This window comes from Myxocyprinus asiaticus, chromosome 1, assembly GCF_019703515.2.
Source record: "Myxocyprinus asiaticus isolate MX2 ecotype Aquarium Trade chromosome 1, UBuf_Myxa_2, whole genome shotgun sequence".
Taxonomy (NCBI): domain Eukaryota; kingdom Metazoa; phylum Chordata; class Actinopteri; order Cypriniformes; family Catostomidae; genus Myxocyprinus; species Myxocyprinus asiaticus.
The window spans coordinates 58587337-58659425 of NC_059344.1; positions in this window are offsets into that span (position 1 = coordinate 58587337).

Below are 72089 nucleotides of genomic sequence, written 5' to 3' on the forward strand. Positions count from 1 at the left end.
TTAACAAAAATAAAAATATTGTAAAGTTTTAAAGAAGTCGTAATTACAATTATTCTGACATTAAGTAAATGCATCATAAAGCATGAATGAGGCAAAAAAAATAAAAAAATTATAACACAGTACAAAAATTAGGCACAAAGTAGAAATTAACAAATAAAAAGCATCACAAACTCAAACTATTTTCACACATAATACAGCACTGACACTGGACCAGTCAAAGATTTGTATGTCAAACTATGTATCTTTTAAATACATTATCAATAATTTCTGGAATGTAAAACTTTTATATTAGCAGAATATTATCGATTCTTTGAAAACAACAGAGACACATTGGTACTCAAATTTCTGAACCCCAGTTCAGCATGAATATACAGTATAATCTTACAAACAATATCTAATGAACATTTAATTAATAATATTAACAGAAACTACATACATGCTCAAAAAGTAATGAGCCATTGAACAATTTTTTAAGATGATACAAATTCTTAACATAGTTCATTAATCAGGCACATGCTTAGGGCCGTCAAGGGCCATCAAAAACAGCTTCTAGTCTTACATATGCAATAGGTTGTCCTTGCGGTGGTAAAATAGATAAGTGGAAAGATAGGCTGGAAAACTGTCATACAATACTTCAATCTAGACACTCTAATGTTAAAAGCTTTTGACAAAGCACATCGCTTGAGTTCCATTCATTAGAATTTCAATCGCAACCAGTTAGCTTTTATGCAATGATCAATGCATATAGTAATTTAGTGTGCTTTTACCATAGCATTCACTTAAACATAAGCGTTTATTTGGTTTAAAGGAATGTCCCGAATTCAAAATAGGTTAAGCTCTTTTGAGAGCATGGACTGTATTAACATTCTGTTGATTGCCACAGAAAATAAGTTTGATGTGTTCCTCAGTTTGCAAATTGTGCATACAGCAATGCATTTACAGTGAAAGTCTATGAGTCAAGTCATTAACATAAGCATTAACTTATACAATGTTTCAAACGTATTGTCACTAGACTTTATAAATTGTAAACATTATACATGTTAAAATGAAACTTATTTTAATGCTGATTCTAATGCAGTGCTTTGCCCCATAGACTTTCACTATAAGTGCAATAATGTAAACACAAATTTTGCTTGCTTTTTTACAAACTGAGGGAAGAGTCAAATATGTTTCCTGTGTCAATCAAAAACATGTTGATACAGTATATGCTGTCAATAGAGCTGAACTTCTATGAATCTGGAACATTCCCTCAAACCAAATATACACACGTCCACTAAACTACTTCCTAAAACTATAGGTGCAAAAAAGCTAACTGGTTGCAACTGAAATTCGAATTAATGGAAGCAATGTGCTTTGTCAAAAGCTTTTGATGTTTAGTGTATCTAGGTAGGTAGGTGGTATTACCAGCCCTTTTTGTCACACATTCAGAGTGACGAAAGGGCTGGTAAAATCACGCTTGACCCCATTCACCCAGCACACTTCCTCTTCGAACTGTTGCCCTCTGGCCGGCGCTACAGAGCACTGAGCACCAGAACAACCAGGCACAGGAACAGTTTTTTCCCTCAGGCCATCCACCTCATGAAAAGTTAAAACTGCCCCCAAATACTTTCCTTTGGTCAATACAACCATGTGCAATCTTCAGTTCAACCATTCCTACTTATATCCATATTTCATTTATATCTGTATACAAAATATTCTAACAACATTATTGCGCTATTGTATATTTCTCTTTTTTTCTGTTGTATCGTATTTTTTTTTTTTTTTTTTTTTTTTATGTCACTATATGTATTAATACTATATGTTTAAATGTATATGTGTGTATGTATATATGTTGCATTCTCTTGCACTGGAAGCTTCTGTCACCATGACAAATTCCTTGTGTGTGTAAGCATACTTGGCAATAAAGCTCATTCTGATTCTGATTATACCACCGCAAGGATAAACTATTGCATACAAAATAAGTTGTGTATGACGGCCTTAAGCATGTGCTTAGATTTTTAACTATATAAAAAGAAAAAAAAAAAAGTGTATTGTCTTTTATCATTTTTGTTCAATGACCAGTGTCTTGTTGAACACACTTTCAGTTTGTGTCCATATTATGGGTTAAATGTTCATGGGATATTGTTTGTGAGATCACACATGCTTATCTGGGGGATTAGAAATTAGAGTACCAATGTGTGTCTATCATTTATTTTATTATTATTTTTTTTATAAATAATATACTGCTAATGTACTTACATTGTCTTACATTCCAGTATTTAGAAGATTCATAGTTTGACTATATTTTTGATTGTTCCAGTGTCAGTTCACTATATGTGAAACTGGTTTGATTTTGTGGTGCTTTTATAACTTACTTTTTATTGTTCTGTTGTACTTTGTGCTTCATTTTATGCTGTATTAAATGATCCAGTTTTCCACCTAATTTATGCTGCATGCTGTTCACTTCATATCAGAATTGTCGTAATTGTGACTCGTGAAAGTCACCATTCACTTCAGTGTAGAACTTGAAATTATAGGATGGAAACTCGTATTGAACTCGTATTTAACTTGTATTGAACTTGAGATATTTGGCACCCATAACACAAATTAAAAGCCATGCAAGAAGCAGAGTATTGTTCTTTATATTTCAAAAGACTTACCATGCAGATTTACAGTAGAAAATTAAGCCAAAGAATACAAAACACAAATAGTCTATCGGTGGACACCACAAGCTAGTTATTTATTTATAGTTTTGTTTCTTTTGTGTTCAAGCACTGAGAACCAGGCATGCATGTCTCTCAAAATTGAGTTAAGGTTAGGAATTTCTCTTTCATTGCATTTGTGACACTGTTATAATGTGAATGTGATGCTGCAGCCATGCAATTCAGGACACCTGCACCTATTGCATGCAGAAAAAGAAACATGTAGAAGATGAGGAGAATGAACAAAACAGACAGGTTTGATCCCTCTTCAATGCCTTTTCTGCTCCCTCGTTCAGTGGCACGTTTGCTTATCTGGCCGTTTTGTTTGCCGTTGTTGATATGAATGAAATCTACATGACTTGTTTTTCTCCTTTTGCCTCTCAATAACGCTTTCATTCTGTAACGCTCTTTTTTCGGTCTCTCTCGCACACCCTCTCTTTCTGGTGGCAGGGGGAACTTGCAATGCATTTCACTTCAAGGTGGAAGTGTGTTGCTATGGTGGTTGCTAGGGGTTTAGTCTGGAGTGACGTGAAAAGTCCGCATATTTAAGGTGTCCTTCTAACGCAGGGATGTTTGAAGCTGCTCTGAATGAGCAATCGCCTCTGAGGGTTGCATTTTTTTCTCCTCTGCCTTTCATTATCATGTCTGCCTCTCTGAAAATATAACCATTAGTTTTCAAAAACACTCTGATGGATAGACTCAGAGAGGAATCAGGCTATGTAAAAGAGCAGGAGCTTCAAGTATATACAGTGGGGTTTCATTTGTGAAAATGCTTTTATTTTGCATTTTTCTTATTTATTGTAAGGTCAACATGAAATCAAAATTGAACCTATTTACTTTTTAAAGGGGTAGTTCACCAAAGACCTTTGATTTATAAAGTAATGAATTGCTCTGAAATGACTTTATTATTCTGCTGATATTGCTTTGGCCACATGGGCTATTGGATAATGTTAACCAAATCATTGTTTTAGCAAACTCTCAAAAAAATGGTCTGCCTCCATTCTGGTATGTAACACCCACTTTTCACAATCCAATCAATTCACAAAAGATAAAAATGCATTGAACAATTAACATGTATTTCAGAATTTCCTCCTTTTGCTTTAATGACAGCATTTACTTGAGCTGGCATGGACTCCACAAGTTAGTGCAAAACCTGATGATCCATGTCATTCCAGCATGACTCAAAAATATTCCAAAGAGCATCTTGTGTGGTTCAATGGATGCAAAGAAATCCAACCTTTTGTACAACAGAGTTAACATGGTCAATGTGTACGATTTGCTTATTTGTTTAGTGACCTAGAACAAGTAATCATAAATATTCCTTATTCATTTTACACCAAAATCAAATCAAAATCCTTAAGCTTTCTGTGGTCTTGTCTTTTAAAACCCAGTGCACCTGAAAAGCCTATTGTATAATACGCAACACAAAGTCACCATATGAATATTTTTGAAATAATTGATTGTGTTGAAGTGTAGCTGGCCGAGGCCATGCTTGTCATTGTGAGCAGGTTTGTAGGCAATCTGTGTTAACTAACTGTTCTGCAGAGACATTATTGAGGAAAGGGTCAATGCGAGCGTGGATGGAGGATCAGGTGTCACCATCATCTCTCCTCACCAGCACTAGTGAACACTTTAACTTTTCAGCCTTCACAACAAAGCAGATCTTGTGAAAGACAGACAGGTTCTTCAATTACTGTATACATGCTCTTCAAGGAGAGATATTTTCCTAGTTTTATTGAGTTCTCTCTATCTCTGGATCGCTTGACGTGGACAATTTGTTTCTTTTTAATCTGCTTCTTGTAAATTGTGTCTCAGACGTTTCTCCTAAAAGTTTTCTTTGGAATAATAAAAATAGAAACAAATAAGACAAGTTCGATTTCGGTTGAACCAAAACAATATGTTAAAAATGTCATCAAAACATTTAGTCCGATTTTTGCGAAGTCAGACTAACAGAGCTAGATAATTCAATTGTAGCTCAGCTTTGTCAAGCATGTAAAGATGTTAATCTGACCACAATTGGACCTCTGCATTTTGCACATGCTCCAAAAGATAGTGGTGACACGCGACGTATAGTTAACTTTGTGTATTTGACATCCTTTCTTTAAATATTTGATTACGCATTGTATCATGTATACTTGGACAGACAAATGGAGACTGTAGCTCAACAATTACCTGCAATAACTGTGCATTTAAGAGTGCTGCCTATGACTATAGAACTATAACAATTTTTGTGGATAGCATCAGCTCATATAATTTGGTTTTCAAAAAATTTGATGAGATGTGTTTGAGTTTGATATTGAAATTTCTGACTTTTGGTTGCAAACTTTGGTGTCTTGACAAATTTTACTACAGTTTGAGACATTGCTGAGATCTCTTCTGAAACTCTGGAGGACATGTGAGATTACTGGGGTCTTTCTTGGTGAACATGTCTCAGAAGCAGGAGACTTACGCAAAGTCTCTATTTGCTCTACATTGTTTCTCATTGCTGTCTAGGAGAAACGTTTTATCTATTAAAAACATCATATTTTTTTATTGCAATTTTCCTATGGGCTTTTAGCTTTTCTGTCTCTTTGGTTTCCAGGTTCCTCTTTCCTGTAGTGCAATGCAAGGTATATTAAAGAGATAGTTCACCCAAAATTGAAAATTCTCTCATCATTTACTCACCCTCATGCCATCCCATGTGTATGACTTTCTTTCTTCTGCAGAACACAAATTATGATTTTTAGAAGAATATTTCAGCTCTGTAGGTCCATACAATGCGAGTGAATGGGTGCCAACATTTTGAAGCTCCAAAATGCACAAGTGCATCTTAAAAGTAATCCATACGACTCCAGTGTTTTAATCTTTATCTTCAGAAGTGATATGATAGGTGTGGCTGAGAAACAGTTCAATATTTAAGTCCATTTTTGCTTGAAATTCTTCTCCCTGCCCAGTAGGGGGCGATATGCATGAAGAATGTGAATCACCAAAAACACAAGTAGAAGAATGTAAAAGTGATATGTTTCTCACCCACACCTGTCATATCGCTTCTGAAGATATTGATACTAGAGTCTTACGGATTACTTTTATGCTAACTTATGTGAATTTTGGAGCTTCAAAATTTTGGCACCCATTAATTTGCATTGAATGGACCAAAAGAGCTGAGAAATTCTTCTAAAAATCTTAATTTTTTTAGTTCAGCAGATGAAAGAAAGTCATACATACTGTATCTGAGATGGCATGAGGGTGAGTAAATGAGAGAATTTTCATTTTTGGGTGAACTATAATTTTAAGTAAACACTGTAAATTAAGCACACATCCTCATGGGATGCATTGTTTTGCTCTTCAGGCATCCACTGATTTAAAAGGCCCTAAGGAACAGAGCTGTTAAAAACTGAGGTACAGCCACAATGCATTCGCACTGTTAAACACATAGTTTTTAACTCTGATTGCTCCCAATAGTCTCTGCATTGTATTTATATTAGCACAACAGTAACTGTTGTATCCTTGCATCCATAAGTGTAAATGTGTGGCGAGTTATGTCATAGAACCCATTTACACCTGTTTTAACATCAGTCTCAGGTAATACGATCACAATTGGGAAACGCTAAATACAGGTCTAAACAGGGTTGAATGCATCTTGGAGATGCATTGTGAACCGATCATTCAAACCACTTTTTAAGGTATTATGGACGCTGGCTCACATAGCCCCCATTTACACTTGGTTTTAAGATGTGTCTCGGGTGGTCCGATCACATGTGGTCATGTGAGACACAACAATGTTTACACCTGGTCACTTAAATGCATCTCCTGTGGCCACTTGTGATCGAATTTGAAAGGGAGGGTCTCTGATTTCATGACGACATACATCAGTCAGGACGTCAGTGTGTTACTGCATGACATTAAAGCACAACAATGTCAGAAAAGATAAAGCACCATAGAGCATGCTATTTCTCCCAGGTGCAGCTGAAATTTAATCTAAGCTCAAAAGCAAAATTTGGAGCAGAATTGCCCGTTATTTTAGTGGATTACCTGTATTAACCTGAGCTTCAGATGTTTGTGCTTCTTATAAGTGTCCCTGCATGTTGATTTCAGACACACTGAAGAAGATCCGTCAAGTTCTCATGCTTGTGCATGTATCTGCTTTTTAAAAATTTTCAGTCAGACAGTTATTTCCTTTTAAAGCCACACAAATTTTAAACTGTTGTTTAGCATAGCAATTGATTGACAGGTGAGGGGTGGCACTTCGCTGCTGCCGGGATGCATGCAGGACGGATTAGCATTTACATATTAAATGTGATGCGGTCAAATGCGTTTTTGCCACATTCATATGTGATTTTTGTGGTCCAATCACAAAACATTTTAGACCCTGTTTAGACCTGTATTTAGCGCTGACCACATCGGATCACCAAAAATGTATCTTAATACCAGTTGTAATAGGGGTCTTAGAATCACAAAGCACATAATCCATGCGCTAAAGGGGTTTTAAATGTGAAGCATAAATTTTCGATTTTAAAATACTTTCTCCAATCCCAATTTAAAATGCTGAGAAAAGTAGGGTTGGCCGCTACTGCAGAAGTAATACAAATAAGTCAATTTTAATGAGATTAACACAGAATACGACGGTTTGACAGTGCTGCAGCACCCCCAGCACCCCTACTCTATGCTTAGAGATGACTGCATACTTTTAGTGTTACAGTAGCTCTCTGGGCCATACCTTTCCATACAGCCTGATGTCTTCTGCAAAACATAGTTACTCTTTTCATACTGCAAGAGATAGTAGTCTTGCAGACACATCAGGCACTGTAATGTTTTGACTTTTGGGTCTACATTAATTCTGCTGGTATATACTTTCACGTCTGGCTAGGGTTGGGGGTTATTTAACAGTGAGATCAATAGGAGGCTAAATTACTGGTCCCGTCCTCAGTACTCAAGGCCCAACGAGAGAACAAGGAAATCACCCTTCTGAACTCTCCCCCTCCTTCTTCCTACTGCTTCTGCAGCCATGCTTACTCAGCCAGCCTAGTTAGCCTGGGAAAAAAGAGCCCCAAACATGATCAATAACTTTGGTCTTGTCTACCTAATTGCTCATTGGTTGACATTGGCACCCTATGTGTAAGTGCATGCTCCTGGAGTGATCCACTCTTGCCTCTTCTCTCTCTCACCCCCTCTCACTCTTCCTCTCTCTCTCAAAAACACTTCACGCCCTCCTTTCCTCCTTGCGCCCACATTCGGGATGGGAAACCCGAACTGCAGTTGTCACGTCAGGACGCGAGCATCCAAAGGCTCCGGCAAGACCTGCTCATCTTTCATCAGGCCTGTGACGCCCAGAGCTCTCAGGTAAATAAGCTCCACTAATGACCATTAGGCAGATAAGCCTAGCTCTCGCCGTTTCGCGTGACTGTTATGCAGATTCGCAACTGGAAATTAACTTTTTTTCTCCTGCCATTACCCCTTGCACTGATGATTACATCCCTTCAAGTCTTAAGTATGGAGTGTTTGCATAGCATTTGCATACGGCTCTTATTCTCATGTCATCTGGATTGCATAAATGAATGCATGAGGGCGGATACAGCGCAATTGCGCACCAAGCTGTATTTGTTATTTGGGTTTGTTTCAGCGGCATGTCCGATAACATCTCAAATATGCGTTGATTACAACAGCGGTATTTGCATTTCATTTAATGTCAATATATGCTGGGACACTGCCCCCCTCTTCCTCTCTAGATTCAAATGCAGTATTGTTCATTGAGGGTTGGGAGCTCAAATCAAATCAATGATGCCGTTCCTGAGTGTCTCATGCGTTTCATTCTTTTGTTTCTTTACATTTAAAAGAGTATGGTCACTAATCAAACATAATATCCGTTTTCATACCGTTTGTTTAGCCCAAGAAGCACTTTTATAGTCCTTTCTGGGGGTTTTTCAGTTGTAGTGTGCTAATGTCATGATTTAAATGAAGTATTGATCAGTTTAGGAGGGGAGAATGGAGAGAGAGCGCAATTGTAAGGCAAAGAAAGAAAGAGCAGGGTTATCGGCTTGCATCACACACTGAAAAGCAGATCCAAAGGATGAGCTGGGTTTTTAGGATTAAAGGCAAACGATTCTCATTTTCTCTCACCTTTTTAGTGCACAATCTGGCAGGAATTCGAGCATTTGCTTTGCCAACACACGGATGGGAAAGACAAGGCGGTTTGTGGTGCTTGTCACCAGACCACAATCAATTGGTTAGGCATGGGGCGACTGTTTGATTTAGGTGACTTAGGCAAATTTGTGGATTACTCTTGGGCCTCTAATGAGTGCAGCTGATTAATTGATCATCGTGAAGAGTCCCCGGGCCTTCATTTTGGATATGTGGCTGTCATCGTGCAATGATTTGAAATGCAGAAGAAGACGCTTGATAATGTCAAACTGAACCAGAACCAGGGGTCTGCCAAACCTTCTCCTTTATCTTTGTCTCTTCTCACCCTCCCATCTTCCCCTCCTCTCCATTCGCTTCATTAGCAGGTGACCGTATTGTACTAAGTACAGTAATAATGATTTATGTTTGTTGCGACTGGTTGGGCCTTGCTTTAATGATTTGAAAAATAACCATTATAAATTACATGTTGTAGAATAGTTTACAGATAACCAGGATGCAATTAGTATTGCAAACTACTTGTTTGAATAACAAACAATTGCATTATCACAAAGATCCATCTGCAGAAGTACTGTTTGCGCTTTAAATTGTGCTATACATTTCCTGTAGAACAATGAAGCGATTTCGCTTTTGGTTAAGAAGCATTGATTTTTGTTTATGCATTCAGTGCAGGGCTGTCCTAGCCTGTCTAGAGTGTCAGGGTGGATGTGAAGGATGCTAGAGCTGCTCAGGGTGGATGTTGGGGGCTGCGATGAGGGCCAGATGATCTCCGGATCCACCATGCCAGAGCTCTAGTCATGGCGGGTTCCATGAATCAGGCAGGCGAGCGGAGAAAGAGGCTCTTTGTAGTGGATTGATTTTCTTTTCCTCTGCGCCCTGCCCTCTATTGTGGTTGGATAGCTGGACGTCCAGGAGCAGAGGCTGTGGGATCTGTAGAGAGAGCTGTAGGAGAACCAGAAGGAACTCCGAAGAGGGCACAACCAATGCTTGAAGCTGCACAGGGAGCTACAAAATGTCAGGAAGGAAGATCAGGAGCTTCAGGCTCAGGTAAGAGCTTCACTTCCAGGCACAGGCTGCTCGGGCCCTGTCTGTGTATTTTGTTCCAGGCTTTGATCTCGGATCAGTTGTGCATTTCCAGTATTTTACGTATGTTCTACATAGCACCATTACATTAAAGAGAAATAATGGCTGTAATTATGCAGAACTGCCTTGCATTGTTGTACACACAAGTTTCTCAAAATTAATGTTGTGTATCGCAAGCCAAGCTACCGTATTCCGCTAGACTGTACAGTCTGTGGTAAGTGTCTGCTGTTTTCCTCTTTTATGGTGCTGAGCATGCCAGAATGACATCAACTTTAGCTGCAGTTGCTACTACGAGAAGTGGACTGCTGTTTTGGCTCACGAAGGATCATGAAATACTTAACATCCTACTGTACGTCTTGAGTGTGCAATCTGTTGTAAATGTTTTTTTATGTACCAAAGAAACTCCAGACCAGGTGGTGCTGCTAACACTTGTTATATATCATGTACAGAGCTGCACATGTGTTAAACAGCTGGCAGTGCCTGTCTGAACTCTCCTAGCTTGGCCCAAGTGAGAGTTTACGTTAAGACAGGTGTATCCTCCTCATTATGGAGGTGTGACGGATGATTGAGGTTCCAAGAGTTTTACTGGCATATGTCTGGGAACAAGATACCAGTGAAGACATATCTGTTTGCATGGTCACTGAGGGGACAAAGCAGATTGACATTTGAAAAAAGACAAATTTGTCCATCATTTGTTGTATAACAAGTAGGAGGAGTACTAGCACAGAAACTACACTACACTACTAAACCCTTCCATTTGACAATAGCTGTTCTTAGCTGTTTCAAGGAGTTCTTAACTTTTGCATTTTCGGTTCTTACTTGTCTCACTTTAGGTTCTTGTCTCAGATGTTTCTCCTAATTACCCTGAAAAATAGAAATGAGAAAAATAGAGAAGAGAAAGAAAATGAGACAATTGTTGACATACAATAAGAGAATAGCTATGAAATGACCGTGTGTGTATAGCAATGCTAATTTGATCTTGTGTAAGACAATTTTGAGAAATGCTTAACTTAATTTTGAAGTCTTTTGTTATATATTATCTAATATTTAAGACATTTGATCGCAGACTTTGGTATCTTGGCAAATCTGCACACAGTTTGTAACATTATTGTGATCTTTTCTAAAACTCTAGAGGAGACATGTGAGATTGCTTGGGTCTTTTTCTCAGGAGAACAATCTGAGAAGCTCTGAAGATTTGAACCTCATTTAATCTCATTGCAGTTTGGTAGAAAAAAAAGTATTAAAAAGATTTGTAATTTTTCTTTCTCATGAGCTTTAAAGTATTACACATGCATAATTGAAATGTGTCTTATCAAAAGTATTGTTAAATGACAACAAACAGTTTTGTTATACTAGCAGGCAGGAACGCAGCTGCAAGCTAGTTTTTGCTGCATTGAGACTCTAACCCTCCCCTCCTGGATAGGACTGCTGACCAATCAGAGCTCAGGCCAGTGCTGTCCGTCACCAGAGGCTGTGTCACCTGTCGCTAGGCGACATGGCAGACTTGTTGGGGGAGCTTTACACTGATTGCTCTGAGAACAGTGACACACTCACAGCCTTTTAACACTCCAGCAGCAGTTAATTTGTGTTATGGTGCAAAACATTGTTTGCCACTTTATTTTCTAAAGTGTTTCTCTTATATCAGTTTAATTAATTTGTGAATTGAATTTTCTCAGAGTATCACTTTTAGGTTTAAAGACTTGAGCAGGAATAGAGGTACCATAAAACTAGATATTTAAAGGGAAAGTGTGTATTTTTTGCACCACTAATGGCACCGAATGGAATTGAAAAATAATTATTGTTTTCAGACAGTTTTCCTTAAAACACCCCCTGTCTCCTATTGGTCGAACATATAAGCCCGCCCCCAAACTCTCGCCGTTGGTTGAGCCAGTGTTGCTGTGTATAGCTGGTCAGGATGCTCAAACATACATGTTTTGTCAGCACCACAGTTTTCACAGTTTTCGGGGAATCAGCATGCAAATGGATATTTTTAGTTGTCTATAAATATTAAGAAGGTATAGGAGAAATCATTTTAACATAAAAAAAGACATGCTTCACTTTTAATTGTTAAAGGTGCACTTAGTTTGTTTTTTGCTTTGCTGACCGATACAGTAGTCTTGGACTTTATACTGACACTTATTGACTTGGATCCAAAATCATGCAAAGGTTTTCAGTTACTAATGTCCTTGCTGAAATATCCTAATTCCAGCAAAGGACTTTTATTTTAAATGATTTCTTATTTATTACGGAGACTTGGTTTAACGTTGGTGATTTAAGCCCCTTTTCTGAACTTTCACCAACGTACATTTTTTAGCACCCCTAGGACTGTTGGTAGAGGTGGGGGCCTAGCTGTGGTTTTTAAAAATCAACATAAATGTTGATTATTACCAACTGAAGAGTACCACGAGTTACCCAGTAACACGAGTTGTTACATCATCTACTGCCAGGGATTTCTCAGCTGCTTTTAGTGCTCATGTTTTAACTGGCAATATTGAGTGCCCGCCTTCTATTATTGGACCAGAAGAATTGGTTACTTTTTTTTATACTGTCTGCTCCGATATTTTGGATTGCATTGCGCCTTATAAAATAAGAAATCATAAAACTACACCTCAACCTTGGCTGAAAGATAATACACGGTCTCTTAGACAAGAGTGCAGAAGGGCAGAGCACAAATGGTTAAAAGATAAGCTGCAGGTATCTTATGAGATCCTGAGAGATTGCCTGTCTAAGTATCAAAAAGCAGTAAAAACTGCCAGAGCTAATTATTTCTCTGATGTGATTGCACAAAATTTCAACAGTCTTCGTGTATTATTCAATACTACAAACTCAATTTTAAAACCTATGGGCACAGGTTGTCTTGAAACATCTATTGATACCTGTGAAAAGTAAAAAAAGAAAAATTTAATGGTAAGATTGATTGTATTAGATCTTCTATTACACCTTTGAAATCTGATCCATCTGTATTGGGTGCTTTATCTGATTCATTTAGTGAATTTGAACCGGTATCACTTTCCCATCTTAAAGATGATGTGGTGATGTGGTTCCTCCCAAGTTGTTTATTTAGCTGATTGATGTCATTGGTCCGAGTGTTTTGTCGATTTTAAATTGTAGTCTGACAAATGGCTGTGTTCCGTCAAGTTTTAAGCATGCAGTGGTTCAGCCCCTGATTAAAAAGCCAAATCTAGACTCTGTGGACCTAAACCATTTTCGGCCTATTTCAAAATGGCCATTTCTATCCAAGATACTGGAAAAGATAGTTTTTTAGTCAGCTTACTTTGTTTTTAAAGAAGAATACGGTCTTGGATAGATTTCAGTCAGGTTTCAGAGCTTGTCATAGTACAGAATCGGCTCTTCTTAAAGTAGTAAATGATCTGTTATTAGAAGTGGATTCTTATTGAGCATATAAGACACTGTGCTGGCATCCAAGGTATGGTTCTGAAGTGGTTTATATCCTATCTGCAGGACAGAAAGCTTTCAGTTAAAATTGGGAACTTTTCATCGTCATCAGCACCTGTCACATGGGGGGTCCCTCAGGGATCTATTTTGGGGCTGGTGTTATTTTCTTTATATATGCTTCACCTTGGCTCGATTTTCAGAAAGCATGACATTTCGTATAATTTCTATGGGGATGATGCACAGATGTACCTCCCTTTGAAGCCTGGAAATTACCTGTCTGTTAAATCTCTTTTTGAATACCTGGAGGATGTAAAATGCTGGATGAAAAAAAATGTTCTCCAGTTAAATGATAAAGAACGAAGATTATAATTTTTGGCCCAAGTGACTGTGTGAAGTCATTGAAGGACAGTTTAGGGCCCCTGTCTTATAATGTGAAATTTTTTGTTAAAAACCTGGATGTAATTTTTGCAGCAGATCTTAAATTTGACAGACAGGACAACTCAGTTGTTAAGAATAGTTTCTTTCAACTGAGAACTATTGTCACACTTAAATCTGTACTTTCATTTAATGATCTAGAGAAAGTGATGCATGCTTTTGTATCATCATGCCTTGATTATTGTAATGCCTTGTATTTAGGGGTAAGTCAGGCTACTCTGTCACATCTGCAGCTGGTTCCGAATGCTGCGGCTAGATTGTTGACTAATAACATGAAGAGGGACCATGTAACCCCCATTTTAGCTTCCCTTCATTGGTTAAGCAATGAATAGAATATAAGGTACTGATGTATGTTTTTAAAGCTCTACACGGTTTGGCACCAGTTTATATTATGGAACTTATAAACTCTCATTGTACTCAGAGGCCTCTCAGATCAAATAATCAGCTGCTGCTTGATATCCCTCTGTCACGCCTAAATTGTAAAGGGGATCGTGCCTTTGCTGTTGCTGCTCCGAGGCTGTGGAAGGTCCTCGACCTCTGTCTATATGTTTAAAACCTGTCTGAAGACACACTTGTTCTCTGTAGCTTATGATATGTTTTAATGGATTTATTTTTGCTGAAGCAAACGTGTGACAATAGATTTGTATTTTATGGATTTGTATCTGTTTGTGCCTGTTTTGTATATGGTGTACATTACATAATTGTATCCTTTTAACTGTACGGCACTTTGGTACACTCAACAGTTTTTAAAGTGCTTATTATATACATTTGAATTGAATTGGTTTGAATGTGTATCACCAATGATTAATTTATTCCACAAACAAAAGTGTCTAGTGGGCTTAAGGAAATAAACTTGAGTAGCATGCGGTTGGTCATGTGATCTCAACTAAGGCTGCACACTCAAGATTACAGATACAGCTGCCACAATTAACTAATCTTGAAAAGTTTCAATTATAGCAGTTTATGTAAGTCTACTCGTGTTTCATCAACAATTTTCAATATAATTTTCTATTTACCGTGTCTTTTCAGCGATTGAGCATTGCAACCAATAAAAGACAAATCTGTTGCTCGCTTCTGTGTATAATTTATTTAAAATTTGAAAAACAGCTTTTCTTTTCATGCTTGGCCAATATGAAGTTGACCGTTTAGGCTCTTTCTTCATTTACTGATCAAACGTAATAATAAAATAATTCAAAAACAGTTTGTTGCCATGTTTTGGATGTGTAAACTACATAATAAATATGTCATGCAGTAGATCCACACTAAGTATTTTAATAAATTGTATTAATCGAAATTAATCGCTAGTACAATATAAAAGGAAATTAGGGTTAGGTATTATTATTATTATTATTATTATTATTATTATTATTAAGTATTATTTTTGTCCTAATCGTGCAGGCCTAATCTCAACATAGCAACCCCAATAAAGGGAGACCACCCTTATGTAGATTAAAACAGCTTTTTCTAGGCCTCTCATGACTGGAGACTTCATCTAATGTGAGCAAACATTATTTTAAATATATATGTCAAAAGTACTAAAAATGTCTTTTAGGTATAACACTTTTAATTGGACAAAATGACTTGCTGCACCTTCAATTTTGTCCTTGAGAATTATTACACTTTTTGAAACGTGAATGAGAGCTTTTTGTCTGATGTGTATCTTTCCTCTTTTGTAGCTCTGTGAGGTGAATTGGCATCTGGTGCAGGTGCGAGCGGAGAATGAAGCTCTACAGGAAATCAAATGGCAGCAGGCCACTGAGGTATCATTATTGAGGAGTTATATTTACTGGAAATGCAAAGATTGAGCACAACTGTGACCACCTATATTTTTAGCGGCCTTGGTTCCAGAAGTTTTCATCCTTTCCATTTTCCCCATAGGGATTTCAGAAAAATGTCAGTAACTACTTCAAAGCCTTGAACCAAACCAACCAGCTCCAAGATGGCATGTGATTTGAAGCAAAAACATATTTGAAAATCTTTAAAAAACACAATGGTGCAAGACTGTAATGAACATTTTTGATGATGGAATTAGGTCCTCATTCCATGAAGTGGGCCACCACTTTTTTCTTGTTAACAGCTCCTTCTCTGATTGGTTGAACTTGCCTAACAATTGTGGGTAGGGTAGTCCTTCAATGGGAATTTGGCAATTTAAAAAAAAATATATATATATATATATTTTTTTTTATTTTATTTTATTTATCACTTATTGCTTCTACGGAAGCATACTGTATACCACTGTTAAACCATATCTGAGCTCACTGCAGGTCTCTATTGAAAGGTTTATATGTTTCTGTAGTAAAGGTTATTGGTATGTTTACTTCTGGAACCCTAGTGTTACATTCTTTTGGACTATACATAATTAAGAAACATTATAAAGACACTAGAGAGTCTTTATAATGAAAAATATAATGCATGGACACTGTTCTGGCATGTTCAATGTGCATATTAACAGGGTTGGGAGGGTTACTTTTGAAATGTATTCCACTACAGATTACAGAATACATGCTGTAAAATGTAATTTGTAACGTATTCCGTTAGATTACTCAAGGTCAGTAACATATTTTAAATACTTTGGATTACTTCTTCAGCACTGGTAGATTTTTTCACTTGTTTTGACTATAAAAACTCTGCCAATACAGTAAGACAAAATACACATGTTAAAAATACATTCTCTGAAAAACCTAAATATCTTATGCAGTGTTGTTTCTAAAACAAGATAAATCAAATTGATCTAGTTTTAAGGATTTGAAGATATTTTTACAGGAAAACAATACAAAAAATTATTATTAAGAATACGATTTTTGCCCTAATATCAAAGGTCTTTCTAGAAAAAAAGAAATTATGATCCAACATGAATTTTCTTGATAAAAAAATATGATCGTGCCTGGTAACGTGCATGTAAAATGGCTAGAAATAGCATTTTAGCATAGCGTAAAGCTGACAATTAACACAAGGTTTATTTCTATTTCTTGTGCTCCAAACTTACTTCTCTGTCTGCTCGTATGAATGTAACACATCATAAGAAAGTGTTTCACCACTGTTCAAATGCACTTTGGATCGCATCATTTATATGTATAAATGTTTTCCATCTGAAAGGACTAAATATTAAATGAAACAAATGACAATAAAATGCAAAGTAATCTCTTCAGTAATCAAAATACTTTTTGAATGTAACTGTATTCTAATTACCAATGATTTAAATTGTGACTGTAGTGGAATACAATTACTTATATTTTGTATTTTATATACGTAATACGTAAATCCCGTTACATGTATTCTGTTACTCCACAAACCTGCATATTAATATACCATATCTACTATATATCTACTTAACATCAATGCGGGCTCACAAAGCAAACTTAAAACATATCCATTAGAGGTAGACCGATTTAACGGTTTTACTGACTAATCAGTGCTGAAAGTTGCTTTTTGGAACTATCGTTATCTGCAAAAAATAAAAGTAAAAATATTCATCTGTGGCCGACTCTGGAGGATTTAACATTCACAATGGCTTAGTTCTTCAGAATAACAATGGCCTTAAGAGTGAAATAAAACAATCACTGACTGACAGTATTCATCCACATTTTTATCCTCACTTAAATTCAGATTTGTTTATTTTGATTATATGTATCAAGTGTTCTAAATTAAAGTGAGGGCATGTTTGACTACATGGAAATGTGTCCCGTCTGCACATACTGTACGTTGTGTCTCCAACTTTATATCTTTTGAAGAATAATAAACCTTAGACCTCATTAATGAATAAAAATGAATAAGAATAAAATAATTATTTCTCATCCACATATATATATATATATATATAATTTCACACACACACACACACACACACACACACACACACACACACACACACACAAAACCCTTCATATGGTAAATATGTACAGTATATAAAGCTTAATTTGGTAAATACCTAAATATAGAGCATTACAATGGAGCCAAATCTCTGTCATTTTAAAATAAGTCCCTTGAGTATTTTGGGCTTGTTCATTATGCACCAATTTTTTTATGTTTTGTTTTTCTGGTTATAAATGGGATTTTGTTTGAGAAATAAAGTACATCTGTGATTGTATAGGCAAAATCCACTATTAGTTGACCTCTTTTTAACTTTTTTTAAACAAATGCCCACACACACAATAACCAGAGCTATTGATGGAGAAAGCGCATCCATGAGAAGACTGCACATCCACTACGCTCTAAAATTCTCTGAAAACCGTTGTATCCACTCCGCATCTGTTGTTGCATCTCTGACAGTGGTGGGTTTTTTTTTTTTTTTTTTTTTCCAAGCTGACTAACTCTGGATATTGGATAACTTTCCAGAGGTAAATGTGGAGCACTGATTGGAGGAGAGACACTAGAGTATATGCAGCACTCACATTTGAATTCGCTGCAGCTGAAGTGATTGGACACACCGCATTTTAAATATATATACATATATATAATTTGAACTTGATGATAACATTGACATAATTTGAAGTCTGAGGTTTAGTTTAATCAATAACAATAGAAAACCCAAAGCAGTCTAAAAAATCTGAAACGTTTTTCACCAAATTTCAATTTGACAAACTCATTTTGACAAAGTGGGCCACATCTGTTAATGTGTTCTGTAAAAATATACTGCCCTTCTGTTATATGTGTATCACAACTTGTTTACACTCTATGTACATTGAACCATGAATGTTTCTCTAATTCAGTCCAAATAAGTTACATTCCCGGTGCTTAAAGCTGAACAAAATTTCTGTACCACTAGTGTCAACAAATGTAATTTCAAAAATATCGATTATTTTCAAATGGGTTTCCCGAACACTCCCCCTATTTGCCATTAGTTAGGCAAACAGATAGTCCCGCCCCAAACTCATACCATAGGTTTAACCAATGTTGCTGTGTTGGGTGGTTTGGGATGCTCAAACAAACAGAATTGTTTTGATAGCGCAACAGAGCCACAGTATTTACAATTTGCAGAGCAATCAGCCGACAAATAGCTTACTTATAGTTGTTTCTGCATATCAAGCTGATATGAAGAAAGTATTTTAACTTCGCAAACATGACGCACTTCAACTTTAACACCTGTTTGTTCCCCATGTAGGTTCTTTAATCAGAGCATTTACCATGTACGTAACATGCCTGTTCCACAAAAATGTACTTCATTTTTGGGTGCGGCTTACAGTATATAGAGCATACATTTCATAAAGTTACAGATCTTTTTAGATTGTTTGTGCTCCATTCTATGTGTGCACTGGTGCTCTTTCTCCCTCATTAACCTGTATGGCCACAGATCTGAGCTCTAGCAGATGTCTCTCTCCAGGGGGCTGGGTTTTATATTGAAGTTATACATAGCTATGGCTGAGGGGCTGCTGCGAAAAGGTCAGGCATTAGTGAGGGAGTCTGATTATAGCTGGGAAATAAGTGCTCCGCAGGACTGATTGCAAGGAGGTCACCTCCACCAAGAGTCAGATTGAATGAGTGTGTCTGTGTGTGTCCTTGGAAGGAAGGCTCTATTGCATTGAGTTTCTCTCATCTATCGCTGCCCTGTAGGTGGAGAGAGTCACTGCAGAACTTTGTTCGGTTCGGACCACGGCCTTACAGAAGTGCAAAGAAGCACATGAGGCAAGAAAGAAATGCAAAGAAGTTGGGGAAGAGCTGTCTGCTGTCTGAGCCAAGCTAACCCAGTGCCAGGAAGGAGCACAGGATGGTAAAAACTGGAAACTGGAAATTTCCAAATACAGCTCACGTAGGGTGAGTAAACATCTAGATGCTCTTCAGGCTGTATTATTTCTGTGCCACTAGCGTCACCAAACAGAATTACAAAAATAATCACTCAAATAATCACTCTTTCAAAAAAGATTCCAGAAAACCCTTTTTTTCATTGGTTGAACAAACAGGTTGTCCCGCCCCAAACTCACACCATTGGTTGAGCCAATATTACTGTATCTGGCTGGATGGGCCGCTCAAACAAACAGAGGAATGTTTTGATAGTGTTTTGAAGAAATGTACCCTTCTAAAAAAGTTCTGTGGCAGTTCCATATACAATGATGCTGTCAGATGGTAATACCATGGTACTTTGATATGGTACTGAATGCTTACTACTCTATATACCATGGCATTACCACAGTACATCGTACTCCAAATACTTGAAAAAGAATACCATGGTATTACCATCATAACTTTCTATAAGTGTTAAGAACCGTTATGTAATGTTTTAAGCCTATCCTCTGTTCCATTCATACACCAGCTGCTGTTTGTTCATACTCTGTAGTGTCTTTATAATGTTCACATGGGATGGGAGTCATTACCATGGCAAGTTGACCTTCAATTATTTTACTGAGCTGTCTTGAGCAACTCAGTGTTGGAATAGTTAGTTCTTTCTGTAAACACACAAAATACTGAGAGACATAAGAATGAGGGACTTCAAGAAACATAATTCATTTTTTAAATTATATTTTAGAAATATATATTTTATTGTATTTTTTGTTTTTTTGGTTGAGCAGTATGGTTCCAAAACGTTTATCCATGTCAACATTATAGTGCACATATCTCCTTGAAAAATATTTGTCTTGTATATTTATATTTATTACAGACCTATAGTTATATATGTACATGTGTCGTTATTCCTTTTTTTTTTTTTTTTTTGGTCAGAAATACCTCCAGTTTTATTTTCTCAAGTCTTAATTTGTACTTACTGCGATAACAGACTTCTTAAAGTTTGGCAAAAAAAATTAACATTTACGAAAAGCAATGACGATTTCGTTTCGCTATGGTTTACATTTGGTGATATTTCTCCTGCTCACGCACATCCCTGAAGTCCTTGACTTTGGAGAACTCTGCTACTAAAAGTGTGTTGATGATTGGTTGAAACTAAGCTAGCAAGGTTATTATCTTAATGTTAAAAATTAATAACTTTAAAGCCTTTGAATGAAATCCACAGAGAGGAAAAACCTGAATTATTGGGATTACTTTCATTGCTGGAAAAATGCAATAAACACCAGGAGAGTTGACAAGCTTTTATGACATGACCCTTAATGAACTAATTTTAAAACAGTGCAGAGCTTAGTAATAATGTGGGCTTTGTTCTCCTAGGGTGAAGTTCTTTCAGGAGAGGAATGTTCGGCTTCTTCCATTGTATAAATTTGATTTCAGTCGTCTCACAGTATGCACTTGTGTTCAGTACATCATATCTTATTTTTGGCTCTTTTCAGCTGGGCTGAGTTTTGTGTTGAATGGAATGGAGTATGGCAGAATTTTTTGATCTCTGTCAGAATATCAATGAGAGCTCAAGGCTGCCTGCTACATTCTTCCAGTCATTCTCAGAGTCTGTTTTCTTTTGATCAGAGATCTTCACTGTTGAGAAGCTACAAAGCCTCACCTAAAGCCAGACCTTTCATTTATACAGTGACATCTTATTGTTTCCTTAAGGGTTTAGTTTACCCAAAAATGAAGGTCATCATTTATTCACAGATTTGTCGTTCCAGCCCCATTTGACTTTATTTCTTTTTCAGTGGACACAAATGAAGAACACTGCTCTTTTCCGTGCAGTGAAGTGAAAGGTGATTCTGACATTCAAAGAAAGGACAAAATAGGAAGAAAAAAAAAAAACATATGATTCTCATATTCCAAGGATTCTGAAGCCATACGCTAGCTTTGTGTAAGGAACAAATTTAAATTTAAATCAGTATTTGCTGAAAATCTTCCCCTCCACTATAGCTCTCAAATATCATTTACATTCATGGATATTATGCAACAGGTTTGATGTCAATGGACCTTAATCACAGTAGCGCCATCTTCATTTTTTGAGGGGGATGACAACGAGGCTGTGAGAAATAGATTTACCGTCTCTTCAATAGGTTGTACTGTTATTTAGAGTGTTTTGGATCATTCTGCTGACAACATTGAAAACATTTCTTTAAAAAAAAAAAAAAAGACAAGAAACCCCAGAAAACATTAGTTGTGTAAAATGAGATGTGATCTAGGAGCTTTATACAGCTTTGTACTCACCCTCATGTTGTTCCAAACTGGTATGACATGCTTTCTTATGTGGAACATAAAATGAGATGTTAGTCAGAACCTTAGGGGACTGGTAGCCTCAGTCACCATTCACTTTCATTGTATGGAGAGAAAAAAAAACAAAAAAACAAGATACAATGAAAGTGAATGGTGACTGAGGCTGTCAGTCCCTAAGGTTCTGAATCATATGAGGGTGAGTAAATGAGGACAGAATTTTCATTTTTGAGTGAACTGTCCCTTTAAAATAAGTCCACAGCACACACTTCCACACTCTGAATGGCCATGATTTTCACATAAAAATGAAGCTGCCATTGTAGCTGAATTATTACTCACCAGTGGCTGTGTGTGTATGTGTCTGTTTTGTGTGTTTTAATGACACATACATCCTCTATCTGCAGCCTACACTTAATCCCAGCACTGCCGGCTCAAGGAACACATTACTGACAGCAGATGTGCTGAGAGCAGAGCAGGGAAACACAACACACACACAGGCTTGGGGAGTAACGGAATACTTGTAATGGCATTACGTAATCAGGATAAAAAAATAAAAAAATTTTTTTAAATATGGTAACCATAATCCATTACAGTTACTTTAAAAATATATATTAAAAAAGTAATCAGATTACAGGTACATTTTGTAAAAAATGGGAATACTAGCAGGATTACAATTTTAATTTACAACCAAAGAAATTGCGGAATCTCCTGACATAAAATGATATAGACACGAGCTTGATTAGAGTTCTGGTTCTCTCTCGTGAGTTGTGACTTACTTGAGTCAGGAGCGCCACCTCCTGTCACATGCGCAAATAACACCTGTCGCTCATCACCTCTAGAGGCAAATGAGGCCAAGCTGCTTATCACGATGATGCCTGCTGGAAAAAATTTAATACTTTCATGGAAAGTTCGATATTATTTGGTCTCATAAAGCCAAAAAACAAAACAAAAAAACATTTATCTACTGAATCCCATCTGGCTAAGCGGGAACGTGATCGTGGTCGAGCGAAAACTAGAGTGAACATCGGCGGGGCATTTCTTTCAAATAATTTCAACGATCTTCTCTTTATACTAAAAGTCAGGTATGCTGATTCACAGTAACTGTCATAAACAATGGTAATCTGTAATTATTCAGAAAGGTAAACTACAATAACACATGAAATGTATGCTAGACAATGTTCAAGATAATGCAAAAAGCTCCATTCATTAGTGTAACGTAACTTGGTTATACAGAAAATATATACATTCTTTTATAAAACAATAGTGCATTGATATATCAAAATGACAGTTGTGATGGAATCACATCAATACTGAATTGTGTCAACATATTTATAATGTATAGTCTATTTTATAAACAGCTACTGTCATCATCCACCAAATTTAGCTAACGTATTTTACATTTATTGTATAAATGCAGTCAATGTATCATGCAAAGAAAGTGATAACTTCAAACTACAGTCTCGCATATTCAGACCTATATCAACACTTTATTTTAGCCCTGTTCCAGCACTGGAGAGTCAAATATAATATACATTCTCAAAGTTTGTAGTAAAACAATCATAACTGTGTAATTTTAATTATGCATCTGTCAGCATGATGTCAGTGAATCACGTTCAGTCTCTTTGTACGTTACGTCATTGTTTTGGTCGATGCTCGCTCACTCACGTCCCTATGGAGTGTGTGCACGAGCGCGAGCACGAGCAACAAGTAGATGGCTGCAGTTCACTTAATGGCCACAGGTGTCATTAATAACAAGAGTTTCTGAATCTTACATACTGCACCTTTAAACTTAAACATAAACTACAACCACCCATAAATTGTTAGCTAGTTATGTTTCACTGTAGCAGCCTTCATTCAAAAAGCTTGTGGAGAGAATCAGTGGAGGCAAAACTGTCATGTGCAGAAAGACACTAGTTCAGCGCATTGAGAAGGAGTTTGCAGCTATGAAAAACTGCTTGACTGAAACACTTGAAAAAGTTACAAATATCTCCACAACAGCAGACCTGTGGACTGCACATAACAGAAATTTCTTTGGTATGACATGACACTGGAGATGAAGTCTGCAGCATTGGCCTGTGCACAAGTTAAAGGACGGCATACTTTTGATGTCCTTGCTGCAAAAATCAGTGAAATACATGCAGAGTACAAACTTCAACACAAAGTAAGGGCTACTGTGACAGACATTGGGAGTGAATTTGTTAAAGCTTTCTGTGAATTTCAAACATCTGAGGAGGCTGCAGATGAGCTGGATGATGGAATACTATTTTTAGAGATGGATGCAGTTCTGGAATTGGAGGGAGTTGAGTAGCTTCATTTTTTTCTTCCCCCTCATCACACACCCTAAACCTGATTGCTACCAATGAGTTGGATGAAGCAGCATCAAAAGTCCCTTCCTGGAAAGTTTACCGAAGTGCAGTGGGAAAGTGTGCTTCTATATGGAACAAGGCACACCGGTCAACAGTAGGTGCAGATGCTGTGCAAGATGTTGCGAACATGAGGGTGAGGCACAGCGGAGGAAGAGGTTCGGAAGTTCCTTGTAGAAAGATTCTTGAAACTGAGAAAAGCATGGTTTCTCTAAACGCATTTCCCTTGGTCAAGCAGCTCTTAATGAAGTACAATACCACTTTACCTTCTAGTGCTCCTGTTGAGCACTTGTTCAGTTATGGGGGAAATGTGCTCACATCATCTCGTAGCAGAATGTCTGATGACCACATGGAGCAAGTCCTCCTCCTTCGTTACAACAGAAGGTTTTGCCCAAGGCTAGGTTTTGACTAAACTAAAAAAAAGTTTGAATGCACATTCAGTCTTTCATTATGTTTGCTAAATGGTGCCTACAGACAAACTGAAATACTTATCAGGATAACACTTATCAGTATGTTTTGAATCTGAAGTATATCCTGCCAGTTTTTGTTTAATCTTTGTTTAATGTTAACATAATTCAGTGCATCTGTTCTGATTGTATTTGCTTGATAAAAAAAAAACAAGCCACGTCCTTTTTCTGTATTTTCCTTAGCAGATAGAGAGGACTCACCTGATTTGCTTAAAATGCTTGTTCAGTTGTTCTACATTACAAGAGCATTTACTGTTTTCCTATTCAGGGGCAGTTTGCCTGTTTTTTTCTTAGATAGAGTTACAGCTGCATTGCTCATAACATTACTCAGACACTGTTTGAATCCAGAATGCATAAAGTATTTGAGATCATATTGCTTTTACCTCGACTTTATTTACATATGTGACTTTGAAGTAATCAAAAAGTAATCGGATTACATTACTTTAACACTGTGATATTATGATTACATTACTGATTCAATTTTTTATAAAGTAACTAGTAACTGTAACAGAATACATTTTTAAAGTAACCCTCCCAACCCTGCACACACACACACACACACACACACACACACACACACACCTCTGCTTCTCATTATGACAGAACAGTGCAGCCATTTTCTCACTGCTATGTTTGTTCTCAGCAACCATCTTTTCTCTGCTTATTCTGTCCCTCTCAAAACATTTCTTTGTTTGATGATCAACATTTATGATGTGAATTTCATGATCTGTGTATGTGTGTAGTAGCTGGAGGAGGGAGCATCTAGACTGAAATACCAGCAAATTGTGTCTTTACTAACCCACACTTTTTTCTGTCCCTGTCTCCCAATGTCATTCTTGTCTCAGCCTCAGACTGAAAGTCCAGGGACCACCAACAGTCCATTCACTGACCATCTGATACAATTTGCACACAAAACTGGAAAGTACTGTCTTGATCTTGCAAGCTCTAATCTGATTGGCTGGCTTTACGCAACTTCAGGGAGTCAGGACACAGGGTTTTTTTCTATCAGTCCACAGAGAGGCAAAGTTTTTCCACTAGATTTTGGATCATGCTCTCATTCAGACACAAGAGCATCAGTGAGGTCAGGCACTGATGTTCGGTAAGATTAAAGGGTCTGGCTTGCAGTTCCATTCATCCCATATGTGTTCAGTGAGGTTCAGGTCTGAGCTTTGTGGAGGCCAGGCAAGTTCTTCTACACCAGTAATGTAAAGTGTAAGCGAAGTTCTAGCAGGAGACTTGCAGCTGCACATCATCATGCCATTATCTAGTTAGCTCCTAGCCAATCATACATCAGCCATTGCTTTAAAAGCATGCTTTCAATCTACCTCTTTGCTGTTTCAGTGTGCCAACATGGCAACCTCCACCTCCCCATCACCACCTGTCAAGTCCTGTCCTGAACAGGGGTAGGCTCCTCGCCTCCTGCCTCCTATCTCTGGCAGGATCTGACGGTTCGAGTAGCAATCTCATCGGACTGCCAGATGGGGCTTACGCCAAAAGAGAAAATATATTCTGCAATCATTTCATCAAATAAATGTCACATCAGCTTTACCAAGTCTGCGAGTCTTTCTGATAGATACCCTTTTACTGGCGGCATTTTATGACAGTACCACTTTAAAAGTTTATTGATATGCCCCATTGTAACAAAAATGTTTGTCTTATAAACTGTATAACATTATATTTGAATTTGAATTGAAGTAAGACTGCTAGGAAGGTGTAGCTTAAATGGCAAAACCTGTTATTTTAAGCGGTGTCCACATACGTTTGACCATATAGTGTATGTAAGCAATAATATGTACAGTAAAGGCCCCTGCACACTTCCTACCAAATCGAAGAACAAACGGGTCTGACATCATTAAAAAACAAAATCTGTCCAAAAAGACGGTGTTTTTGAGTTTGTTTTGGTGGATCATAACGCTTCGCCAGGGCGAACTTTCAGGAAAACTTCTTACCAGCTGCCAAACACCTTATTGCCATTGGTCCATGTCATTGGTAGGTGTGACCTGGAGCTCCACCTACTTTGAGGCGACAACTAATTCCTATTCAGTCAGTTAAGATAAGTCAACATGAACACACCGGCGTACAGAATTATTAGTGTACTGGTACAAATTTACATTCAGCTGTATGATCGTTCGCGTGGAGTCATTTTCCAAGAACATGTCAGTGCAACATTTTTTGTTTAATTAGTCTACAAAAAGAATCAAATCTACTCAAATACTTTCAAGTGCCATCTGCAGCCAAAAGCCATTCACACATCTGCTCAAAGTAAGAGATGCCGATCATCATTCTTTTGTCTGTATTAACTATTAACACCCTTTTATATACCCATCTTTGCAGTAGTATCAGTGTCATCATAAATTACAAAAACAGAGTGTAATCGGCGCATATTATTGTGTGCCATAAATGCAATAGGTAAACATTACAAATTACACATTATCTACTGCATATATACAGTATATTACTTTAAATCATCATTAAGTTATTAAAACTTATTTTACTCTCTAATCTTGTGTGAATTATACTCTTAGAATGAGGCATGAAGTCACTGGTAACACATTTTAATGTCAAATTAGCTGATGTTTTACATATACCTTATATTTAAATGTACCTCAAAATGCCTCCCACAGCAGCGTGGCGGGTGTTTGCAAATGGTATGTTGTTGCTCAGCTGTTTCAAACTTATTTTTGGCTCTGAGCAAATAATGAAGAACTTCGCCGTGAGTGCAGGGCCTTATAGACCCTGTGAAATCATAATTAAAGTTTTGCTGCTTTTAGTCCATATCTATTAGCTTTAAGGTCATCTATATGCTGGTGTGCTTCTAAACACTGGCAAAATTAATTTTCAGAAAATATAAGCATTTAAAATTAAAAGACTCATAGATCATCAGAAACCCTGTCCAATCAGATGCTTTCTAGAACTAAAATGCACCCTCCCCCCACATCTTAACACACATGGCTGTGTTTTAACCCTCGCTGATGATACCTTCGCAGGGCACTTTGCATGGAGAACAAACTATCCTATAGGGTTGTTTCGAACAGCATTTCCAATAATAATCACTTAAAAAGTGAATTGTGAATGACCGTTATAACCTTTCAGCCATCTGAAGCAGGAAAATCTCTTTGAAGGGAATAGGGTATAGAGATGATCACTTCTGATTGAAACGCGCTCACGTGAGTTAGAAGCGATGAAAGTGTCTGGAGTTTATTTTTAATGCAGCCATTTCTCTGAGGTTTCTTGTGATGTACAGCATAAGTAAGTGTTCTTTGTTCTTTATGAACAAAGTGTATTGCGATTTAGTGTATTGTGATTCAGAACATTTTCTTATTATTCCGCATTGAGTTGCACAACTGCTCAAGACTCGTCTTAATCAAAGACTGCGACGGCCTGTTTGTTTGTCAGCTGGTTGTGTAGTAACGTGGACAATGTGATCATCATTCGGTTCTCAAGTCAGTGGAAAAGTGGGCGGACTCGGTATTGAGATCGCTCCTCAGTTTCTGTACCAGTTTCATTCTCTAGCAGCAGCACAGTGGACAGAGGGAATGTGTTTGTGTGTGTTGCGATGTAAACTAAAGCCTATTGGCTATTTTTTTTTAAATGCATGAGCCGTTCAACAAGTCCCATCCCAACTTCATGTTTCAGTAGGAAATGTCAACAGGCCAAAGAAAGCTGTGCTTTTCATGGCACTTCAAGAGGACTTTAAGTTGCATTTTCAAATTCACACATGTTCTCTATCCAATTAGGCAGAATATTAGCCTCAGTAGCAATATATTTCATTGCATTTTTTTTTTGTTTCCCATAGAATTAAAGTAAATGGTAACTGAGACTAACATTCTGCCTAACATCTCTTTTGTGTTCCATGGAAGTCAAATAGGTTTGGAACAACATGAGGGTGAATGTTACGTTTATATATTGCTTTTCTGACACTACACTCATTGCGCTTTACATAGTGAACAGGTGACTCTCCTCAACCTCTACCAGTGTGCAGCATCCACCTGGATGATGTGACGGCAGCCATAGTGTGCCAGTACGCTCACCACACACCAGCTATTGGTGGAGAGGAGGGAGTAGAGTGATACAGCCATTTAATGGATGGGGATTATCAGGAAGCCATGATTGATAAGGGCCAATGGGGGGAATTTGGCCAGGAGACACCCCTACTCTTTATGAGAAGTGCCCTGGGATTGTAAATGTTGACAGAATTTTCATTTTTGGGTGAATTTTCCTTCTTCTCCTCTGTTTGGATCTCTGTAACCCTCTGTCCTATTGGGGAAGCAGTAGGGATGGCCGGGCACTTGAGCCCTCTTGGATTAATGGTGACTCAGGCTCCAGGTAGCAGTAATCAGCTATATGCAGCCCAGTGTCTGTGGGCGGCTGGAGAACTGGGGGTCAGCGGGTACCTGCATGCACCCTCCCTCCCTTGCCCCCTCCTTCCCCTAGAAGAGGAGTGTTAGGGCCCGGAGAGTGCCAAATGATTGCTAATAAAACATTTGATTGAGAGGAGAGCGGAGTGCCAACCATAAACAGGCTGGATTCTGCCCTTTAATTTTACCATCTCCAGAGAATTGCTTTTGCTGTGCCGCAGAGCGAGGCTTACACACAAGCAGTTAGTTGTCTACCCTGAGAACTGAAGATCTAATTTAGTGTGCGTAAGTGTGTGTGCGTGCACACGTTTGGGTGTTTGTCTATTTTGTGTTCCTGGGGACAAAAACTAAGGGCTTTTCATTTTAAATTCTCACTGCTATAGATGCTGCCTCGATGCTGATAAGAAAAAAACCCAATCATTTCATACTGCTGAGAAAATTGGCCGTAGTGCCAAGATGGCAACAGCCTTGCACTGAACATGCCAGATTCTAATTTTCTTTTTCTGTCAGGTTGAGTCGGAGTGTGTGTACGTGATTGCATCCTTACAGCTACAGTATATTAATGTAGCATATGATTTTCTAAATGTTTTTGCCTACAGTCCCATATCACGCTTGGCGTGTAATCAACACGGTTCCATTGCAATGTTGTGCGCTCACATCTATACATGACATAGAATCCTCTACTTTGGTGCATTTTCTGCATTAAACATACACCGCTGTTTCTGTGCATGTGTTTGTGTGTGAGATGAAAGGTTAACGCGGGAGCATATATCAGACACTAGCATGCAGTAATAAAGGGCCAGCTATAGTACTGCTCCTCTCCTTCTGGGAACTGTGCATTTTTATAACCTTACTGACAGCAAGATAAAGTGCTGGTCCAATTAGAAAAATATTTGGGCCCATACCTTCCAACAAGAGTTCCTGCCTTTTTGTTTTTCAAACCCGTTTTATCTGGAATCTTGGATCATTTTATTTTGTATTTGTCTGAGAATGCGATATATGTTTTTTTTTTTTTTTTTTTATCCTCACAGCATGTTATGATTCTTGTTGTGTATACACTTGGAAAGAAAAATGATCATGTGCAAGAATGATCACTTGCTTGCAGTTTTTAAGGGCTACCATTGCATACATACACCCTCAATCCACATTAATTCTTAACCCCATCTGAATTCTCTTTTCCCCCTCTTTTAAGAATAGATATATTTCGGGGGGTCTTTTTAAGAGCGTGCATTAAAATTAAATTCTCTCTTGCTGTTGTGAAAGAGGCGCACATTAAAAATAATTGGATGAGGGAGAGAACAAAGGCGCTGCCTCTTCCTTGCACGGTTCCACGGCCCAGCGAGGCGTTAATGCCGCGCCCGCCGTATTGTTTAGCTGTCTGCAGCCATCTCCCAAGCCAGACACCCAGCGCTGCTCAAGTCACTTTTAATGTCTGATAATCAAGGTGAATTTTCAAAAAAGCTGCCATTTTCAAATGATGGTGTATATATTATGTGGAGATGGGGATTTTTCAGGAAGGGGAGGGGAGGAGGCCGGCGGTGGGCGGGGGAAAGAGGAGCGAGACTATGCACAGTGAAAGAGAGACACCTACTGGGTCAGGGTGAAACTGCAGGGATATTTGTTCTTAGGTTTTGTAGTACAAGACAGGCGTGTTATGGTGTTTGACTGGCTTGGTTTGTGATGTGGCGTGTGAACTTTGCGTTTCAGTTCAGCAGTGTGGCTTACATGGACGCACGAGAGAAAACCACAACTCTGCAAATGTCAAACAATTCAGTGGCTATTTCTACCACAGCGTTATTTGGAGTTGAAGCCCAGTGAAAAGCAGCTAGTCTGTGTCGGACTATGTTTTGGTAGCATAAGAATGTACGGTAAATAAGATAGATGATGTTGTTTTTTCAAAAACATATCATCTATAGTCACTCTATCAGGGCCTTAACCACCATAGACATTGAAAATGACATGTCCCTCCACCCAATATTTAGTTTAGTGGTCAATCTAATTTGGGCTTTTCTAATTTGGTACTGTTAAAGGGAGAGGAGTGGCATAATGTAAGCCTCAGTCACCATTAACTTTCAATGGAAGAAAAAAAAAGATGCAATGAAAGTGCATGGTGACTGTGACTGAGACATTCTGAAACATTCTGCCTATCCTCTCCTTTTGTGTTCCACAGAAGAAAGAAAGTAGTTTGGGTTTGGAACAACATGAGGGTGAGTAAATTACCTTTTTTTTTTTTTTTTTCGGTGAAGTATTCCTTCAAATGATTACATTTTTGTGTGATTCTCACAAAACCTGTCAAGAAAATGTCCTGGTCATTTTTTACTCTTAAATCAAGAGAAACAAACAATAAATTATATTTTGCATGGAGAAAATGAAACATATTGTTAGGGCTATTAAGATTTTAATAAAAAAAATCATTGTACAAAAGCATATTTTTACTATAATACAGTAATAATAATAATAATAATAATGTGTTACATTAATGAGAATAATTGAAAACAATGGGAATAGTGAAAGTAAAACATCCAGACACATAGTGGTAATGAGAATTGGAATGTAAAATTTGCTTAAAGGAATATTTCACCCAAGAATTTAAATTCTCTCATCATGTACTCACCCTCATGCCGTCCCAGATGTGTATGACTTTCTTTCTTCTGCAGATGAAAATTTTTAGAAGAATATTTCAGCTTTGTAGGTCCATACAATGTAAGTGAATGGATGCCAAAATTTTGAAACTCCAAAATCCACATAGGGGCAACATAAAAGTACTCCACGACTCCAGTGGTTAAATCAGTATCTTCTGAAGCGATATGATAGGTGTGGGTGAGAAACAGATAGATTTTTAAGTCTACTTTTTTACTAAAAATTCTCCTCCCTGCTCAGTCAATCTCCACTTCAATTTCACTTTCCTATTCTTCTTTTTCTTCTGTTTTTGGTGATTCACATTCTTAATGCTATCTCCCCCTACTGGGAAGAAAGGAGAATTTATGATAAAAATTATTAAATATTTATTATTTTCTCACCCACACCTATCATATCGTGTCTGAACATATGTATTTAACCACTGGAGTCGTATGGATTACTTTTAAGCTCCCTATATGTGGATTTTGGAGCTTCAAAATTTTGGCATCCATTCACTTCCATTGTGAGGACCTACAGAGATGAAATATTCTTTTAAAAAAATGTATTTGTGTTCTGCAGAAGAAAGGAAGTCACATATCTAGGATGTTAGGAGGGTGAATAAATCATGAGACAATTTACATTTTTGGGTGAACTATCTCTTTAACTGTTCTGAAAATAATAAAACAATGCTACAAATCAGAATCAGAATCAGAATGAGCTTTATTGCCAAGTATGCTTAGATATACAAGGACTTTGTCTTGGTGACAGAAGCTTCCAGTGCACAAACAATAAATCAGCAAGACAGAGATCATGAAAAAATAGAATAAAAATAAAAAGTGAATAGAAAATATAAGTATATATAGAAATACACAATAAGACAAATATATATACACTACCGGTCAAAAGTTTTGAAACACTTACTCATTCTTTATTATAATTTATTTATTTATTTATTTATTTATTTCACATTTTAGAATAATAGTAAAGTCATTAAAACTATGGAATAACATAAATGGAACTATGGGAATTATGTTGTGACTAAACAAAATCCAAAATAAATCAAAACTGTGTTATATTTTACATGCACTGTGCAGGCTAGATACTGAGCCATGGGGAGCAGAAAAGAACTGTCAAAAGACCTGTGTAACAAGGTAATGGAACTTTATAAAGATGGAAAAGGATATAAAAAGAAATCCAAAGCCTTGAAAATGCCAGTCAGTACTGTTCAATCACTTATTAAGAAGTGGAAAATTCAGGGGTCTCTTGATACCAAGCCAAGGTCAGGTAGACCAAGAAAGATTTCAGCCACAACTGCCAGAAGATTGTTCAGGATACAAAGAAAAACCCACAGGTAACCTCAGGAGAAATACAGGCTGCTCTGGAAAAAGACGGTGTGGTTGTTTCAAGGAGCACAATACGATGATACTTGAACAAAAATGAGCTGCATGGTCGAGTTGCCAGAAAGAAGCCTTTACTGCGTCACTGCCACAAAAAAGCCCGGTTACAATATGCCAGAAAACACCTTGACATGCCTCACAGCTTCTGGCACACTGTAATTTGGAGTGATGAGACCAAAATAGAGCTTTATGGTCACAACCATAAGCGCTATGTTTGGAGAGGGCTCAACAAGTATTGTTGAGGTCACAGCCCCGAATCATATTTGTTATTTCTAAGGAATGGAAATAGATAAAGTGTTCATTTTAACGGCACAAATTGAGCGCAAACGAAAGACACAGGTTTGGAGCGATTTAGACAACATGGGGTGGAGAATGACGTCACCCCTCCTAAAAAAGAATGCTAGGAAGGGAAATAGTTACAGTGTTTGTTTTAATGGCACAAACCGAGCACAAACGACCAGCACCGGTTTGGAGCGATTTGAGCGAAATGGGGTGGAGAGTGACATCACAAAGCCCAAAAAAGAGTGCTTAATATCTCAAACACCAAACCAGCACAAATGTAAATTTTTGCGCCACAAATCAGCACAAACACAGCACAAATTAATGGAATAGTTTTGGTGATTATTTAATTAAATGGGGTGCCAACTTCACGGAGATAGCCTGAGGGAAGAAAACTGGTCTTGTGCCTGACGGTTCTGGTGCTCAGTGCTCTTTATTGCCGGCCAGAAGGCAACAGTTCAAAAAGGTAGTGGACTGGGTCAGTGGGGTCCAGGTTGATTTTTCCAGCCCTTTTCTTCACTTTGGAAGTGTACAGTTCTTGAAGGGAGTGCAGGGGGCAACCAATAATCCACTCAGCAGTCCGAAATGTCCCATGTAGTCTTCTGATGTCTGATTTCATAGCTGAACCAAACCACACTGTTATTGAAGTGCAGAGGACAGACTCAATGACTGTTGAGTAGAACTGTATCATCAGCGCCTGTGGCAGGTTGAACTTCCTCAACTGGCAAAGGAAGTACAACCCCATTTGTGGGCCAACACCAGTCTCTCAGACGTCAGAACGACAGTTCTGTAGTCATTAAGTCTTGTGATTTTGGGTTTCTTTGGGACAGGGATGATGGTGGAGCATTTGAAGCACCAGGGAACTTCACACTGCTCCAGTGTTCTGTAGAAGATCTGTGTGAAGGATTTTAGACAAGTGGGTGAAACACCGTCTGTGCCCTGTGCTTTCCTTGTCTTTTGTTTCTGGAACACCCAGCACATATCCTCTTCACAGATCTTAAGTGCAGGTTGAATAGCAGGAGGGGGGTTGCATGAGGTGTTGATGTTTGTGTGAAGTGAAGGTCAGATTTGGTGTGGGGTGTCTTAATGTTCCTTAATGTAGGCTTTATTTTCTTTATGCAAAATATAATTTAAAATATATATATTTTTTTGTATTTATTTAGGGTTAAATGTGAACAGGACATTTTTTATTTTTATTATTTATTTATTTTTTACAGTTTTCATGAGAATCACCTTTTTGCCTTCCCCAATTTTGGGAATGTGGTTACAACTTTGCACTCTACTGTATTACTCATTACCACGACAGTAAAGGCTCATTCCATAATCATCGCATGTAGCAACCAAGATGCTCTGAACTCTTGATTATTCCTATTTCTCTCTCTGCCTTACTATATATCCATCCACTCTTTCTGCAGTGCCTTCCACATTCTCAATTTTCAGCCCTGCATTCACCACACCGCACTCTTACAGAGGTGAACGTATAGAGCATATAGAATGTAATAAGTGTGTATTTATTTCCTCTAGACTGATTTACTCCCTGGCTTGGATGAGGGAGAGAACAACCACATCTCTCAGCGTTGGAGAAATGGGTTTGGTGTATCAGAAATCAGTCTGCGATTTATACGCAGTCATATGCAGTTTTTTAAGGCAGGCTCAGCCCCTTTACTGTACCTGAATATGAGATGGTGTTACTGTTTAATATTTATTTTTATTTTTGCTTTAAAGAGATATCTCACCATAAAATAAAAAAATCTGTCATAATTTACTCGTCCTTATGTTGTTCAAAACCCACGTGACTTTCGTTTGTCTGTGGAGCAAAAATAGGAGATTAGGCTTAGTCACCATTCACTAACATTATATGAAAAAAGAGAAAGTCATAGGAGTTTGGATTGTACATTCTGTATTACACAATAAAGTGTCTCTTTTCAAACTAAACAGAAATGGGATGAAGTCCTGAAATTGCTGCTGAGCTTTATTAGGGTCCTGATGCAATGGGCTCCAGATGCATTATCATCTCCCTTGGCCCTTTGTGAGGCCTCAACCAAACACACATGAATGATAAAGGCGAATAAAAAAAGAAGACTTTCTTCCTTTCTTAGAAGAAAATAGTCAAGTAAAAGGCCTTTGGTCCAGTGTGGTGGGGTTTGTTTTAAGATACCTGTCTTTGGTAACTGACTTAATGTATCAGCAGAGCAGGAGAAGGTGAACGACAAGGATAGGAGCCAGTGTCTTCTCTTCTCTTTCATGAGAAGGCCACTGCAGACGTGTCGAGCTTCCTGAGAAGGATTCTCTCCTCTGTGTGTATTTGTTTTGGAGTTAACAAGGACGAAAGTATTTCTGAGAAACACAAATGTTCACAAAAGACAGGAAGGCCTTTTCATAAATTGCAATATAAAGCTATCAAGAGTATTTGTGGCTTCAGTACAAGTTGAAGTGTCTCTGAGCTGTCAAACGACTGTTCTGCTCAGAAAAAAAAAAAAAAAAAAATGGGAAGACTGTTGATGCTTATAAGTTTCCAGTGACAAGTAATTTGTCTGTCCTCACTGAAAGCAAACATGCTGGATGACGTGACACAATCACAGCCAATCAGAACACACTTGATGTTTAATATGCAGCTGCATGGAGCGAGATTTTGCACCGATGAGATTGTGGGCGGAGTTATTTAGAGCAATGCCACAGAAATGGAAACTAAGCAAGCAATGCCCTGTCAAACGTTGCAGTTGCAGCTGGTTAAGACAAAATTTTGATTTACAAGGAAGAGAAAGCCTTTATTGCTTGTCAATTTTCCATGTTGTGCTGGGTTAGGACATGATTCCACAGATTCCTTGAACCAATTGTGGTTTTATTTATTTGATTACCAGACTGTTATTAATAAGTATCCAATCCTCATGTGATTGGTTGGGAGGAGTGATTGATGAGGAAAAATGCAACTGATTGGTTAGTCTTGATGTCTGCAAAATGTAGCTAGAGTAAATTACATATTTCAATGGTGTGTTAGAGCTTTGAGCCAGATCTAGTGCTGTGGTTACTTCAGGCTTGTATTCTTATTGCATTTGTACAATATAAACTGCACGGTTGTTGACTGGTACTGCTGAACACACATGCATACCTGAAGCACAGAAGCGGCATTAGATATGAATATGCCATCACGGAATCGTCATACTTTTCTGCATTTTCTCTGCTGATTGTGGGGGGAAATCTGTGGAATTCTGTGGAATGGAGTTAGGTATGGTAGATATTACAGTATAAATAGTTGAAAACATGTTCAAATGAGCCAAAATACTGCTGCTGCTGCTGCTGCAAAAAAAAAAAAAAAAAAAAAAAAAAAATGTTAGCTACTCTTAAAAAAAAAAAAATTAAAAAAAAAAATACCAATAAGATTTACTTGATTTTTATTTTGCAGGTTTTTGCACAGTTTTTCTAAATAAATTGTAATGGTAAAACATTAAGTAAAATCGACATAAGTTAATGACATAATATTGATCAAAGTGAGTGAGTAAATTGAACTTTAAACATTTCAGTTAATGCAGAAACTTTTACTTACAAACCTGATACATGTTATCATTTAAGTACATGATACTTAAATAAAATTAGTTAAATTGGAATGAACATTTTGTTAGAACATTTCATGTTTTGAACTTTCCTTATAAACATGTTTGATCATGTACCACATGACATACAGAAGCCTTTTTTGGTGACGATGACGGTAACATTTAATAACAAGATATTTTTGGATATCTTGGATCAACAGGTAATTTTGAGTAGAAAATAAACTTCAGACTGCACAAAACAAGTTACCAAATGTAGCAACAAAATCAACAATAAAAACTGTGTAAATAAACTTGCAAACAGTGAAAACATGCAAGCTCAATAATTATTCAAGCATGTTGGGAACACCAGCTTCAAAATGTTAAGTTAAATGTACTTAATTTATTTACCTGTGAAATTTACTCAAATTAGGGAATAAATATAAAAAGGTTTTCTACTTTAGGATTAATACATGATGACATATTGTAAAGGTATCAAACAATCATAAATAATATTTAGGCTATTTATAAGCTAGAACATAACTTTTTACATGTTTCAATAGAGTACAAATGTAGAATTTACTTAATATTTTCAAGTTCACTGTTAAATTAACTTATTCAATGTAGAAAGTTCTTAATCATTTCTGCTATATTTACTTATTCACACCACAAAATATATATATTTTTTCAGTGTACTTATGAATTTGCGTAGTGTCAGGGTATGTAATACATTTGATGAAAAATGTCACAATGTTGCAGTTAACAAAGTATGTTCTTTAGTTACGCAGGTAGAATGACTACATTCATGGACACACTTCATACGGAAACCTAGGCATTGTCCCATAACCCTAATATATGATGTAGGAACATCAGTCACAGAAATAATCTAACCATCTAAGTACAATCTAACCACAAGGAACAACTTTCTTGGTATAGCACTTACAGATGAGAAGAGCTGTCCAACTCACGGATTGACACAGTTTTTTTATTTTTTATTTTTTTATCTGACGTTTACTCATCTCTAGTGGCATTATGAGATAGTAAAGTGTCCAATGGATGAACACATGAGAATCTTGTTGGATATACAGTAGTAGGACATCCGGGTATTTCTCATCTACAGTTTTATGGATACTGAGGATTCGGACATACTAATCAACTGACATACTGCTTTTGGCATTCTATATCCTCGTTCGACCCCGCGTCCTCATGCGCATACATAATGTTTTGTCTTCGCTAAACGCTATGCATCATTTTATTTCATTTAAGCAAACTGACCTCAGTTCAGGACACTCTGAGCTGTCATTAAAGGGTTAAACATTCGACATATCGAGTCATGTGACAAAACAACATGGGGCTGATCACAGCGGTGTTTGTCTTTGAGAGAAACTCCAACAAAACTACATCTGGTAAGAAACCCCATTACGTTTTTACATTGAAACCTGTTTCATTGATTTATCATGAAACACCACGCTGTTAAACACAATGACAGCAGACGAGGACTATATGACTATTTTCCCTTAGAAATCCTATATTCACAGTGCATTATCACATTGAGAATCAACGGGTGATTTCAAAAGATGGATAATGTTGCTTTCAAAAGCTATATATGGTTAGAATGAAAATAAGGTGCATTTCAGACTGTTTGAGGACCAGTGCAGACAGACAGCACACTGGAGATTAAGTCATTCACTAAATAGGGAACAAGGGAGCATCCTATAGATTTCCTAAGTGCATACACTCCAAACTTGCAGTCAAAATTTCAATTTCAGGCTGCAGATGATGTTTGGACCACTCAACATGGTTGGCAGACATTGGACACTGGTAATCAGTACATAGATTCTGAATATAATGCTAAATATTATTGTAACATGGTTTGCAGTTATTGGACGATGCTGGCCATTACTTTGAATCAGAATGAATTATGCCAATTTCTGATTGGAAAAATGCTTTAGCACTGGTTATTACTTGTTTGTTTGACAGTGCAAAGAAAGAACATTGAGATTTTGTTGCCAAAGTAGAAAAGAATCATTGTAACAAAGTCAAATCAACTCAAATAATTTGTATTTGTATAGTGTTTTATTTGTGCTTTTCCCAATAAACATTGTTCCACAGAAGCTTTACAGAAAATCAGCTGTAATGTCTGTAATGTCTCAAAAACATGAATAACCAACACTCCTGGAAACATAGTAAAGAATTTGATTTTAAAAATCTGACTTTCTATAGCTTGGTTTTATAAAAAAAACAAACAAAAAAAAAACAATCCCCATATGAGGATATAAATTTTTAGGAAAACTATTTGCTCTTCAATTTATATATATATATATATATATATATATATATATATATATATGTGTGTGTGTGTGTGTGTGTGTGTGTTTATTTATTTATTTATTTATTTTGCATGTTTATTAGAGGCTTCTAGTTTCAAATCAAAAAGGGAAATGAAAAATGCACACAGCTGTCACGCACGGGTCTCAGAAGGATACAGTAGGGAAGTATGCATATTTAGACAGGGGGATGGTTCTCAAACTGGTTTCCGAAACACTCCCTTCATCTGCTATTGGTCGGATCAACAGTCTCACGCCAAACATATGCCATTGGTCCAGCTAATGTTGCTTTGTCTGGCCACACAAACATAACAGTGTTTTAAAAGCGCCACAGTGTTTACACTTCGGGAAGTCACCCTACAATTGGCTTCTGCACAGGGGTAGGACAATGTGTTTAAAAACATCAAAAAAGTACACACATCAAATGTAATAAACAAACATGCCAGGGGTGGGTATGTGAACAATTTTATGCATGGTGGACATTTGAATTTTGTTGAATTATATCAACACAGAATGTTTTTGCATATTTGAGATGCCCCATAAGATGTTCTGGTTGACCACTAAGATCTAGAGGTCTGCAACATGACCCGGGCCCAACGGGACCCGAGAACCCGTCAGGTTTCGGGCCAGGTTCGAGTCAGTTTTTCAAGTAGGACTTCGGGTTCGGGTTTATAACGAATGAAAAAATAAACAGGTTTACCGAACTTGTTTCACGCACGCGCTCTCACTCACAGACACGCGTGAACGGATGAGTTAGGGGCCGTTCACACAGAACATGTTTTTGCGTGCGTCTGTTCAGTTTTCCCTTTGTTTTCCTATGTAAACACATGCTGGATGAATGTCTGACATTTGCGCCTAGTCTTGCTTTTTCTTCGGCGTCTCGCGCAGGACCAGCATATTTTAAACACCATGTCAAGTTAAAAATAATTTCACATTTTCAAAAACGCATGTTGAGACACCTGTGCTCCGTTTCGTTCTTTGCGCTGCATCTAGATTGTTTTTAGCACAGTTGTCACAAAGATTCAACAATCTGAACAAGTTCAGGCTGTATAGAGGGGACTGTGTCATTGTTTCATTTTATTCCAGATTGTTCTGTGCCTTGTTAAAACTGTGTATGTTTACTGTTTCAGTACTGTTACGAATGTTGCCTATATGCTTACAAAAAATATAGCCTATTGCAATAATACTTGCTAGGAGAAGAAATTAGATAGTAAGCGATTTCGGGTTGGGTTCGGGCTTAAAATTTGACGGTATCGTTCAGGCCGGGGTAGGGTCTCGGGTACGGTTCGGGTTTCATTTAAAGGTCCGTGCAGACCTCTACTAAGATCTGCATTTCTGTATGTAGCCACAGGGTAACATGTTTGTTCAACATCACCATGGTAATTGAAATAATCAAATCACTGCTGGTTCCATTAAAGACAAACCTTGTTGTCTGACTTCCTAGTTTCTATCTTGTGTGTTGGTATGATATTACAAAACCATTAAATAAGAGAACATCAGTTTTATACCTGGGGTAATTTAATAAAACTAATTTCTTGAGCAGCCTATTATAATATTTCTGCTTTAACTAAAAAAATCATACTGTTGGACTCTTTGCACTGTGTAACCTCTAAACGGAGTATGTAAAGAGTGATGTGGATAGTTATGTGGCCCACAGAGCCCACTGTAATGCCAGTGTGGGCACAGTGCCCACAAGGAGGCAGTGTGTGTCCTGAGTCCTGCCTGGCTCACACACACAGACACACACACACACACACACACACACACACACAGACACGAGTATAACCAAAATGTGCACTCGGATATGGGCAGATGTATTTGGAATCAGAATCCTATAATACAGCATGAGAATTATTGCTGTGTTGTGTTATTTGTGTATATTATTTTTTTATTCATGAAATTATTTTGGTACTGTCTTTTTTGAAAAACTGAAAACATGTTTCTTTGCACATAGCACAGAAATATATATTTTTTCTTAACAGCCCCCCCTCTCTTTTTTCTCTCTTTTTCTCATTCCTCTTCTCTGCTCTCCTCTTTGTAACCTTAAAATATTCTGCACATCTCGCCGCAGTTCCGCATGACAGACACCTCTAATATAATCTGCGTGTCTGAATTCTAATTTATACCGTCAGGATAAAATAAATAGTCTGCAGTTAATTATAGGGAGCCAGCGCCTGCCTTTGCCCGGATGATTTATGAAGTGCGTGCAGGCATTTTCCAACTCATTTTTCTTAATTTATTTTTAATCTGTCTTTCTATTAATTCTGCAGCAAACGTCTTAATGTTGTGTGTTAATGAGAGTAGGTGGATTGAGGGGGGGGTGGGGTCTGGACCTAACAAGACCACCCTTAGACCTCCATTTCACTTATAACCCCCAAAAGCTTGCTTTCTCTCTCTCATTCTCTCTCACTCTCTTTCTCTCTCTTTCACTCTCTCTCTCTCTCTCTCTCTCTCTCTCTCTCTCTCTCTCTCTCGGGATACCCCGCCCCCAAAAAAGTACTGTTGTGGTACTATGGTACAGTAATGGTATCAGATAGTAAAACCATGGTATGTTTATATTTACACACACACATATGCAGACAGAGATATAGATAGATAGATTAGTGATTAGCTTATTCATATACAAGTACTTAAAAAATACCACAGTTTTACCATGGTATCATGTAAAAAAAAACATGGTTTTACCCTTGTATTATGTCTAAAAAACATTGATGTACCATAATTTTTGGTACTTTTTTGTTTGTGTAACTTTGGTGCAACAATATTTTTCGACCTATAGTATTGTAAGTACTGTATTACCATTACAACTATAAGAATTCTCAGGTTGCCAGGTTGCTTCCATGCATTCTACGGTTGTCCTCTGCCATTTCTCTCTCCCTCTCTGCCTGACTTTCATTTCCTCCTCACAAACAGATCGTCTGTGAAGCAGCTTAACATGAGCGACTGCAGTACAGCTCCTGCAGGAACAGAGGGATAATTGAATTTATCTTCCCTTTTGTCTCTCCAGTATGCTCATTTTATTCACCCACAGATCATTACACACCAATACCCCATTTTCATTTCCTTCTGTGTAGACACATACACAGGGCTTTCACTAGGTTGGCAGGCCCAGGCCTGGTGTTGCTGTCGATCGATACCCATGCTCGGATAGGAGAGATCCAAACTGCATTAATAGGTCCTGCAGGTCCCACCATAAAACACCTCTACAGACCCAAGGACCAGAGGCTTCATAAATTTCTCTCGCTCTGTCTCTGATAGATGGAGTGAGGCTGAAAACAGCCGCATGGGGTGGGAAGTGAAAACAAGTGTAATGTTGGCTGGTGCAGGGCTGCATTTGGGCGGGTTGGAGTGTGTTGCTGAAATAGAAATGGGACTGCTTGTTTGGAGAGAACTGGGAGGTACAACATCCCCCCCCCCCCCAAAAAAAGAGATAAAATCAGCCTAATATGGTTGGTCTTAGCTGGCCTCCCATGGTGGTCAGTTGGCTTGTTTAAAAAAAAAAAATGCCACTTTTTTAGCTGGTCAGGTTGGTCTGGTTCAGCACCGGCTTGACTAGGTTGGAGACCAGCTAAACCAGCTTGGCCTGGTTATTCCTGCTGAAAAAACCAGCATGGGTGGTCAAAAGCATGTTTTGGTTGCTGGTGTCCCCTCTAGGCTTCTTATCTAACTGAACCAACAAAGCCCATTCGGTCAACCAACTTCACCAGAAAGGCCTGTTGTACAAAGGTGCCTCAGTTTGTTACTGGGAGGCAGCAGATGTCCTAACCCCGCCCTGCCAGGAACAATGCATGGCACCTTTCACCCATCGCGACTAGAAAGTCCTTCCTAGTTGCCCAGCTTCACCAGGTATGTTTGCTGTAGAACAGCATGGCTATGCTGGTCTCCAGCTTGAGTTTCTGATGTCTTTACCAGGGCTCCTAGCTTCACCAGCCAGACATCCTTGATGAACCAGCATCACCAGAAAGACAATGCTGATTGATCAGGATTCACCAGCTAATTGCTGGTTGTGAAAGCATGGCTGTGCTGGTCCTCCAGCAAGACCAGTTTAAATCAGACCAAATCAGCTTTAACCAGCATGGAAATTGGTGATGGACATGGTTGATCATGATTTACCCAAGCAGGACATGTTGACCCAGGAGCACTTCCAACTTGGCGAAATCACGGTCATTGCAATTTATGTCATTCTAAGCTGATCTTTTCAGCAGCAAAAACTTCCTTATGAGGTGTTTGTAAGATGAAAAGGATTTTTAGCTGTAGAGGTTCTCCAAATCCCAGTATGAATCATTACGAGAGATTGTACCTTATGATGCTTTGTAGTAAGAACGCACACAGCCGTGATTTGGTGTGTGAAGCACAGTGGGCTGAAATGAGGAGCTTGAGCAAATGAGATTGGATTAAGAGTTACACTGGTAGTAAAAGGAGATGGCTACCCAGCATCTGTGCTCTCGGCCCTGAGGCAGGGTACAAGAGCTGTCCACCTATGTGTGTGCGTGCTTGCATTAGCCAAACAGATAGCTACCAATTTTAATTGCCTCTGCATCCACCTACTCACCCCTAACGCCCTTCAACCCCATCCACCCATCCTGCTTTCCTCGCCCATGCAAATGAAAGAGCAAGAGAGAGATGGCAAGCATAATTACTTATTTTAGTGGACTGCTGTAGAATGCCTCTCGCCAAATTACTCTAATTCAAAATGGTTAACAAGAGCCGAATAGAGCCGAATCCGTGTGACAGCAAATTGCTTTCCCATTTGCAGCCTTAATGGCTTTTCATACTCGGCACTTCCAATAAGAAGTAAACTCGGAAATTAATATTGCACGCCATGTTATGATGCAAATAGGGGAGATAGGAGAGCCGTACCTTCGTGCAGAAAAGCTCTGATTAGATCTGTAATTGCTTCACTCTTGATTTTTTTTTCCGGTTCTTGTCCTCTGTTTTTCTCATAACTTTCTAACGTATTTATTGCGCTATTTTAAGATGTGCCATTTCACTTATGCGTCAACACTGGCTGCACTTTTGATTTGTGTCACGCTGTGGTTTTTGTTTTCAAATCAATGCTAATCAGTGGTAATTTGCTAGCGGTGCAGAGACGCTCGGCATAGGGGTTTGATGTATTTGATGTCACCTTTAGGATGTTTGTTGCAGATTCTATTCAGAAGAGGTTTTTGAAAATGAAACAAGGCATGTACGTTTTTAAGGAGTCTTATTGGAATGCACTGCACTTGTGCATATACGAACATTTCACAGTGAATAGACATTTGCATTTGGTTGTTTGAAGATGTTTGCAAAACACTCTAAGGTGATGTGTTAATGGCAGTGCTAAGGAAAGAGTGAACTCTAACCACTCTCACTTATGCCTGATTAGCACATGCATCACACATTTAGCTGCGCTTGATTGAATGTAGATTATTCTGAATGAAATGAAATGAAATCTTGATTAAATAAAATCAGTGCATGAATGAAGCATATAAAAGTGTAGATTCAGCAGATAAAGTAAATATGAAGATTTTCCTCTCTGCTGGATAAAAGAGACATCCGACCACCCTGAAAGAATGTCACATGGTTTATAGCAGCCATCGGCTAATTTTGGTGCTTGCCAAAGCTAGAATCACTACAGGGGCGGGGCCAGAAGGATGGCACGGGGTGGCAGCTGTCACCCTAAAAGTGAGCAATGCCACCCCAACTCGGATCCCGCTCTTGTCCTGGAGATGGTGCTCAGTGGCTTAACCCGTCCGGGTCGCGCATGGGCCATAGCAATGTGGCATAGAAACCACATAGTAATGCTGCAAAAAAATAATTTACGGTATTTTATGGTAAAAATATCTAAACATAATTTATTTTTATATAATTTATCTGTGCAAACACACAGCAATGTGCTAAAAAGGCTACCACTCACATTTTGTGAAAGTTGGTATTTATATTCAATATACTGTATTATGTCCATGGGTATAATATATTTTGCTCATTTGTTTAAGGTGTTTATGTCTATGTATGCAAGCATTGGTGTATACTGGCAAGCATTGGCAGTACCCTCTTACTCAGAAACTCCATTGTAAATGCTATTAGCTTAGTTCCTGGCAGCATTCACCTGCATTGGGTGGAATGTGTACATTGTGCAGCCCCATTTGTAAACAGTGACCTGACTTCTGGACAAAAATAGCAGATACTTCCAGTCTGATTGGCTGGTGATTGTAAGCAGTGCTTGAGGTTAAGTGCCCTTTGGTCTGTAGTGTGCTGCAGGGCTAGGCTGCTGTATGCAGTAAGACTGGGGGGGTCACCTGACCACCGCGCATGTTATCAGATCCCCTCTCTCGGTTTCCATGGCAACTGCCTCTTTTTTGTGATTCTTGTCCCATTTCATTTGACACTTCAGTAATTGCCTCAGAATTTCCCAGACTTGGAGAGTACAGTGGAAAAAAATTATGATGATTGTGATAAGACAGTGTTTACGAACTGTGCATTAATGGACAGCAGATGGAGGGGTAGAACTCAAAGAAAGATTCTGTGGAAAAAGCCAGCTAAAACCAGCTTCAGAAAGTGGCTGGTTTTACATGGTGGTTCAAGCTGGTGATTTATGGTCATTAAAAATATCCAAGCTAGTCTAGAATAGATCTGCATGATTCTGGATGAATAGAAAATCGCTATTGTTTTGCTTAGTATAAAGATCACGATTATCTCACGATTCTGAAGAAAAAACTGTTTATTTCAGTGATTTACAAAACCTGGACATAAAGGTACTAAACAAAGTAGCATGTAATTTACTAGAGGTTCTGATAAAATGTTCTCTGCTACAATCTATGTAATAAAGTTGTAAATCAAAAATATAAATTTTAAATGTCCTAAGTCCACAAGAGGGCACAACGAATACATTATTAACCAAACGTCATGGTTACTTGTGTAACCTCCGTTCCCTGATGGAGGGAACGAGATGTTTTGTCGATGTAGTGACAGGGGTCACTCTTGGGAGCCCGAGACACCTCTGGTCTTTGATAAAAGGCCAATGAAAATTGGCGAGTGGTATTTGCATGCCACTCCCCCGGACATACGGGTATAAAAGGAGCTGGTATGCAACCACTCATTCAGGTTTTATGCTGAGGAGCCGATATAAGGTCCGGCCATTTCAGCAGGTAGTTCAGCGTTGTGGCAGCAGGGACACAACGTCTCATTCCCTCCATCAGGGAACAGAGGTTACACAAGTAACCATGACGTTCCCTATCTGTCACTCACTCGACGTTGTGTCGATGTAGAGACACTAGGGGTCCCTATACGAAACGCCACAATTGGCTGAACTGTGTTATGTGAACTGGCGGTGTGTGGTGGGCAGACTACTGTGTGCCTCAAAGCCAGCACACCAGGTCAACACGTAACCTCCCCCAACAAATTTATGAGTGTTGAACGGCCCTTTTTGGGGACAAGTCGACTACCCAAAAGATAGAGACAAGCTTAACCCAGTCGTGGCCTCTTTTCCCCTTCTTTTTTTCCACTCCCTAAAAAAGAAGGGGGATTATCCGACTGGGCCGCCAGGTCTATTCGGGGGTGTCCCTCCCAAGGGGAAGACACCGCGGAGACCACACCTCACCCAAAGAGAGGGGGGGATATTTAAGTGGAAAAATACATCACATGGTCTTTCCAACCATGTGGGGAGTCTTCAAGGTAGATCCTGCCCAATGTGGGAGGAGTTACTACAAACATGGAGACTGGGGCAGAGGGGCTCTGCCCAAGGAAGACGCAGTTTGCCAACAGGGAAACGAATTAGCGGAAGATACATAATCGCATGGGGTTAGCCTTACAGGGAACCGCCACATGCGGAGCACCTACCCCAGAACAGGGCTCTTAGCGCGTGTACTGGGCCGGCAGCAAGTCTCTCCGAAAACTCGACTGCCACAGGGCTCGGAGGAAGTCAACCAGGGAACAAAGTTTGTGAACACTACTGGGAATTAATGGCACATGTCTTCAGCTCCAAGGGAGGTGGAAAGCGCTATATGCAAATGATACACCCGGCCAGCTATCCCGGGCTTATCCGCTTGTGTTGCGTGCTACTACCTGGGACGAAACCGGTTCCACCCGGAGGTTGTAGAACCTTGCACAGGTGTTGGGTGTTGCCCAGCCCGCTGCTCTGCAAATGTCTGTTAGAGAGGCACCCCTGGCCAGGGCCCAGGGAGCCGCTACACTCCTGGTAGAATGGGCTTGTAGCCCTACCGGGGGCAGCATGTCCTAGGCGACATATGCCATAGTTATGGCGTCAATGAGCCAGTGGGCGATCCTCAGCTTGGAGACAGTGCTTCCTTTCCGCTGTGCACCAAAGCAGACAAAGAGCTGCTCAGAGATTCTAAAGCTCTGCGTGCTATCCAAATAGATGCGTAAAGCGTGCACCGGACACAGCGACGACAGGGCTGTGTCTGCCTCCTCCTGGGCCAGCGCTTGCAGGTTCACCACCTGGTCCCTAAAGGGGTGGTGGGAACCTTGGGCACATAGCCTGGTCAGGGTCTCAGGATCACGTGAGAGTAACCTGGACCGAACTCCAGGCACGTTTCGCTGACAGAGAACGCTTGCAGGTCACCTACCCTCTTGATGGAAGTGAGTGCAGTCAGGAGGGCAGTCTTCAAGGAGAGTGCCTTAAGCTCGGCTGACTGCAAAGGCTCAAAGGGGGCTCTCTGTAGACCCTGAAGAACTACGGGGAGATCCCATGAGGGAACGAGGCACGGCCTGGAGGGATTCAGCCAGGAAGCAGCATTTTCGTCCTCCACCAAGGTGAAGTGGACACCGCTGAACCTAGGCGGACGCCCGGCGATGTGAATCGCACAGCCGAGTCGGACGGTCCGGACCAGCCCTCGCGATGGATTGGAAAGCGCAAGCCATGCGTCCAAATTCCGCTCAAGGGGGACCAAAGGGACAACGTCATCGGACGTACCGGCAGGTGGGGCCTTGCGGCGGGGCGGTGCTCGAGGTGCCACACCACGTTGTGGCCGTGCTGAGTCTAAGGACATTGAATCACTTACCTGGCTCCTTGTGACCACCCCTGGAACAACCTGGGATGGGGGAGGAAGAGGCCTGTCCTCGTGACCCGTGGAGACTGTCATATCGGGGGCGGATTTGTGCTACAGCTGGTCGCTCAGGGGCGGGAGACCGCCGCTGGAGCGCCAAACCTGCCAAATAGAGTGGTGGACGGTGGTCGTGATTACGGCCGTGCACACCGGATACATGACCCAGGGAACAAGGAAACCGCTCTTGCTGAGCTCTTGAGTACTGCAGCGCAATTAAATGCAAAAGGTAACAAAAAGATGGAGAGATCTGCTTACCAGCTCCAGAGCAGCGGGTTTCGTTGTCCCTGGGTCGCCCATCTCAAGGGCGCTTTGAAGCCTTTCACGGGTTCTGGGCGGCCGCGAGACGGGTGGCGTCTGCTTCCTGCGGTGGGCTCCACGCCGGGGCCGGGCCGAAGGGGCGGGCTGCTGCGGAGCCGGTGCAGTCACCGCAGGGGGACGCCCTTGGTGATGAGTAGACGGGGTGTGGGATCTTGAGCCGCTCCGGGGCAGGATATGCTGGCTAGCATCCGTCTACTGCTCCACCATCGAAAACTGCTGGGCAAAGTCCTTGACGGTGTCGCCGAATAGGCCCGCCTGGGAAATGGGGGCAGCAAGGAATCGTGTCTTGTCGGCCTCACCCATCTCGACCAGGTTGAGCCAAAGGTGGTGCTCCTGGACCACTAGTGTGGCCATCGTCCACCCAAGAGACTGCGCCATGAGCTCCGTCGCTCGGAGAGTAAGGTCAGTCGCCGAGCGCAGTTCCTGCATCAATCCCAGGGCGGAACTACCTTCGTGCAGTTCCTTTAGCACCTTGGCGGACTTGCAGGAGAGCCATGGCGTGCAGGGCAGAGGCGGCTTGTCCAGCAGCACTGTAGGCCTTGGCCGTCAGAGACGACGTAAACCTACAGGCCTTGGACGGGGGCTTTGGGCACCCACGCCAGGTGGCGGCGCTCTACGGGCATAGGTGCACCGCGAGCGCCTTTATCCACCGGGGGATTGCAGAATAGCCCTTGGCCGCCCCACCATCGAGGGTAGTGAGGGCGGGGAAGCTGAAAAGATCGAGACCGGGCAGTAAAAATTGCCTCCCGTGACCTTGTCAGCTCTTCATGCACTTCCGGGAAGAAAGGAACAGGGGCGGGGCGTGGCTTTAAGCGGCGCCGCGAGCCCAGGAACCGATTACCGAGCCGCAAGGGTTCAGGGAAGAGCAGTGAGTTCCACTCTAGCCGACGCTCGTGGCTGCCCGGGAAAGCATGTCGTCATCTCCGTGTCAGCCTGTGACTGGGCAATAGTCCCCGAAGGGAGGAGTCCAGCTGAGGCTTCCGACTGGATGAGCCCGCTCTCTGATGCTGCGCTCGAGAGCTCATCACTTTCACGGGCTCCGAATAAGAGGTCGAACTCGCCTTGAGATGAGCCGGCGGTCTCATCCGGAAGCCCGATCGTGGCAGACGAGCGTGCTGGGGAATGGGAGGTCCGTGGGGGGATACCCAGCGGAGGCGGTCCCATTGGGGTCCCCAAATCGCACCCAGTGCTAGCCGCGCTGGCCTCATACCCGTGAGTAAAAGGACCGAGGCAGGGAGCCTCAGGGGTGGCTTGCTTTCTTACAAAGGCAAGCCACGAACGCAACGTTGCCATGGACATATTCTCGCAATGAGAACATGACCATCCACGAACGCTGTCTCCGTGTGAGCAGTGCCCAGACACGAAAGACAGTGATCGTGACCGTCAGAAGGCGAGAGATAACGAGCGCAACCAAGAATAACACACAATCGGAAAATCATCTTTAGAAAGACGTGTCTTTAAAAAGACGTTATGTGTGTGCCGCTCTTTTAGAGAAATATACTCTTTTAGGGAAATATACTCTTTTATTTCTGCCAAAGCACCCAGGGGCATTCTCTGCAGTGCACCAGTGCAGAGGGGAGAGAAGCCACTGAAATGCGCCGTCAGATCCAGCAGAGGTGAATGAACAGTAGTATTCAGCTCAGTGAGCATGACCGTTCGGCTCCGAAGAGAAAATCTGAATGAGTGGTTGCATACCAGCTCCTTTTATACCCGTATGTCCGGGGGAGTATCATGCAAATACCACTCGCCAATTTTCATTGGCCTTTTATCAAAGACCAGAGGTGTCTCGGGCTCCCAAGAGTGACCCCTAGTGTCACTACATCGACACAACGTCGAGTGAGTGACAGATAGGGAACAGCACCTTGTTGTTATTGAAAAGAAAAAAGAAATGCGGTTAAAAAATAAATAAAATAATACAACTCACATGCTGAGTACAAAAAGTAAAACGAGTGGGAAAAAAGCTTCAGTTCTATGTTAACTTGGTGTTGCACTGATAAGCAAAAATGAAATAAAACACTGTTATTTTAGAAAAGTTTTTTTTTTTTTTTTTTAAGAAATATTAACAATTTAAATTAAAACAATGAGGCCTTCAGTGATTCTCTTGAAAAAATTGCTTCAAGCTTTTAAAGGAATTATTCAAGAGCCAATAATTAAATAGAGAACAATGTAAAGAGTGCTTTAAGTTTTTCAGCAACAGTAGCAATTAAACATTTAAAAAAAAAATTATATAAAAACATTACTAGTAATTTAATTCAAAATGAAATTACTTAAATATTTGACACTCTTTACTGTGTGATTATTAGATATACACGAGCAAGAGTGCGATATTGCCCTACATCAGCACTGCTGTGATTCGGCCACAGGTAATCACAGCAGTGCTGATTTAGGGCCATATAGCACGATTGCGAGTGTGATATTGCTTATATACAACAGTTCAATGAACAAGTAAATAAAAAATAAAAAATAGGAAAAACTGTGTACGGTCATAAAAACGCATTTGTGCATGGAACTACTTTATTACGCGGTGGATCAGAATCTGCCGTTGCTGGTTCAAACCAAATGATGCGTCCAAGCCTTCGTTAGTAATTCGGAAATGTCACTTCAGAAATAGTATCACGGCTTGTGCTGTTTCTATCAAGTTATTGGATAAACAAGGATGGATGTGTATGTGTATGTGTATGTGTGTGTGTGTGTGAGTGTGAGAGAGAGAGAGAGAGAGAGAGAGAGAGAGACGGAGCGTGTGCGATCACCTGTTGCCACTCCCAAGCAGAGATGCTGTCAGCTTTCTGAAGATCAGCTTTCTCAGTGGTAAAATAGCCGTCCAAGCTGGGGTATTCCTCTCTATTTTGCAGTATCCGGTGCGCAAGAGTCGATCACTATAGAAACCGCAATGTCCTCCGCCATTTAAAATGTGGGAACTCCGGTAAGAGGTAAGCACCTTGAATTCTGTAATCAATCAGTCTGTTGTGTCTCTCAGCTGTGATGGGCCGTAATGCTGAAGTTGTTAGTTTAAAGCTGTTTCCTAGCTTTAGTAGTGTAGTAGCGATCACGGAGCGCTGTTGTATGTAAACACTGGCTGACACGGATTCACTTCACGTCACCAACTGGTTCATATTACACACAAAAATGATCTTTTGCCACCACCTGCTGGCTAACATATGTAAAAAATAAATAAAATAAAAAATAAAAATACATGTAAAAAGAGACACATACAGTAGCTCTTAACACATCTGCACTGCTCTTACACTTTAGTTTAGAACGGCACGAACACAAGCGGAGTGATACACACAGTGAAGCGTCCGAGTGCTGATGGTGTGAGACCATCAGTGCTTATGGAACGTCTCTCATCCAATCAGATTCGAGGACCGGAACAAACTGTTGTATATATGCATATAACAGACACCATGCAGTTTATATACATTTAGACATTGCACAGATCTAAAAATTTGGAAGAATTTGTCCCGTCTGCTTACATTAACGACTCTGTTTGCTTTAATATCTCGTCAAGACAGCGCAGATTTGATCCAGTCTGTTAACATTCTCGTAATTGATTAAGAGCTGTGTTTACATTAATGTCGCCTAAAGAGGGGTATTTTGATTAAAAACAGTGCAGAGTATTGTGCAGGAGTGCTGCATTCATCTTGAGACACAAGCGCATGGGCAGACACACACGAGACCATTTGAAAGGAGCCGGCTGTTATCAAAAACCACCTGGGCAGGGCCAGCCCAGGCTCTGTTGTCACCCAAGACGAGATTTTAGATTGGAAGATAAAAAGTTCTGCATAGTTGTATCTTTTAAGCCCAGAAGTAGTAGTGCACTCATGCACTCAATGAATTATGCACAGTTTTCTGAAGTATACAGACTGATGGGACCATTCTGTGATTGCTTGAAGCTTTGCTGCTACTTTTCTATCATGTGTTAATAAAACTGAATAAAGGCTGGATAAAATTATTAATTGTTTATTTTACCATACTTCAATGCAGTGGTAATTTAGTGTTCAGTTTAATGCTTAAAATATTCGGAAATTATAGATTCTAAAAGCTTATTTTAATGTTGGCCGCAAAGTGGACCTGTTTACTTGTTTTATTCTGAAAAGATTATCAACCCGTTTACACACTCATGGGTCATGATGTGGGTCTCATCAATGGTTTGTTTGGCACCCCATTTAGCACACAACTCAATAAAACAGGCTGCAGGACACTGATAAATGAATACTGCCAGAGTAATATTCCCATACATGTGTGAGGGACTTCAGCATTTCACAAATAACACAAAGAACAAACATTTTCCTCTCTCACTTGGTTTTGCTCACGTGTCCCCTCTGTGTGCGAAGATCTATTGGGATTTTACTAAAGTTCATCACTGAAAAGGTTTGCTCACAGACTTGGCACTAAACAGCACACACAGCCTCACGAATGGACACAGAGTGGCTGCATCACACTTTCCTTTGAGCATAATATTGCACTATTGAGCGCTAAGTATCTCTGATTGGGGTGTTGCATCTATTATCTGGCAACCCTGAGCATATTAAAAGCTTGTGGATGCGTGATAGGTCCCAAAGCCAGATAAATGAAATATCTAATAAAAAACATTCATGATATATTGACCCGCGGGCAGTAGTTTGCCCTGGTCTGCAATTGAGGGTGCTCTAAGGTCCGTTTGAGGGTGCTTGGCATGAATGCTTTAGACTACAGTCCTAATCATGGTCTCTCTTAAAAGAAGACACTTAGGAGTTTTTTGGTGAAGTGAAAGCAAGCAGCAATATAACTGAAATTAAAACAACATTATAGAAGCTTAAGTTTATTTGAAAGAAAATACACTGCACTTAACTTGCAATAAACTTAAATAAAACAAGCAAAAATGGCCCAAAGCTAGTTAAGAGGTTCTAAATAAGCTATTTCAAAGTAGTAAATAAACATCAGTGGCTGTCGTGAACAGTCGTTAACTTGTGATTCTTACCTTTATATTGCTCCTCTCCTTTGTGCCGCTTCCTGCCTTGTCCACCTGATAATTTGGTTCTTTTTCCACTCATTTTGTCCACATATGATAAGGATCCGATTATAATATAATCGCGTAGCGCTAGTGCTCAATATAGTGGTAGAGGGGCACACAGTTGTCACGAGAGGGCGCACTTCCAGGAAAAAAAAACTAAAACAACAACTCTGGTGCGGTGCCTCTCTGTCATTTTGCGCCCTAGGCAACCGCCTATGTCGCCTATGCCACGGGCCGGCCCTGCGCATGGGTATCAAATTTAGTCAGATCTTGGTAATGCCGGTATTTAGAATTGGTGGCTATTAAAATATGGAACTGAGCAGAGATTCCGTCACACTCCTAGATAATCGTGTCTGCACCCTGCAGTTTGTAAAGCACTGTGCTGGACAAACATCTTTGGCCGTTGCTATTAGTTTATTCAGCGTCTCGTGCAGGAGCGTCTCGTGTAATTGCAAAGGCATGCCATGGGAATGTTAATATACAATGCAGAATCGTTGTCATTTAGAATTGAGATTGTGTGGGTGTCTGAATTGAGATCGTGATCTTTTAACGATTAATCGTGCAGCTCTACTCTAGATAAGTAGTTTTCAACTAGTTTTGGTTCAGGACCCAGCGACCCAACACAGTACCAAAGTACCGTTATTTATTGTACAAAAGGAACACAAAAAAATGTCCCTAAATCAAATATAAATCTCATTAAATATGAGATTTGGAGTCAAAAGTCTAAAACCCTCTTAAATTGGAGTAGTTTTTGTGAATATTATACTCCAAAGGAAATTTTCACTATCATCATATTTTTGTTAAAGCTCTTGGCTAAACAAGCCAACATAATCAAACCACACTGGCATATAATGCAAGGATCAACTACACTACCGGTCAAAAGTTTTGAAACACTTACTCATTCTTTATTATAATTTATTTTCACATTTTAGAATAATAGTAAAGTCGTCAAAACTATGGAATAATAGAAATGGAACTATGGGAATTATGTTGTGACTAAACAAAATCCAAAATAGATCAAAACTGTGTTATATTTTAACATGTTCAAAGTAGTCACCCTTTGCCTAGAATTTGCAAACATGTACTCTTGACATTTTCTCAAACAACTTCTTGAGGTATCACCCTGGGATGATTTTTAAACAGTATTGAAGGAGTTCCCATCTATGTTGGGCACTTATTGGCTGCTTTTCTTTATTATTTGGTCCAAGTCATCAATTTAAAAAAAATATTATTTTTTTTTTATTACATTTTAGTTTTATAATGAAATAAATTAATATGATGGCACAATTATATTTTTGTCTACAAAACTAATTTCAAACATTTAAGCATACGCCTTCAGATCAAAAGATTTTTAAGATCATGAGAAACATTTCAGTCAAGTGTTTCAAAACTTGTGACCGGTAGTGTATATTATGAAAACAGATTTTTTACCAAATGGTTTAAATGTGACAAAAGCATTTTTCATGAATGTCAAGTCGGAACAAGCTGTCACATTATTATCGGGCAGGTTGTCCCATGTTTTAAATATCATAAATGAATAAAATTTCTAAATTGCAGTATGTGTTAGCCAAAACAATGCTTTGATATTTTTGTTTATTATATTATATTATGTTATATTATATTATATTACTTTATATTATAGTATGTCAGCCAAATTCTCATGTTTATATGGCCATTACTACTGCAGTGCATTATTACTATGGCCATTAAAACTAGATCTCAGAGTCTAAGGTGTGTTTTACCCTTGAAGCTGTACTGCAGTCAGGAGTTGAGTCTCTGGAGACTGATAGCCGAGACTTCTATCCATCATTATGTGCACAAAATCACCTGCAAGAGAATATAGCATCTTATGCTGTCTGATAACAAAGAGATTTGTCTCGAACTTCTTGCCTTTTCCCCGCGAAGATCCTATAACCTTTTAAGAGAAAGTTCTCAACAAAAACAAATGTGCTTGCTGGCGAAATATTTCAAAAATTAGGGCATAGAAGTGAGAAATGACTCACACATTCGCCCCCTTCTTTTCCAAAACAAAAACAAGAAAGCCGTGGCCACATGGAATTGATATTGTGTGCTTTTGGGGGGAATGCTAGTGGAATTAATTGATTTGCCCATATTTGTCAGGAAAGAGCAAGTGGCTGACTCCAGCTTGTGTTATTAAAACTAATACCTCAGCGGTTTGCTGCCATGAATCAAACTCTGATGTGTCCTTATGATGTATGGATTTATTATTCAAAGTGTTGTGTGGAGCTAGGAGGCCCACTCATCCTGGCCCCCAGAGACCACCTGTGTTTTCAAAGTAAAGACCACTTAAGAGAATGGCCCAGGGCGGCTGCATACCTGAGTGCCTCTGGGTCACAAGCTACTGTCCAGACCCAGGGCAACACACAAACCGTACTGCCTACAGACATCTGCAGACAGACCTCACAGTGTGGACTGTTTGGATGACATCATTGTCTCATATGTAGTTCTGTATTTCAAAAGGCTCTGATAGACCATACAAATCTGTCCAGCATTTACATGACATTAACTTTTATAATTTTATCCCACCAAAAGCGACCATCAAGTGCACGAGGTGTTGCAGCAGACACTTACCAAAGCGACTTGCAATAAAGTGCACACATTGTGTTTTATACCAGGAAAGGTAGCTTGAATATAACAACTGCTAAGTTATAGGGAAGCCCATAGCAATTTATATTTTTGATGTGAGTGAACATTTCCAGTGCAAAAACTAACCATCACAATGTTAGGGTGTTTTAGGTGTTGTTAGGGTAAGGGCATTGTTGTGTGGTTGCTAAGGTGTTCAGAGTGGTTGTTAGGCAGTTGCGATGGTGTTTTGGGTGGTTGGCTCAGACCCTTGAACATGAACAGGCAACCTGTGCAACATGTGCGTACTTCGATACAAGTCAAGACAATGAACATAGGGCATTTTTTAGTTCAAATATATAACTTTAAACATGGTTTGAATGTTTTAATTATTTTTTTATTTTATTTTTTTTTATCCCAGACATTGGAAGAGGTCTTTTTAACACTTCTCACCAACCAAGGAATCTGTGTCAAAGAATGTCATTTTTGTCTCACTTTCTCTCTCTCTCTCTCTCTCTCTCTCTCTCTCTCTCTCTCTCTCTCTCTCTCTCTCTCTGTCTTTCTCTCTCTCTCTCACTCTGATAAGGTGTGAGGAATGGTATCATTAAGGTAATGTTCTAGAGAGTGCATTTAGCTGAACTGTGATGTCCCTCTTCTACTCTACGAGCTGCAGTCACAGACCAACCTGCAATGACCTTTGCAGCAGAAAATATCAGCAGACAACATGCAAACACATGCATATTGAACCAAATTACTCTTCTTTTGTGTGTGATCAATGTTAATAACAACAAATAACAATGCTAGTGTACAAATATACACATATCAAAGTACAATACTCTGAACAGTCTTACCATTTTTTATCACTTCCCACCCACCCATAGTGACTATGTTACCTCCCTCCGCCCCGACTCCCCCTTTATCACATTTTGGTGCAGTTATTAATAATACCTACAGTAAAACAGTATCATGACCATTCAATAGAATGACACTTTGAAGCAAAATTAATAACAAAGAAATATATGTATAATATACATCAATTACAACAGTTCCTTAATTTTGGAAACTGCCCTTGACCATGCTGAGAGAGTTTTTTTTTTGAGTAGCTCTATGTATTCTGGCCACTGATAATTCCATGTTCGCAATGTCCAAGGAGTAAATCCAATGTGACCAGGCGAAAGAGCGTTGAGGTTGCCAATGTAAGGCAAACATTTTCCTAGCTGCAGTCAACCCAGAGAATAACAGTCTTTTCTGAAGCAATGAAAAACTGTACGAGTCATCAGCAGCAAAAGTTTATGGCAGCATGGTATATCAATCTCATGAATGTCCTTTAAAGTCGTAAACTTCAGGGAAGTCCCAGAACATGTGCTTATAAGTGCCTATGGAGCACCTGGAACATAAATTACAATTAGGAGAAGGGGATAGTTTTATTAAATAACGTTTCCTGGGGGTGAGGTACATCCTGTGAACCAATTTGTAATTAATTAATTGTAGGTTAGGGTTTTTTGAAACATGTCTAAGGTTAGTCCATATTGCATCCCAGCAAATATCGCCATTATTTGCTTCTGTGCTTGCACCACATATATCTCTATGCCAGATGTCAATATTGGTAGTTGATTATAGGAGGCTTTCAAATACAACATATATAGAGATGATACCATATCCTTTTTCTGTTAGCACTGTGTGCAATGTGAGAAAAGGGATAGTAGTACCTCAAGGAACTCCATAAACTTGCATGGCGGATCTCAAGCGCAAATAAGAGTAAAAAAATTTCCCTGGCAAGTTATATTCTGTTCGCAAGTCATTAAACATCCATAAACCATCTTTCCTTATATGTCGGCTAAAAGGTCCTGGTTACTTTCGTAACCTCAATGTCACAATGTCTCGACATTAAGACAACGTCACAATGTCTCGTTCCCTCCATCAGGGAACGAGACATTGTGACGTTGTCTTAATCCATGTAACCTGACCAAATGTGGGCAAGTCTGTGAGTCCACACTCAGTCCTGCTGTGAGGGTCAATAGCAAAGTTTATAGATTTATTTCCACATTTCACTCCATTTTATTGATTAATGTATTCACTTTGAGCGAGACGGTACTTTTATTGCTTTGGTTTTTGTGATGTGTTTTTGTTTTGTCTGAGAAGTGCCACGTATACTCATATATCATGTAATTCTGCTCAGTTTGCCTTCGCTAGCCTGTGGTGCTAGTCAGTAATTAGACCAAAGTCACAGAGGTGGCCAAGTTCAACCTCTTCATGTAATGGTCACTCCTGTCACTGCAAAGTCTGTAAATGACCTTTCTCCAGTACATGGAGGAAACCATTGGTGATTTACAGTAAAATAAATGTACAATGGGGTCAACTAAAGTTGACCACTAAAAATGCTTCTATTGCGGATTTTTTGGATTTAATTTTTAAACAACATTTTTTATGACAAATTATACAACAGTTAGTTCCAGTCATATAATCTGATTGGTCAAGCGTGACTGATATTTAGTTATGCAGCACTGTGATGCTTCACTGTCTGTGTCACTCTACATGTTTCATTTGTATATCACACATGCTCAACTGAAATATCACTGCATAACTGTTTTTAGCATGATAGTTTGAGTAGAGTTGAATTTAAATGTTGAATTTAGTTCTTAGAATTATGTATATCTGGGTTTCCATAAATTTTTTTTAGCATTTAAACACATTTAAAATAATTTGACTAAAGAAAATACGAACCGTTGCGTGTTTCCATCCACTAAGTCATATGCATTATTGAGGGAGCCACTTTGTCATGATGGAGCAGCTGACTTATCTTTTTGTTTCAGGGAGAGTTTTATTTGCAGGATTGGAGCAATTGTACCTTGTTTTATAAAATGCTGCCAGGTGATGCTGCAGAGCAAGTTTAATATCTGATATAATCAGTGTTGGGTAAGTTACTCTAAAAAAGTAATTATTAACTACCAGTTACATCTTCTACAGTGTAATTAGATTACTGTACTAATTACTCTGTCTGAAAAGTAATTGCATTACTTATTACTAATTACATCTTAAAGCACTTATCAACCTCGACCAGATGAAAAATACAAGGATAGACATGAAACTGTTCTTTTAATTCTTTCAAATAAATCATATAAAATCAATTAAATTATTCATGAACTGGCCAAAGAATTTAAGGGGGCAGCATTAAATTAGAAAATGTACATTTTAACATTAGACGTTAAATTTCGATTTTAAATTCACTATTGTTTTATATAAAATTGTTCTATAGTCTATACAGTATTTAACACAATTACATTAGTAAATAATTAAATTACTGAAAAATTAAGAGTAATCCCTTACTTTACTTTTTTCAATGAAAAAGTAATTTAATTACAGTAATTAATTACTTAGTAATGCATTACACCCAACACTGGATATAATGAGGGCTGAAATGGATGCGATTCCCATACGCTGCCAGCCTCCGCATACCTGGGAGCGCTCACTCTCAAAACCGTTCTGGCAGATTGTGAGGACCCACTTTAATGACCAGCTGTGGGTTAAACATTTCCAAATGTCAAGGGATTTATTAGAAGAATTGTGTGCCAAGGTCTGTCCTTTCCTTGGGCCAGTCACATCAAGCTATCACACACTCATAACACATGCACAAATGGTAGAACACATCATCATTTTCATTTTCATTTCCATCACCTTAATGCTCATTTTAACTAATGTGAAACTCTAGAAAATCCACCTCCTCCTAGCACATTACATTTTAAGCAAATTTTGAGATTATTCGCATATCAGGCGTTTCCATTCAGGATTTCTTATGCACAATTTCAGAATGTGCATAAAAATAGTTGGATGGAAATCCAGCTAGTGTCTCCCTTTTGCTTTAATGACAGCATGTATTCAAGCTTGGATGAACTTCACAAGTTTGTGCAAAATCTGATGCTTCATGTTATCCCAACATGAATTAAGAATGTTCCATAGAGCATCTTGTGTGCTTCAGTGAAAGCAGGAAATGTGACCTTTTGTACCATGTGAGTTAAAAGTAGCTTATTCAACTAGTGACCTAGAAATAGTGCAGAATCTTAAATATTTCATGTTCTTTGACATCAAAACATTTCTTTGTTTTGATATTTTTCAAAATCCTAAAGCTTTCGGTTTAATTCCAGATTTAAGCGAGGAAAATCCCAGATTTTCAATGTGGTCTCAGACTCTTTGACCTCAATGTACAGCAGGGGCAGACTGGCCATCGGGAGAACCGGGACTTTTCCTGAAGGGCCGGCCGCGAAACGGGGCCGAATGGGCCGCGATAAGCTGAAATGGGCCGCTGCGTTATGCAGAACGGGCCACAAACGTTGCCACGATATGCAGAAAAAGACAGCGAACAAGATTTCTCTTCCCAGTCCACCCCTGCTGTACAGATTAAAGTATGTGGTTTGTTGGAATCACAGCAGTGCATGATTAACTTATTTATTTATTGTGTTTATCACAGGAGGGTGATGATGTCAAGTTTGAAGGCCGATTCCTGTGCATGTTTAGCGCCTGCCGTTCGCTGCGTGCATCCAGGTTAAGTGCAGGTGTATGTGAGACAGCTTCAGCACGGTGGCCCAGTCTTCGCACCTGTCGCCCCCCCCTACCCTTGGGGACCCTGACAGAGCTTTTCCAATAGATCTTTATTTACAGCACAGGAGTCGGAAACAGCTGGTAAATTCATTTAGCCTAAGGCCACTGATTTGTTCGTATTTACTACAAAACCCAAAGAAAAGCTGGGGTATTTTTCCCTCTCTCCTTCCTATTGATTCGGCTCTTAGAAAATCTGCTCTGCTGTCTAAACACTATTGATCCCTCTGCTCTCCTTGCCAAGCTCTTGCGCCAGTGTATAAAGGGACTGGATGAATTGAAATTTCATTTCTGACAACTTGTTCTTTTTAATTTTACTGTTTTTATATTATAATCATTTTTTTGTTGGAGAAACAAGATGTGGTTGGCTCCAAGTGTCATTCAGAGTGGGTCAATAGGAGGCGAGCTGTGCCACTTTAAAGTGATGGTCTACACTACTGTATGTTGTCATGTTTGCCCCTGTATGATGTTAGCATGAGCTGGACTGTCTCTGGCTGGTTATGCAGGTCGCATTAAGAGTCATTGTCATAGTTCTTTTATAAACGGGCATGGCGAATGGACACCTCTGTCCTCATTTACCACCCACTCTCTGACAGGAACCAGCCCGGGACATGTGTTTTACTTTGTACACTGAAGAACAACAAATGAGACAAATACAGATCTGTATATGCTTAAAGGGGCCATATTCTACGCTTCTGTTATATGTTTTTCTCTGAACTTCACTTATAAAGTTAGCCAAGGTTTCTAGCACACAAAATAGGCATAGTTTAGTTTTACACAACTATTTTCCACCCTCTCTCTGAGCCCTGCTTTTGCACCCTATTTTTGACTCTGGGCTGGTTTTGCTACTGTACCTTTAAGGGGCCATTCAGACCAAACACGTTCTCGTGCTAAACAAAAGCTAGATGCAGCACAACAAATGCAACAGAGCACAGGTGTCTCGAGATGTGTTTAAAAAGCTGAAGTTTATTTAAACCTGACACGACATCTAAAAAGCGTAATACTTTTGTGTGAGATGCTGAAACAACAGCAAAACGTGGCACGGCGGTCAAATACATCCATCTTGTGCATGTTTACGTTGAAAAACAGTTGGAAACCTGCAGAGATGGATGCAAATTGCATTCAGTATGACTGGCCCCCTAAGGTTTCTGTATGTAAATGGCCTCTGTTATGTTTGGCTAGGGTCTTCATGGACAGGGTTGTTGAGTAACGGAATACCTGTAATGGGATTACGTATTTAAAATACAAAATATAAGTAACTGTATTCCACTACAGTTACAATTTAAATCATTGGTAATTAGAATACAGTTACATTCAAAAAAGCTGGCGCTGGAGGCGATTTGGGGGCTTCAATGGGTGCGGCTCCGCCGGATAAATCCCAGCAGACCTCCCATTCCCCAGCACGCTCGTTTGCCCCTGGCGAGTTCCGAGAGGAGACCAGCTCACCCCAGGGCCAGCTTAGTGTCCCTTTCGGAGCTCCGGAGCAGGATGAGTGCTCGATCGCTGCATTGGAGAATGTACTGGCGATGTCAGATGCCGAGGACTCGACTGGGCTGCCACCTTCGGGCTGGCTCGCCAAGTCTGAGGCTGACGGCGAGATGACCGCCATGCTTGCCCGGGCCGCCGCGTGTGTTAGGTTGGAGTGGAACCTTCCATCCTCCTCTGAGCCCTCGCAGCTAGATGATTGGTTCCTGGGTTCGGGGCGCCGCTCACAGCCACACACCCCCCCCCCCCGGTCCCTTTCTTCCCGGAAGTACACAATGAGCTGATGAGGTCGTGGAGGGAATCTTTTTCTGCCCGAAACCGACCTCCCAGCTCATCCACTCTCACTACCCTCGATGGCGGGGCGGCCCACGGGTATACGGAGGTCCCTCAGATGGATAATTTGGTTGCAGTGCACCTGTGCCCGCAAAGCGCAGCCACCTGGCGGGATCGCCTGGCACACCCTTCCAAGGCCTGTAGGACGATGTCGTCTCTGACGGCCAAAGCCTACAGCGCCACTGGTCAGGCTGCTTCTGCCCTGCATGCCATGGACCTCCTGCAAGTACACCAGGCCAAGGCACTAAAGGAACTGCACATGGGTAGTCCAGCGGTAGAACAGCGGTTCCACTGAAACACTTTCAGAGGCTCCTGGGGCATATGGTATCCTCGGCGCCGGTCACACCACTAGGGTTGATACATATGAGACCACATCAGCACTGGCTTCAGACTCGAGTCCCGAGATGGGCATGGTGCAGCAGCACACATCACGTGGCCATCACGCGATCTGCCACCACTTGTTCAGCCCTTGGACAGACCATGCATTTCTACGGGCAGGAGTTCCCCTACAGCAAGTGTCCAGGTGTGTCGTCATTACAACAGACGCCTCCAAGTGAGGCTGGGGTGCCTTGTGCAATGGGCACGCAGCCACTGGCTCCTTGACAGGACCGCTACTGTGTTGGCACATCAACTGCCTCGAGTTGCTGGCAGTATTGCTTGCCCTGCGGAGGCTTTTGCTGTTGATCCGGGGCAAGCATGTGTTGGTCCGGATAGACAACACAGCGACAGTAGCGTATATAAATCGCCAAGACGGCTTACGCTCACGTCGCAGGTCGCAACTCGCCCGCCATCTCCTCCTATGGAGTCAGCGGTGACTGAGGGTGCAGCGGGCCACTCACATCCCGGGCAACCTCAAAGCCACAGCGGATGCGCTGTCATGGCAGGTGACGCTCAGGGGAGAGTGGAGACTCCATCCCCAGGTGGTCCAGCTGATTTGGAGTCAGTTCGGCATAGCACAAGTAGACCTATTTTCCTCCTGAGAAACCTCCCACTGCCCACTCTGGTATGCTCCGACGGGGGCCCCCCTCAGCCCAGATGCGCTGGCACACAGCTGGCCCCAGGGGCTGCGCAAGAATGCGTTCCCCCACAGTGAGCCTACTTGCATAGACCCTGTGCAAGTTCAGGGAGGACGAAGAGCAGGTCACCCTCATGGCCCCGTATTGGCCCACCCAGACTTGGTTCTCATCGAATTCCCCTGAGGAAGGACCTTCTTTCTCAGGGATGGGACACCATCTGGCACCCGCACCCAGACCTCTTGAACCTCTTGGACGCGGAAGACATAAGTGGCCTACCACCAGCAGTGGTAGACATGATCACTCATGCCAGAGCTCCCTCCAGAAGGCAGCTTTATACCCTGAAGTGGCATCGGTTCATGAATTGGTGTTCTTTGGAATTATGTTAGATGCATATGCTGCTTACACACTGTCACTGATTACATACCTTCAAAGTATCTTAAATTAAAATTAGATTTTTCTAAAATTAATATTGTCTCTGGTTACATCTAAATATTATTTTTAAAAATACATGTTTAATGGGAGTGCATGCTTATCCAGTTAAATAATAATTTAATCAGACATGACATTTGACATTAGGATTATATTTCCCCATATTATGATACATAATATTCAGCATTATCTATTGTAGATTAAGATGGCACTATCAATAAACCTCTGTTAACCTTCTTAATTTTAATTAACTTAATTTTCTCTCCTGCAGTAAGAGCAGATCACTCTTGTGCTTCAAACGGACATTCGATCCCATAGTCTGAAAAGGCGCATCTTTCTCCCACTACTGATGCTCCCTATATTACATTCGCTTGCAGTTTCAGATGAACTCATCGTACAAGACCTGTGGCTCCTAGTGTGCAATCATATGTTAGAGCTCTTTGTGTGTAATGATGCAATTTCTAATTGTATGCTCGCATTACGTAGGCGTAGGACATCACGCGAGTTTCAGGTTCTAATCCACCCAAATATCATTTTTGATTTTGATTGCATCTGGTGTATATTAAGAGTGGAGACACATCTGTATGCATTTTTTTTGCAATTTAACTGGAAAGGAGTAAGAGTTTCTCAACAGCAGATCGATTAGAACATGTGTCTGGATGCACAAAAGAACACTGGCGCCCGCTATCAACTGCACTGATAACAGCCACAACGAGCACTCATTTTAAGAACTCCAGCACTGGATCGTCACTTATAATAACACACACTAATGAAATGGAAACTCCTGCTCAAGAACTGGAGATTTTTCTTGTGCATTAGACACCTGATGAAAGCTATTTCAAAAAGTTGTGGGGACATGTCCCACCCATCCCAGCTATAAATTATGGCTATGGGTTGCTGTCTTTTTTCAGTTTTGCGACCATTCACACATCAGCACCAAAATGCTGTAAAACTTGAGATGTAGTTAGTTATTTTTTCAGCCGACAAATTTCGTTGAGTTTAAGGTTGGATTACACTACAGCGCTTCTAAAATCTGAACAGAATCTATAAATTCTAGGTATCACACACTTACCATTATGTAAATGTCTACAGAAAAAACTGGGCATCACACACTCAACGACTAAAGATCACTCTGGCTGTCAAGTCAATCCAATCACAAACTCATGTGGAAAAACACCTCCGTTCTTAGAGACACTTAATAGATACAAACAAACATTAATTAACCATTAATGTTACGACTCTGTTCACACATAGCATAACAACTTTTCAGGTAATGTTACAACCTCTTCATGGAAATAGCCAGTGCAAAATTTAGCAGTACAGGGGGGCGTGTTCACACATGACCTCTCAATTGAAAATTGCAGGAAATTTTCTGGAAAAGGCTGTATGTGTGAAAGCAACTAATTTAGGCAGGTCACTAGGTTTGGAACAGAGCTAGCATGTACATATTATACAGACACTTTTATTTCAATAGTGCAAGGAATGTCTTGTTTATATGAATCCTGTGTGTATGATTGTTTAAATGGGTGCTGGTGGTATATCCTATTAGGAATTTTTTTTCTTTTTCTTTCTTTTTTTTTTTTTTTTCAGCTACAGGAGCAACATTCAGAGTTATGTCGCCTCCAGAGGGCATGAGAGGAGCTGACAGCGAGAGAGAGAGGAAGTGGCAGAGAGAGAGATCTTCCCTGTAGGAGCAGCTGAACCGCATCTTAGAGGAGCTCCACAGCGCCACCCTCAGGGTATTGCCACAGACGACATCACCACTCCTGTACCGCTCTTCTCTCTGCCTATTAGCCTGTGAGATATAATGCTGCTCCAAAGGGGAGGCCCTGTTTTAATTATCATAAATATTCACGAGGCCATCCCACATTCCATTTCCAGCCCTTAATGTTAATGCATATTTTAATAGATTATCATTACAACCGTCAAAACTCTTATTACGATAAACGTAATTACCAGATTTATGGCAGAATTATTGTTTTCTTCCCCTGCAGCCATTTTGTTGAGCAAAACCAACTGTTCCCCCCAAACCCCTCTGCGCCGTAAACAGTCTGCTTTCCAGACCTTAACCCCCTTCGTCTCCCAAAATATTGAGCTGTTGATAAAGATAAACACACAAACAGGCCTCAGCGGCATCTGTGCCTGTACGACACTCCATCTGAATTGCATATACGCCCTGCCGCTGAGATTGTCATAAGCCGTATTAAGAAAAATGGTCACGCGGTTTGACATAAATTGGAAAATGACATTTGGAAAGCGCCGCTGCTGTGGAAATTAGGGATATTAAAATTATAAATCAATGTCTGTGTAGAAGGGAGGGATGGGGGTGGGGTTAAAGGTCACATGACTAGGCCCCTGTTGGGCAAACCTAAAGCCTCTGGGCTTTGATTGTTTAACCACTGTCCATTCTGAAAGAAGGGGGTGGGGGGCTGTATCACAAGAGGATGTTGTGTCTTTTCTATGAAGTCAAGTCAGCTTGACACTTTTAACTAAGTCTTTCCTCCCTGTGCATCTCACCTTCACTTGCCTTTGTTCATGTGTGTTTATGCATTTGTGTGCATGTGTGTAGGAAGAAGAGCACCAGCTAAAAGTGGTGCAGATTGATGAACTCCAAAGAGAGGTTGACATGATGTTGGCACTGCTGGAGAAAGAGAGAGGTCAGCAAAGCCTATTCTTAATAGTTCCTGCATGCATACACACTCGATACGTTGACGCAGGCCATGTTGAAAATCACAGTTGGACTTTCAGTGACTGTGCACTTGCAATTCACACTTCTGTCTTCAGATTTTAGAGGTCTAATAAGAGGTTAGGTAAGCTAGGCCTCTGAAATCCTTTTGAGAATCTTGTTTTTTTATTGTCAGTTTAAAATAATTCAACACAAACCCTATACTTTCATTCATAATAGATACAAATTCTGGGTAGACTTAAAAGCAAGCTAGCAAGCCAGAGAGAATAAAAGAGAGACCAGGAATCTGAATACATTCTCTTGTTTCACAGCTTGCCCTCCAAACCAGTGGCTGCATTTTTATGTGCTGGTTACTCTAGAGAACAAATTTTGATTTATAAGAGATTTAGTATTAGGAGTAGGAGCATTGCAATTATTTTTGCTTGATTCATAATTAGTTTTTAAAATATGCTGAAGAAACTAATTGTACCTGGAGGGATGAATTTACACTTTATTGGAACGTTAACAAAATAATAAAGACAAAGTTTTATTGGATAGGAATGCATAATGCATTGAGTATGATCCTATTATAATTTTGGTAACACTTTACAATATGGTTCTATTTGTTAACATTAATTAATGCATTAGGTATCATGAAATAACAATGATCTGTATTTTTACAGCATTTATTAATGTTGGTTTATGTTAATTTATAAAATACAATTGTTCATGGGTAGTTCATGTTAGTTAATAATATGTTAACTACTGTTAACATATTCAACTTTTAATTTGTATATGTGTGTGTGTGTGTGTGTGTGTGTGTATATATGTATATATATATATATATATATATATATATATATATACTGTATATGGGCCATCTCAATGGTCTAATACTGTATATACATATATATATATATATATATATATATATATATATATATATATATATATATATGTACAGTATATATATTAGGGCTGTCAATTTAACGTTAAGTGCGATTAATTAAATAAAAATAACATGTTAAAATAATTAATGCAATTAATTATGGTCAAAAGTACCTATTTTCCTACTAATGGAGCAATTCAAGCACTTAAGCTATTTTCAGAATGTCAGCTACTTTTAACTTGATGTTTATGAGACGCTCCAAAAGACTGTCTGACGCATATGTACATAGACAACAATTTTTAGGTTCTTCCTAAATCCATTCTAAAATGGATTGCTGTCCAATACAGAGTTGCTCAATAATATTGGAATAAAACAGACAATATTTACTTCTAAAGCCACTTTTTGTATTGTCTAATCAATGCTTTACTTGTCTAACACAATAATGTAATATATCTGAATCTGAATATCTCTTTATAATTATTATATTTATTGTAGGCCCTATATATAAAATTTAATTAAAATGTATTGTTTTTATTGAATTACTTTTATTTGGGGGCCTGTGTGTAATTGTTCATTGTTAGTTTGTTAACTAATGTAGTTAACTGAATGCAACCTTATTGTAAAATGTTACATAATTTTTATATAGTAAATATCTTAAATTCTGTAACTTGATTCATTGTCAGATCGATGCATACTGATGCACTGATACAGTTTTACAACCCTAATTGGTATTTTCCCACTAAATATTGCAAGTAGATGATACAATAATGCAACAAAAGAATACGATTATATAAATCTATTCTCAAAAATTGTCAGCGTCATCTCGGTAATGAGTGATAAAGGTCTCAAGTTCTAATCTTGGAGGAGTGTATTTCTGAAAATCACAACTTTATATCACTGGATACATTTTTGGAGGCAGGGTGCATTTTATTTTGTGATTTGAATAACTTGACCTGTACTGGCATCTAGCAAGAGACTTTTTTATAAGCAGACCACTTATTCTGTTTCTATATTGGCTATACCAGGATCTGCAACTGAGTCCTTGCATGTATTTCCCTTACAAAATTAAGCAAAATATAAGATATCACTGGCAGTTGAATTCAGTATTTTAAGGGCTAGAGGAAACAATGTAATAAAAACAAAAGACCCTGTTGCATTCTCCTATAGTTATTTGTAGGGCAATGGAGCACCTCACACATGTTAGATCATGCAGTCGGTTTCTCTAGACCGCATTTACTTTATTTTCCTGCTTTCCTTACACATTTACCCACTGCACTTCATCTCTCTCTCTCTCTCTCTCTCTCTCTCTCTCTCTCTCTCTCTTTCTCAATCTCACTGCAGGACTGTATAAAGGCAGAGGAGCTGGAATGATTGAGAGAAGTGCAACTCAAGGACAAGGTCTCTATACTGCTCTCAAAAATCCACTGCCTATTAGCTTCTAAGCACTGTCTTCCTAACCCCAGTTAAATGCCAGTCATAACCTCACCACAGTTCGAATTAGAGCCACAATGGCACACGTTAGACACTTAACACAGAGACCCCATGCTCACACCCATACAATCGCAAAGGATGCCTCAGATAAAAACAACGTCTAATATTATGACTGGCCCTAAAATAAAATCTAGCACAGAGGCGAGATCTCAGCGTCAGGAGGTACAGCTGACGCCACTCAACACGCAGCAGGCTACTATTGAAAAGCTGCTCGGAAAACCTTGAAGGGTGAAGCTAACAGAGCAAGTAGGTAGACCATGTTCGGAATGGAACTAGCTTAGCCTACTACTTACTGAACTTACTGATGTTTATTCTGTGTGTACAGAAAATGTGCATACTGTGCACATAATACATGCTATATATTACAGAATCACTAAGAGTAGCATTCTTAATATGCTTTTCCAGACAAACCTAAGTGTTTGTGTGTGTAGAAGGTAACCTGAGGGTGAGCACAGAGACACTGTGTTTTTACAGTGTGGACTCTGTACGTTTTGGGACCTCTGTAAGCAGCTGCATCAAAGTGCAGCCAACCGCCACTTACCACTGAGTTTTTCCTCTGCTCCACAGACAAGATTACTTTCCAAACAGAGTGCAGACAGCTTGATTAATAGAGGAGTATGGCAAGGTTCCCGCCACAATATATTTTAACACTAACTTGCGCTCATTTCATTCGCATGGACATTTATGCGTTGGTCCTTTCACAGCAGGAGTCCGTCAGTTCATAAAAAACAAACCGCCTCTTTCAGACGACATCTGTGGAAACTCATTAAAGACTCTTTAGATGTTGTGTTTGAGAGCTGATGGACAAGGTCACTTCTGCACAAACTATGTTTTGGATTGATACATGCTCCTTGTTTGACAGATCCCTGTGTTTCACCATGTGATAGGCCGGCAGGGAGGTTTGTGTATGCTTGTGGATGTCAATCACAGAGTGGTGCAACATTCATTAAAAAGATTTATGTAAATGCAGAATGTATTTTTGTGGATTCTCTGATAGACTTCGGCATCGGTGCTTTAAAAAGGATGAATAAGAGCCACTTCTCATCTTGGTGCCTGTCAGGATGCTAAAACCACTCCAAGAAAACTTAGCATCAAGAATCTAAATTCATCCCCTTTAGGGCACCTTTTCTACAGCCATCAAAGTACTGCTTTTTTTTTTAAATATTCATCGCCTTCAACAATAGCTTTGAGGGCAATTATTGTCTGATTTCAGAATCAGAATCAGAATCAGCTTTATTGCCAAGTGTGTTTACACATACAAGGAATTTGTCTTGGTGACAGGAGCTTCCAGTGTACAACAATACAAAAACAGCAGCAAGACATAGACAATAATAATAATAAAAAATACGTAGTGCAGTCTAATACAAATCTGTTATCTGTTATGTACAGTGCAAATGTTTTTTCTGTTTTTTTCAGAGGAATGAAATGGCAGAAGAGGTTAGATGTATTGGATAAATATAAAAAAAGACTAAACTGTGTATTGTACAGTGCATCCGGAAAGTATTCACAGCGCTTCACTTTTTCCACATTTTGTTATGTTACAGCCTTATTCCAAAATGGATTAAATTAATCATTTTCCTCAAAATTCTACAAACAATACCCCATAATGACAACGTGAAAGAAGTTTGTTTGAAATCTTTGCAAATTTATTAAAAAAAAAAAAGGAAAAAAAAAAAATCACATGTACATAAGTATTCACAGCCTTTGCTCAATACTTTGTTGAAGCACCTTTGGCACCAATTACAGCCTCAAGTCTTTTTGAGTATGATGCTACAAGCTTGGCACACCTATTTTTGGGCAGTTTCTCCCATTCTTCTTTGCAGGACCTCTCAAGCTTCATCAGGTTGGATGGGGAGCGTTGGTGCACAGCCATTTTCAGATCTCTCCAGAGATGTTCAATCGGGTTCAAGTCTGGGCTCTGTCTGGGCCACTCAAGGACATTCACAGAGTTGTCCCATAGCCACTCCTTTGTTATCTTGGCTGTGTGCTTAGGGTCGTTGTCTTGTTGGAAGATGAACCTTCACCCCAGTCTGAGGTCCAGAGTGCTCTGGAGCAGGTTTTCATCAAGGATGTCTCTGTACATTGCTGCATTCATCTTTCCCTCGATCCTGACTAGTCTCCCAGTTCCTGCTGCTGAAAAACATCCCCACAGCATGATGCTGCCACCACCATGCTTCACTGTAGTGGCCAGGTGATGAGCGGTGCCTGGTTTCCTCCAGACATGACGTTTGCCATTCAGGCCAAAGAGTTCAATCTTTGTTTCTCATGGTCTGAGAGTCCTTCAGGTGCCTTTTGACAAACTCCAAGCGGGCTGTCATGTGCCTTTTACTGAGGAGTGGCTTCCGTCTGGCCACTCTACCATACAGGCCTGATTGGTGGAGTGCTGCAGAGATGGTTGTTCTTCTGGAAGGTTCTCCTCTCTCCACAGAGAAACGCTGGAGCTCTGTCAGAGTGACCATCGGGTTCTTGGTCACCTCCCTGACTAAGGCCCTTCTCCCCCAATCTCTCAGTTTGGCCAGGCGGCCAGCTCTAGGAAGAGTGCTGGTGGTTCCAAACTTCTTCCATTTATGGATGATGGAGGCCACTGTGCTCATTGGGACCTTCAATGCTGCAGAAATTTTTCTGTATCCTTCACCAGATCTGTGCCTCGATACAATCCTGTCTCGGAGGTCTACAGACAATTCCTTGGACTTCATGGCTTGGTTTGTGCTCTGACATGCACTGTTAACTGTGGGACCTTATATAGACAGGTGTGTGCCTTTCCAAATCATGTCCAATCAACTGAATTTACCACAGGTGGACTCCAATCAAGTTGTAGAAACATCTCAAGGATGATCAGTGGAAACAGGATGCACCTGAGCTCAATTTTGAGTGTCATGGTAAAGGCTGTGAATACTTGTGATTTTTTTTTTTTTTTTTTTTTTTTTTTTTTTATAAATTTGCAAAGATTTCAAACAAACTACTTTCACGTTGTCATTATGGGGTATTGTTTGTAGAATTTTGAGGAAAATAATGAATTTAATCCATTTTGGAATAAGCACTGTGAATACTTTCCAGATGCACTGTACATAGTTATTGCTCAAAGGGGCAATTTATCTGTTCATGAGATGGATAGCCTGAGGGAAAAAACTGTTCCTGTGCCTGACAGTTCTGGTGCTCAGAGCTCTGAAGCATCGGCCAGAAGGCAACAGTTC